A 72,089-nucleotide genomic window follows, 5' to 3' on the forward strand; every position below is an offset into this window, starting at 1 on the left:
GTGTTAATATTTTATGTTGTTAAATAAATCGAATCCCAACACTGATAAATATCAAACTGGAGCAAAACTACAGGATTTCATTTAAAATCAACACATTCAATACATGAACCATTTTCTCAAAGATTTAAAACTGAACTTTAAAAGTAAAAACATCTTTAAAACTGCAGCTGATTGATCTTTGATTAATTATTGATTCTTTATTTAATCCAACATCCACTTGTTTTGCTGCAGCTGCTGTTTCTGCTGCTGCTCCAACACTCGTCCTTCCTCCTCCTCCTCCTCCTCCTCCTCATTCTCCTCCCTGACCTCGTCTCCCCCCCCCCCCCCCCCCCCACCTCCTGCTGTGGTATCCCAGAGGCCCCCGGGGCAGCGAGCTCCTTCTGCCCCTCCAGCCCCCCCACCTCCACAGGAAAGCCCCCAGACTGCCGCCACATACCTCCACTCCATACCTCCGCTCCTCATTCATACAGATGCTGCAGGAGGCCCCACATATACCACCCCCCTCCCTTCATATACCACCACCACCACCCCACCCCTTCACCCACCCCTCATACCCCCCCACCACACTGCAGCCCCAACCCCCCCGACCCCCCCCAGGCCAACCAACCGCAGGCCTCGGAAATACCTGAGTTCCCCGACTCAGGTGACTGTGTCTTCACAACCCGATCACAGACACAACAGTTAATAAGAATAATTAGTTGTCAGATATTAAGAAAATAATAAAATGCAATTAAATGTATAATAATAATAATACAACTAATAATAATTAGTTCATAGTTTAAAGTTTTCTGTTGGTCTTCTAAAATAAGAATGTCGTGCTTCACTCTGCAGAAACATTTTGTCACCTCCACATTTTAAACATGTTCAACTACAACTCCCGCAATGCTTTGGGATTCGTTGCTGTGGATTGTAGATAAAAATAAAACTTAATAAAAAAAAAAGAAGATCAGAATTATAATTATTCATCTAAAAGAATAATGTCAGGTATCAATCAATAGAAACTGAAAACTCAGTCATTGATCCATATAAAAGGCTCATCTCCCCGACCTGCAGAACTGAAAGATTTAAGAGGTCATTTGTTCCTGCTGCAATTGTGTTACATAACACTTCTTAAAATGTTTTTCATGTTCATATTTCTTTCTTTTTTGTGCCATTGTTGTGTGAGCTACTGGACTAATTTGAATTTCCCTCCTAGGGATGAATAAAGTATTCTCTATTCTATTCTCTATATGTACATGTGCAGGTGTTTGATTTAAATGTAGATACTTTATTGCATACTGTTGTTAAAACTGTAAAAATAAATAATTATTATCAATGATAATAAAAACCTCTCCTGATGATCAGGTTCACTCAAAGCTGTCGGGTTAAACCTGGTCATCAGACGCCACCTAGTGTCTGAACTCTGCACGACCGCCTCTCTACACCACTCTGGACCTGAGCTGAGAGTTTAACATCCCATAAACCTGATTCACTTCATAAATCTGACACTATTAAAGTTCCTATAAGGTTCATTTAATGTAGGACAGTGTTATTATCAGAAATGTTTTGCCTAATATTGATATATCAATTTTTTTGTGTGAAGTTTATTACTTATTTAATTAGGGCCACGGGCCATCGCACCGGGCAAAGCAAACGTCTACTGCTCAGGCATACTTTCACCTAGAGACACCATTTAAACTTTAAACAGTAGACACAAGTCTTGTGTATTGTCGTATTACTCCACGTTTTGATAGGTCATATAGTTTTTGATCAATCCCTGATCAATGACCATGATCATTTTTGGAGAAATTATGAGATTATAATGGGTGTGTATTGGACGGAATGTTCGTGTCAGAGTGCGTGACATCATCGGTTAGAGTGGCAGAAAGCCCAGAAAAATTCCTGAATTTTTCTCTTTCCACACTCGGCCCGGCCACAATTTACACTCTACACATATGATTTTTTCCAAATTTGTAGACAAACTTGTTCTGTTTCTCACCATGTGCTCCGAATATCAGAGAGACTTACACAATCTGAATTGTCAGCCTCTAAGTGCGGCCACGTCTGTCTCTGCTCCTCATTGACTCCAATACAAAGATTTTCTGAGAGAAGCAGAACAGACTGATGTTTTAAACTCGCAAGTGTCTCCAAAATATTTACTGTAGAAACACCCAAATCGTACCAAATTTTTCAGGAAGTCCTTACAGCGCCGTTGATCTGTGTTTTGTTCTGATAGGAGTTACCGTTTTTGTCACAGTAAGCCTTTTGCGAGACCGGTGCAGAGGCAGAAAATCGCTCTTTTTCTCAACGTTTCTGTCTGCCTCAGCCTGGGGGGCCCCTATCGTCATTGGCAACCACCTCAAGTTGCCATGGTAACCTCTGATTCTCAGGCCAGAGCTCGTTAACTTCATAAACAATCCACCTGGCCCTTAAATTCATCTTTTAAAGTTTTGAGACTTTTAAACTTCACAGAACGAGACCAGACTCAGTTTGCTGAGATATTTATTTACACATTTAACTAGTGGCCATTATATGAAAAGAAATAACATTTTTACAGTTTATTTACATCACCTGTAAGGCATTATAAAAAAATTGTACATTTGAAATCTGACAGGAAAAGAAAAACTTAACGAACAAAAGAAAAGACACGACACATAAAACGAACAAAGCTAAATGAAAGTATAAAACACGACAGGATAAAAACTTAAATAAAATGAGTTTGTGGAGCAAACAGGAGGAAAAATAAACCGTCACATTAATCTCATCAAGTTCGTTTAAAGATCAATAATCAATAATCTGGAGTGGAACATTTTAAACCAGCCCGCTGAGGATTCTGGGTAATTACACTGAATCATCGTTTCCTGATTATTGCACAAACTGAGGAGTGTGGATAAAAAAAAAACTTCTTCATCACATCTGTGAGTCCGTTCAACACCTCACAATCTAACATGTTGTTTTTTGTCTTTAAAGGGATAGTTCACCCAAAATTCAACTATCCCTTTAATATTTAATTTATCATTTAGTTTTTGTAAAATGATTGATCTGATCATAGAATAAAACAGAAACCACAACAACAAACATCCAGATCGATACTGTAAACACTGTAAATATTATTCATGTTTATACTGAAACTAAACTGTAAAAATCTGCAGAAGAAATCTGAAACTTCCTGTAAATATAAATCATTTTAATAAAGAAAAGTTTCAACTAAACAAACTTTTTTTTTTTTTTATAATAATAAAAAAAAATCTTACTTTACTTATTGATTATTAAATTCCTTTAAAACTGTGAAATACTTTATAAAAAAGATGAAAATTGTCTTTGCGTTTTTGGAAAAATGGACGTTGTTGTTTTCAAAGAATCACGTTACCTTCATAAAAAAAAAAAATAAAACAGGAAACGTTTTGTAATAATTCACATTGAACTCACAGATGTGTTGAAAATAAAGTCTTTTTTTTCTAAATAAAGTTTGCAGATGAGTGAAGAAGAGCAGCGTGTGGTCATGTGAAACTGATCGTTAATCAATAACGAGCTCTTTGATCCTTCATTACCGTCCGCTGGTTAACGAGTGTAATTAGTGTGTGCCTCGACAAAGTGCTCATCCGCATCGTTACATAAATGCTTCTGATTGGTCAAACAGGAGGAGAGTGTGGCCCCGCCCCCTCCAGTGACATCATCATCATCATCATCATCATCATCATCCAATCAGGAAGCTGCTTTAGTTTGTAGTTAATGAGAAGACGTTGGAGCTTCCAGTCAAGTGCTTCCTCAACACTTTGGTCAAGTTCTTTTATTTTGAAAACACACACACACACACACTTCCTGTCCAGCTTGAGGACAGATGTAAGTGTGTATATGTGTGTGTAGGTGTAGGTGTGTGTGTTTGTGTGTGTGTAGTGAGTTTCTGGAGTTTGGTTTTTATCTCTAACACTGACGTGATGCAGAGAGTTTCTGACTTTAACGACCGACGGCTCAAACAGGAAGTTACAGAGCAGCTGTTTGTGTTTGTGTGTGTGTGTGTGTGTGTGTGTGTGTGTGTGTGTGTGTGTGTGTGTGTGTGTGTGTGTGTGTGTGTGTGTGTGCGTGCGCGTGTGTGTGTGTGAGGTAGGGATGGACTGGATAGTGTGTGTGTGTGTATGTATGTATGTATGTGTGTGTGTGTGTAGATCAAAGGAGTGTTAAACAGAGTAATGGAAGTGATGATGCTGGTCTGCATCTGTAGGGGGCGTCGTCCTTCACCTGCTGCAAAAACCTTTTATTTCTAGTTTCTATTATTGATTAATCTGCAAATTCTTATGATTATTATTATTATTAATAATGATTTAATCAGTGAAACATCTGAAAGTAGAGAAACTTGAATCAACTTGAATTGATTTTTTTTTTTTTTTTAGAGCAGATGAATCAATAATTTAATAGTTAATTATCATTAACTGGTATAAAGTCCAACAGCAAATCTTCACATTGAAGAAACTGGAAACACGTTTGTCTGTTTGTCGCTTCACTTCCTGTCCGTCGGCGTATCGATATCGATTAGTATTGATGACGTCATTATTAAGCAGGTGAACAGGACGTGACCAAGAGGTTCATCAGCTGATTAAATAAACAACAACAACAACAGGTGGATGAGGGGGAGAAATGAAAAATACTGACGTTTCCACAGACGAAGCAGCGAGCGAGAGCAGAATCTGCTACGACGACTAAAACAAAAAAAAAAACGGCTTCATTCTCAGAACAAAAACAAAAAAAAGCGAGTCAAAGCTCAAGGCGAAAGCTGCTCCGGGATCAGCCGACCCGCGGAGCCTAAAGGGTTAATTAATTATCTAATAATCAGCTCTAATTAGCGATAAGGAGTCGATCGATTGATGGATCGATCGACGGCCCGTTAACAAACTCGCTGCTGCTGCTGCAGAGGTAAAGTGCTGAGGCTGAAACACTGTGATTCATCGACACCCTCACTTCCTGTCGCGTCGTTACGTCGCCATGACGACGCCATGACGACGACGGCGACCTCCTGCCTCCCTCACAGTTTGAGTTTTCAAAGTAGAAAAGACTCGAGAACAAACGTGCGTCACAAAGTTCAGTTTGATGATGAGACGTTTCAGTTTGTTCTGTGTTTTTGTTTCTATTTTTTTTTTTTTTTCGATGTTCAACAGATTAAATTTGTACAAAAAACAAAACAAAAACTACAAAAAAAGAGCTACAAGGTTAATTAATTAATTAATTAATTAATCAATCAATCAATCATCTAAAAACCCAAATGTATCAGCTTCAGCCATGCGACTGCAGGTTTCTGTCGTTTTTCTACGGTGGCTGACGAGGCGGGAAAAACTCAAAACTCAAAACTCAAATCTCCTCCGCTGCATCCGATTTTTAATTTGCAGCTCGTTTCTCTTTTTTAATTTATTTTATATTTTCCTGCCTGTTTCTTTTTGACCTCGTCAGCCACCGTAGTTTTTCCGGTTTAAAGCTATAAAAAAAATAAAAAATTAAAAAAACGCAGCAAATGAATCATATAGTGTGTGAGATCAAAAAACCACGAGGACCTACGTTAATAATCAATAATTAATAATAGTTAATCCACAGAGGAAGTTTCTTTTCTTTTCTTTTCTTTTCTTTTCTTGTCGTTTTGTTTCTCTTCTTTTCTCTTTGAAGCCTTTTAGAAAACGATTAGCACCGAAACGTTAGAAGAAGTGGAGTCTTGTGAGAGTTACACACAGAGGAGCGTAACACTCGGTGTTAGTTAGTGGTGGTGGAGTTCGTCCTCCCAGCCAGCAGGGGGAGCAACACATCGTCAGACAGTCTGCTTTTCTTTCTTTTTTTTAATAATTAGTGACACTGCTGCTCGCCGTCCGTCCGTCAGGTGAGGCGGTGGAGCGACCGACTGACCGACCGACTAGCAGGTGCCTTTCTGAGGGCGACGGTGAAGCCGCTGCTGCTACGTGCTAACGTCTTTAGCTCCCGCCGTCACCTCGCCCGCCTCGTGTTCGCTTCAGAGCTCCGTTCGTCCCTCGGAGGGAGAGTTAGCGTTTGCATCGGCGCTGACAGGTGGGTGGGTGGGGGGGTGGAGGGGTGGGGGGGAGAGGGGGAGGGGCACCTGTCACGGCGAGGAGCGTCTGGAGAAAGGAAATGGCGTCGGCTAGCATTTGCTAGCGTTAGCTCCTGAGGGCGGGGCTGGCGTTCCTGTCCGACTCTTTGTTCCCGTCCTTCATCAGAGCAGAAAACACCTGAGAGGAAACAAGACGGACACACGCTCTCAGGTCAACAGGCTAATTACAGGCTAATAACATGTTAATAAAAGGCAAATAACAGGCTAATAACAGCTAATTACTGCTAACGCGCTAATAACATGTTAATAACAGGCTAATAACATCTAATTACAGCTGATAACATAAATAACATGCTTATAACTGCTGAAAACAGACTAATCGAATGTTTATAACAGCTGATAACGGTTAATAACAGGCTTATAACAACTAATAACAGCTGATAATAGGCTAATAATAGCAGCTTGCAGTTAATAGCATGCTAATAACAGCTGATTATAGGCTTAGAACAGCTAATAACATGGAAATAGCAGGCCAATAACAGCAAATAACATGCTTATAACATTAATAACAGCTTATAACAGCTGAAAACAGGCTAATGGCATGCTTACAACAGATAATAACATGCTAATAACAGCTTATAATGGTTAATAACATGCTTATAACAGGTAATAACAGGCTAATAACAGTGGAGTGACCTGCACATTTAACTTCTGTGGATGTTTTCAAAACAAACAAATCCTCCACCTTCGTGTTTTTACTTTTTATTGTGTGATTCATCTCTTAAACGTGTCTTAATTTAATTCTGTCTTATAAACTTTTCATGTTTGAATAAATAAAAATGTATTTTCGTGTGTTTTATGTTGTTATTTGTTTAAGTGTTAAACTCGATGCTGCAGTTATTATTATTACTCAGCATTAACACATCCAGACTCTACACATCACAGAACCTCCTGCAGCTTTTCTACCCATGCGATGCATTCAGGGAACGTCTGTAAATCACAGCGTCCGTCTGTCTCTGACCTGGGCCCAGCGGCGGTTCCTGCTGATCATGTGCGTGTTGGCCATGGCGTTGAAGAGCGTGTGCGAGTGCAGGTCGTCGGGGAGACGCGTGAGGAACTGCGCGATGTGGATGAAGTCCATCTGCAGCAGAACGTCCTCGTACAGACGCAGGATGCCCAGACCCGTCCGGAACAGACTCTCCTCGCCGTCGCGGCAGAACACGTCCCACACCCGGCACGCCACGTCCAGCGGGAGAGACTTACTGTACAGCGTGAAGATCCTGGACACACAACACACACACATTACACACATTACACACACATTTACTGTGTATTTAGTATCTATAACAGGTGATTCAGTCATTGATTAGGAACTCCTTGTGTCCTGAACTGATTAAACATTAAACACATCATTAAATATCCATCATATGACTGAAACATTAATTATTAAATGTAAATTATTAAAGATTTATTGAAGAGAGACTCTCAGGGCAGGTTTTAGATTATACAGTAATGCATTCATTTTATTATTTGTGTTTAGTAAGATAAAACTTTATTGATTAAAATGACCAAATGTAATAACTAATACATAATTTATTCTACTTTTATTATTCAGAACTGGACTCTACACAGCAGGTGCTTTTATTTCTAGTGTTGTTATTATAATTCAGTGCTAATTCTTCGTAAATGTCAGATTTTAAACAAGATTGTTTTTCTCATTCTTTGTAAATAATTGATAAAATACAATAAATGCCTTTTTTCCCCCTTCTTCCCTCTTATGTGTTTGATGATTATGTGGCTTTATGCTTTTTATTCTCTGTCATTTTTATTTCCTTCATTCATTGCTGCTCCTTTGAAATGTTAAAAAAGATGAAAATCATGTTGTTTGTACATGATTTTGTTAAATAAAGTAAAAAAAAAAGAGAAAAAACTAACAAACCTGAGGGCAATAATACTGCAACAGCGCCATCTATTGACTTAAATAGGAAACTACCATACAATTACTTCCTGCTTGTTACATATTTGAACAAAACATTTGTGTTTCTTTTTCTGCTGCAAAGATCAAACCAGCATCAGTTCGACTCCGACTCTGTTTTCATGTCTCATCATTTTTCCTTCATGTTGATTTTAAACAGAAAGTGTTTTGATCTTTTCTCTTTACCACCACTTTGTTTAGTTTTTCTTCTTTTTCCTTTAACTCTAACCACACGGAGGCCTTGGAGGATTCCTGTCACTGTTTTTGTTTCATGTTCAATAAAGCAGCATGTTCGTCCATTATTCAGGGTTTTATTTTTATCGTAAAAAACTAAATAAGTGTTTGATTCATTGTAATAGAGTTTGTATACTTAGGATTAATGCTGTTTATTGATTATTGATTATTGAAGGAGAGTGTGACTCACCAGTCGATCAGGTAGAGGTCGGGGGTCAAGCTGTTGCTCTGGAAGTGGCTGAAGAGTCGAGGGAGATTCTCCTCAAAGAAAACCTCGAAGGCCGCAAAGTACTTCAACATCTGGCACAGAGGGAGGGGGGGGGGGGGGGGGGGGGGGGTGAGACAGGTGTGAGTGTGTTTATGTGTGTGTGTGTGTGTGTGTGTGTGTGTGTGTGTGTGTGTGTGTGTGTGTGTGTGTGTGTGTGTGTGTGTGTGTGTGTGTGTGTGTGTGTGTGTGTGTGTGTGTGTGTGTGTTACCAGCTCGTGGTCGACCCTGAAGAAGGCCATCTGACAGGGTTTGTTGAGCAGGTTGGCGAAGGTGATGAAGGCCTCAGCCTCCTCCAGGTTCAGGATCAGCACCGCGGCGATGAACGACATCCCCTGGACCTGAGGGAGACCACACAGCAGCTGACCTCAGATCAGATCAGCAGCACAGACAGCAGCTGACCCGGTTTTTCAATTTCTCATTCTAATCTTCAACAATTCAACTAATTTCAACCATTTCATACAGATTCAGCCTCCTTCTTAGAAGTTCAGTGGTTTAAATCCATTCCCAGCTGTTGCTTCAACCAAGGGCGTCAGTTTACTTTGAAAAGTGGTGGGGACAATGACCATATGCGCAACCCCCCCCCCCCCCCCCCCCCCCCCCCCCCTCCCCGACGCACCGCACCTGACACCGTTTCCCAGACCGTCAAAGACTACCGTTCTCAACCAGACTCTGGTCTCCTATAGGACCGGGTCTGGGTCCAAGTTTGAGCAAATAAATTAGCAAAGACCTGACCAGGTCCGACCAGTGTTTAAACCTGGACCCTGGACCCGATGCGGCCGGACTCACGAGCATTTTTTTTTTTTAATTCTCCGCCGGACCGCAGCAAAAAAAAAAAAAAAAGAAGCCCTAGTTGTGTTTAGAGACGTGACAGGTGGGGCATAACAAGCTGGTGATCAGCTGTGGTCATTGAATTGTTAGATTACACTACAGTAGGTCATTTCAATTTGCGCATCTGTGTTTTTTCCTTTTTATTTTTTTATAACATCTATGCGCATTGAGAGTGAGTGAGAAACAGAGAAACAGCGGGTGCACCAGATGATTTCCAACCGGCAAAAACTGAAACAAGACGGTTATAGAGAGGAAAAACACAGAATATACAATATATGTCCAAAAGACTTTGTCCCGTCGTCACGACGTGAGTGAGGAAGGATCTGATGGTCGCTCAGGTTTAGTGATGAGGAAACTGTCAGTGTCAGCAGCTGCTCCAAACAGACACGTTACTAGGCTACGGTAACTTTATTTTGAAGGGACAGATTAGATGTTGATTTCGTTAACAGTGACTTTGCACCCAAACATTAAGCATATATCGGGTGCTGTCTCATCCGGTACAATCGACCCCGCGTGGAGGACGCGCTTCAGTTCGGCGTCTGTTCTATTTTTCACGCGAGCCGTGAGCGCCGTTGTCAAGCTGGATAGACGGATCGTACCAGACAGGAAGTTGGGCACAGAAAAGGCGAGAGAATCCGGTCAATTTAAACTTTCAAAATAAAATGATGATTACCGGTAATGAAGTTGTTGCTTGTCCGTCTATACATATTTGTCAGTTGCGTCTGCACACGAGACACACACACACATCCATACATACAGAGACAGACCTGTGTGTGTGGAAAACCGAGTAGGCTACAGAAGAGTGGTCGATGTTTTCCCGGTGTGGAGAGAGAGAAGCAGCTCCCTGTGTAACCAGCCAGGCTGCGAGGACGCGCGCAGCCCCCGCTCCGGGCTGTGAGAACTCTTTAATCGCAGCTACATTGTTGCGAGTTGGCTCCGGCTGAAGCTCTGCGCCGTGCACACTGTTTCAGCTGCCTATTTTGTCATAGTTTATCAACGTTTTTTCGTCATTCTTCATTAGGATAATGTTAAGTTAATTTTGTGGTGGGGACAAAATTGTTCTTGACAAAAAGTGGTGGGGACATGTCCCCAGCGTCCCCAGCGTAAATGACGCCTATGGCTTCAACTACACCTACATTAGCAATGGTTCATCAGTTTTCTTTACTTTCAGGTTAGCTGCAGATTTCAACTCTTCAAAATATTCAACTGTTGCACTTAAACATTCAGGATTTCTACATTTTTCTACCTTTTTTAACATTACACTATTACTTTTGACCTTTAAAAAGGCAAGTTTTATATGTTTCAGCTTTAGTGTCAGCCTTTTCAACATTGCTTCAGCAGTTTCTTCAGCTTCTTCAGCTTTGCTTCTGTGATGGCGTTCAGCTTTCAGCAGCACAGACAGCTGACCTCAGACCAGCAGCACAGTGTCAGACAGACTCAGACTTACGTATCCGATGTCTGGTCGGTAGCAGGTGTAGGCTCCGAGGACGCTGTGGAGGAGGTCGTGGTACGGGCCGCCCTGGAGGAGGAGGAGGGAAGGGGTTAATATAGGAGAGGAAGAGGAGGAGGTGTGAAGGTGATGAAGAAGAAGCTGAGACCAAACTAAACTCAGCTGTAACGTGCAGCCTCTGTCTCCTCACACATCTGTTCAACATGTGTCATGTGCGTTTCCATTACCCCTTGAAATGCGCAAAACCTAAATATCGAAATTAAAAACTGGTAATGGAAACACCTACATTCGAAAAAACGGCAGATCGTTGTGCCGTCACCGTAGAAACGCAAGACGCATTACGGCTCATTCGCATAACACCTTTCAATGGAAACACCCGCAAATGGCAATTGCACTTTTTCGAAGTTTCAGAAATATCGCTTTTATTTTGTGGAAATCTGTAATGGAAACGCAGCTACAGCCTCGGCGGAGGAATCGCTCTTGCCACTGACTTTTGTTGTGGCAGCGCTAAGAGGCTTCGAGTTGAAAACAACGTTCAACTTTTACAACAGCGCGGTGCTCGTCAATGTCACTTTACCCACACTGACCAATCAGAATCCAGAAGGGGCGGGACATATGTTAATATAAGACTATATGTAAAAACATCTGGTTGGTTTTGCCCCAAATTTCCTCCTTCTGACCACGGACAAAAATCGGCCGAATTTTATGGCTCTCAAGATTCTCCTGTGGTGTGAGGTTGAGGGTCAAACTCTCTCGACAATCGGCTCAGAAAACGGTTGGAGCCGATGATCGTAGATATTATTAAACATTCAATATTTACGATCGTCCTGACCATTTCGATGAAAAGTCGTCTTGTGTGTGGGGGGGGGAGACGACAACCCTGAGTCACCAACTCCGCAGAATGTGACGTGAAATTGAGAGTAGCCAATAAAGAAGCATAACAAACCAGTATGGTACCTATCAAAGAGTTTTTTATCTGCATGTCTCTCACTGATAAAACATCTGTTGAGATTTAGAAAATCTTAATGTGTGAACCAGGCGTTACCGACAACAACAACAACACAACCGGAGACGCGGATCGGTTTATATCATGACCGACTGGTTCTGAAGGTCGGCCGACCTCAGGGTCCTCATGTCGAAAGCTGCTGCTGATGCTGTTGTGTATTAGGCTTCGTTGTCGTGTTTACATGAGACCAGGCAGGAACACGGACGTGTCAGAGGACTCGTTTTAACGTCTTAACCTGGCAACAGCTGCGTTCTGACGAGATAGAGAGAGAGAGCGCTGTGGAAGTGGGTCTGTACCTTCTGGAAGATGAAGAGTGAGGGGAAGGTTCTGGAGATGTCCAGTTTGATCAGGTCCAGACTGGACTCTCTGTCGGCCAGAGACGCTCCTCCGTCTGCAGACACACACACACACACACACACACACACACACACACAGACACACACGGGTTTACAACTGTACTTCATAATGGTGTTTATTAACACTTTATTATTATTAATAATAATAATAATAATACTTATAATAACAACAAGAGTCCTCACCGCTCTCACTGTCGTTGACTGAGCTGGTTTCACTGTAGCTCCTCCACTTCTCTTTGGCTCTGCACAGGAAGATCTCATACAGCTCTGCACACACACACACACACACACGTTTAAAATTAACATTGACATTTAATAAACTCAGTTTGGTACTGTAGTTTTGAAATGTGAGGAACTGGAAACTCCTGCTAAACTCTTTAAACGTGGAGTTAAAGGATCATAGGGCAGGATTTGTGAGAAAATACCGGAAAATACCCATGCGTTTTACATTTTTTAAATAATAATGGGTGAGGAAGCGTTCAAAACCAAAAAGAACGAGCCCATCCGCGTATCTCTCCATTGCCCTGAACGGGGTCTGTGCTGCAAAATGCGCTGCAATTCAGGGGGTGAATTTCGCGCGCTGGCCGGCGGACCTGACGTCAGCGCGTCCACGACTGCCTTCGAATGGATCAATGGAATGGAGACATGAAGAGGGCAACCGCGGCAGAGCCATTGATATAGTAACAGAGTGGCGACACTCCCTAGCTGTGTCTCAATTCAGGGGCTGCAGCCTTCGGAGGACCCAGCCTACGCGGTCTCCGGAGGCAACGGCTTCGGAGGCTCCTCCGTCGGCCGCATCAACGGTCGGTAAATGAGACGGTCTAGCCTTCAGAGCATTTCCTGATCCGAACGTAAACAACGGCCGAACGTAAACAACGGCCGGACGTTAAACATTTAAAAGTGCCGCTTGTAACGGCTCTACCGCTCTTCCGCTCCTCCTCCTCCTCCTCCTCCTTTTTTTTTTTTTTTTTTCAAGAAGTAGAATCAATACAAGGGCAGTTATCAATAATATACTAATAAACAAACCATTGAACAGCAGCCAGGGGGGGGGGGGGGGGGGGGGGGGGGGGGGGGGGGGGGGGGGGGGGGGGGGGGGGGGGGGGGGGCTTCAGGCTATTAAGTGAATAGAGAATAAAGAGCACAAGTAATGTGTTTTCATAGCTTTCTTATTAAAAGTTGTCACACACACCTCCGCTCCTCACCTGTGCAGCCAGAGCAGAGCTCAGCTCAGCCGGCGACTGTGCCTCCGAGCCGGCCGCAGAGCCGGGTTACCATGGCTACAGCACAGAGCTGCTCCGTTCGATAGCTAGCGGCTAGGTTGCTAATAACAACAACGGTGCAGCAAAGCATCTTGGGATACGGGAGGCCGCGAAGGATAGTAGCGATGCATCCTCCGAATGCAGGGGAAAGGAGGACGCATTTGGAGGCTGCATTTGGAGGACCCTTCGAATTTGGACGAATTGGGACAAGACAGCCTTCGCGCAGCGCTGTGACGTAATCGGCCTTCAAATCCACCCTCCGAAGGATGCAGCCCCTGAATTGGGACACAGCTACTGTTATATCAAACGCTCTGAACCACGGTGGATCAAAATTACTGTTACTGCCAGCAAACGACCCAGCACAACTGAAAGCCCTGTTAAAAGCCCCCCCCCCCCCCCCCCCCACCGCCACTCTCTCTCCCCCTCCCTTCACACACGCACACAGCAGCAGGCAGGTCACTGACTTAAGCCGGGCTTACACTGCACGACTATTCGTCTGTTCACATCTCAAACTGCACGAGCGTCCCTCTTCAGTCCTACGTCTCAGATCAGTCTCAGACCGCCACTAATTGCACGTCGTTCTACGATTGCTCTCCACCACGATTACCCTGCGATGCCGCTGAGATTTGTGCTGCTCTATAATTGCTCGATTGTAAACATCAAATTGACATTGGTTCCTGATGTTGGTTCCTATATAGCAGAGTCCATGCTGGAAGATCAGACCGACAAACACACAGACAGACAGCGCGCATCACCTCCAAGGCCGGTGCTGCAGAGAGAGAGAGAGAGAGAGAGAGAGAGAGAGAGAGAGAGAGAGAGAGAGAGAGAGAGAGCGGCGCTGCGCTCTCCAGCCAGCTGACGTGTAGTTCACCTGCGGCTCACCTGCAGCTGTCAGAGGAGGCTCACTAGTTCTCTCTCTGGCCTGCACTTCAAAAGTTCAGCTGATCAGGTCAGCTGAGCTGAGCCAGAGCACAGTGGACGTGGCTGGTGGTGTGTAGGCTCGCTATTTTATACTGTAACGGCAAGAAAAAAAAAATCCTCCTCAATCGCTGATTGTCTGATAGTAGGCTACGTGTGTGTGTATTTGTCGGGCTGATCTTCCATCACGGACTGCGCTGCATTACTGATCATCACCCGGTCACCCTGTCTGTCACAGCTGTGGTCTAACTTCAGCTTCTCACTCCCCTGTCCCTCCTCTCTCTGTCTGCCCATTTTAACTCCATCTGACGAAGTTCAGCATCACATTCAGGTTCATAAAGGCTCTGTGCTCTGTGCTAAAACAATCTGTCATAGTAAAATCTTGTCGTATGTGCAGAATCGTGACGTAGGACCCCATACATTGTCCGTCACGACGAGAAATTTTCTGGCATGTCAGAAATTAATCGGGAGGTCGGCGACTCGTCTTTAGGACGTCGGGACGTGACGCAGAGCCTCACTAACCATACGTCCCGATTATGCTCACGACCCCGCGATCCCTCTAAGATTATGCAAACTAGGCTGCGACTCGTCTGGGACGACAAAATCGTGGCAAAATCGTGCAGTGTAAGCCCGCCTTTACACACCCTCTCCCTCATCACTACTGTCTTATTATTAGCCGTTAGCCGCAGCTAGCGGTTAAAAGCCGACGTTATAACTTTAACAACGTTATCAGGCAGGTGGACAAACGTCCTCTTTTGCCCGGACACGTCCACTTTTCACGTCCTGGCCGGCGTGTCCGCGACGCGTCCGTTTTTTTTTTTTTTTTTTTTTTATGAAATCATGAATGTGTCCGGTGTTTATTGGTTTTCATGGGACCGCGGACCCTGACAGATGCGCTCCGACCATGGATGTATTGGGTCCGACACCCGGACCCGGCACGTTAATTCTCAGTACCGGCCTGTAGGAGCCCATACAGATCCATGCAGAGGAGCTCAGAGGAACGGACAGCAGCCCCCTGCTGCAGCACAGTGAAGAGGCAGGTGTGTGTCTGTGTGTGTGTGTCTGTCTGTCTGTCTGTCTGTGTGTGTGTGTGAGAGAGAGAGAGAGAGAGAGAGAGAGAACCTACAGTAAAATACCCCCCCCCCCCCCCCCCACCCCCCCGATAGGAAAGACTGTAAAGAGTAAAGTAAACAGTGAAGAGTCTGTGCGCGCTCCCGTGCCGGTGGCTTCGCTGGTTGCTGTAGTTACGCGCAGCGGCCGTCGCGTCACTGGCCGTTCTCATTAATCCTGCCCTATGATCCTTTAAAGCAGCGGCAGGAACCTTATCACTGTTCTGTTCTGTACGGGCGTTACAATAAAGTTTAGAAGTTCAATTCAAACTGATCACTTTTGTTTTTACATTAAAGCAGCTGTATGTGAGACTGACTGACTCTGTGATTGGCCGATTGAGGCCAAAACATAAACATGATTTGCGATTTGTGCTGCATTAAAATGTTTAAATGTGAATATTCTGGCTGCACTGTTGTTGTCAGTTAGATCGGTATTTCAGATTAACACGATTTATGACATATTAGGTGATTTTATGATGATTATTTTTGATACATTTCTTACGTACAGCTCCTTTAAAGTCAAATTAAAGGGATAGTTAAACATTTTGTCAAATTGGCCCATCACCATAGTCCCTATAGTCATAGCAGTAGGTTCGTTACCTTTAATTGTCGGTGCAAGCTATTTTTAGAACGGCGGAGCAGAGCCGTGAGCTGCTCAGAGCTACGCTACGGAGGCTCATTATGGGATTTCTTGGTTTCCCACATCAAACTCATCAAATACACAATCCAACAACTCCACAACGCTCTGGTGGACAAGTTGTGAGCTGCACATTCACCACACTATGAGATAATAACACAACGTTGCCCGACAGAGTTGTTTACCTGGAGTGATGTTGAGCTCGTTGCCGATGGCGAGGCTCCACACGCGGCCTCGGACGCTGGGAGGAAGTCCCTGCCACCACAGCTCCCGCACACGCCGCGTCCCCTTCCTACACACACAGAGTTAACTATGTAAACATGTCTCAAAGGAGTTTAAATCGAAAGCAACTGGACTTGGTTATTTGTCTGGGAAGACGTTTCACCTCTCATCCAAGAGGCTTCATCATGAAGCCTCCTGGAGATACTATGACCTGGACAAATGAGAATATGCACAGGCTTATGTAAACATGCTGCACACACACACACACGCTGATGACACCTACATGGAGTCCCAGTGCGGCAGGATCTCGGTGTTCCAGACCACCATGGCGTTGGAGATGCTGTCCTCCTGACGGTGGCGCTCCTTCATCTGACGCTTCTTCTTCTGCGCTTCTTTCAGCTCTGAGGGTCACACACACACACACACACAGACACACACACACACACACACACACACACACAGACACACAGACACACATCAACACACACTGAACACCTGTCTGAGCTGCAGCCAATCAGATCACAGCAGAACAAAGTCTCCAGAAACTGAGTCTGAAAAATGTGCAGTCAGATTTACTGTGTGTGTGTGTGTGTGTGTGTGTGTGTGTGTGTGTGTGTGTGTACCTCTCCTCTTGGCTCCTGCCACCATCTCCTCGTACTCCAGTTTGTGTCTCTGAGTTTCCTCCTCCGACTTCGCCGGCAGGTTCCTGATGGACACACACACACACACACACACACACACACGGTGTCACCTGTCAGGTGTTCAGCCAGCCTCAGGGTCTCACTGTTGCTAGGCAACCACTGAGCTCTCTCTCCTTCTGTGACCACATTCTGTATCAACTTTTAAAGGGACAACAAGGAGTTTCTATTTGGTTATAAAAAAGTCTCATATTAAAGGGATAGTTCACCCTAGAATGATATTTCGCTCATTATCTACTCACCCTCATGTTGACTAAGGGCTGGAAGAAGTTTCGGAGCCCACCGTCCCTTCTCTGAGTTACAGGGGGTCTTAGCGTAGCAGTGCATTTCAATGCAATGCAATGTTCGCACTGAGACTCGAGTCGGTCTCAGTGCTCTCATGTGCTCTTGCGCATGCGCGCTGGCAGCGGAAGACCGGACAACAACACTGGGAGCTAATGCTACAAACATGCTTGGAATGTGGACTTATTTAATTTTTTTCGGGACAATTCCGCAATTTGGGGCTTCAGCACAAGACGGACATTACATACAAGCATCATGGAGGTATTTGGATGTTTTTTTGTGTGTGTTTTTTTTACGAAGAGCTCTGGTGTCCCTTTGCTACCATGGCATTGAAATGCACTGCTACGCTAAGACCCCCTGTAACTCAGAGAAGGGACGGTGGGCTCCGAAACTTCTTCCAGCCCTTAGTCAACATGAGGGTGAGTAGATAATGAGCGAAATATCATTCTAGGGTGAACTATCCCTTTAATGTGGATGAATCTACGTCACCACTTGTTAATGGTCCATTTTAGATAAATCTATGGTTTTGTCTCTATGGTTATTTTGTTATTATTAGTGGTGGTGGAAATGCTGGGCGAGCCGACCAGCGTTTCTTTACTTTCGGTTTCGTGGCGAGTCATGAGGATAACGCCGCCGAATCTCCGTTTATGGTGGGAACTACGACGGTATGTGATCGTCTTCCAACCTCTGACTTTAATTCTTGATGAATGAAAACATGAGTCTGTCTTGCACCGGTCAAAGAATTTCACGGTGCGGAGGCTCATAAATGTAGTGTGGAAACACTTTGCTTTAACAAAACTCCTCGTTGTCCCTTTAAACATTCAGGATTTCTACCTTTTTAACATTCCTATTACTTTTGAAAAATCAAAAAACTCATCCCTCAGCTTACAAGTTTCATATGTTTCAGCTTTAGTGTCAGCTTTTTCAATATTGCTTCAGCAGTTTCTTTAGCTAATTCAGCTTTGCTTCAGTAATGGCGTTCAGCTTTCAGCATTCACCCGTATTTCCTTCAGGAAATGCATTCTCTAGTTTTTTCCTGTGTTGTTGTTTGCTTCTTTTAAACAGACAAAAGGAAAGGTAAAGAAATTTCCTTTGGCAATATTGTAAATCACAGTCATGCCAATAAAGCTTGTTGAATTGAAATTAAATTTAATGTTCCTTTGGTCTGTTTAAAAGAAGCAAACAACTGCCCCAAATCCAGTTGATCAATTAAATTCCATATATTGTCACTTTCTTTCTGATGTCATGCTGCTTGCTGGACAAATAAAAGGGAGACACATTTAAAACAAGATAATAACCCTATAAAACAAAAAGACAGCAGCAATTTTGATTAGAAAAAAAATAAATAAATAAATAAAAATAGTTTTAAAAAATACATTAGAAATAAAGTGTACCAGTTGCAGTTAGTTGGGGAAAGTGCAGGTGCATCCTTGTGTGAAATAGACGATGGCGTTTTTTATTTTAATGTTTAAAGTTTGTGAACTGCTGCAATAACAGATCAAGGCAATGAAAGGTGAAGGTGTGTGTGTGTGTGTGTGTGTGTGTGTGTGTGTCCATGTGTGTGTGACTCACGGCGGCCGGTCCTCCAGGATCAGAGCGGTGGTGGACAGAGGCTCAAACTCCAGGTTCTTCCTCCTCCCTGCAGCCGGGGGGCGCTGCGCTCCCGACGCCATGGCGACCGCTGCCTCGTCGTCTTCCTCGTCTTCCTGCTCCTGCTGCTCCTGAGGGACAAAGATGGAGGACGAGACGTCACCGGACGAATCTATTATGAGTCACAGCTGCTGCTCCTCTCATTTAAATAAACTAAACTAACTAACTACTGTAGCTTTGTTTGTTTTGGGTTTTGAAGCTGCAGCTGTGTGTGTCGCCACGGTGACGGTGCTGCTGCTGCTGCTGAGGCATTATGGGTAACGGAGGATTTAAACTGATCATACGAATATAAAAAAACTACAAAACTAAAAGTGTTTAATGTTTTTATTGGATTAAAGAACTCACTGAAGTCACATGATTGTTCCTCTGAGTCTGTTTGTTTGTTTGTGTGGTTGTCGTGGAAACGCAGACATTTGAATTTCACGGTGAGAATCTTCACGGTGTGTGTGTGTGTGTGTGTTTGAAGGTCAACATCTCCATGGCAACAGGCCAGAGGAAGATCATGGGATGTGATTAAGAGCATCGAGATTCTGCTGTTAAAATAATAATAATTATAACCGGGTTCCTACACATTTGAAATATCCAAATTCCATAGTTTTTCCAGACCCTAATTTCCAGACTTCTCGGTAAAAATTAGTAAATAGTTGTGCATTATATAAAAAAATCGTGCATTTAATCATTTGTTTTCATTATTCTGAGTATGTGTATGCCATTATGTAACCAAATAATTTCCAGGAGATTGTAGCTATAGGTAGCGCATACAAAAATAATTAACCCAGATAACTTTAGATAAGACCAAACCCAGATATAGTATTACGGTAAGATAAATATATTTCCATACAATAATTTCCATTTTCCATACTTTTCCAGACCTGGAAATGTATAAAATCAAATTCCATACTTTTCCATACTTGCGTAGGAACCCTGTTATAATCAATCAATCGATCAGGTTTAATTCTTGATCAAGTTTCTTTTTCTCTGTCTCTGTCATTGTCGTTTGTCAATAAAGTTTAAAACGGCTTGAAACGTGTCACATCTTTGTCATAACACGTTATTGTGTTACTGAGAATAGAAACATCTCAAACACACACACACACACACACACAGTGGGTCTCATTCATGAAACGTGAGCAGCACGGATTTGTGTGTAAACCCTGAGCAGCGCAAATTTATGTGGATTTCCGCATTCATCAATCTTTTAGTAGTGCTGATTTTTTCGTAGCTACTCACAAAATCTACACCTGCTCCGGACTGTGTGTAGCGCTTGTGTAAATGTAGGAATGCACATAAATACTGCTTGTCACTGTTGAAAATTACAATTTTAATCCGTATTACTCTCTCTCATGTTCAAAATACGCCGACGCCTTTGAAACACGTAATTTAAACATGACAAACAATTAGAAATATTTGGAGAGAGAGACGTTTTAGGGATCGGACACGCATAAACACGTCAAGGCTCCATCTAATGATGATAATAATCTGATATAAAACCGGAAAAAACTTTTTTGTGTTGCTACACGATCGGTGGGCGCACACTTCACCCTGCGCAGCAGCGCAGTCGGCACCGGTTTGGATGGAGCTGTGACAGACGGCTGGTGCTTCTGTAACAATATAACCTGCCTATATAACTTCATGTGTTGATACAACCATGCTCCTCTACAGCTGAGGCTGTGAAGAGCCTCCTCCTCCCGTCGCTGCTGTAGCTCTGTAGTTGTGTGTATTTTTATTTTTTTATTTTTTCATGTTTCATATCGAACTATTCTGGCTTTACTTCTTAAACGGTTCTTTAATCAACCAAGGATAGGCCTACTTAATTCACTAAATCTGTTTCTTCCCTCCACGCCTTTGACCTGTCCCAGTGACACCACTACTAACAGAAGAGAATTAAATATTTTTTCTGGACTCCACTTCACCCAAAATGACTTTGATCCGTGATCTCTCTTTTTTTTTCTCTCTCCCTCTTTCTTCGTTTGCGTCATGGCTGCAGGTGAGCAGGTTGCACCTAACTCCTAATATGGTAGTCAGGATCTCCTTATATGGCTATTCATGTATGGAGATCTATGCTAATTGCTGATCACCGGGGGCGTGATGTTAGGTTACGATGGGTTGGCATTCATGAAGTTACACACGTGTTTACGATCAAATCTGAGTTTCCCGCAACGTTCATGAATCCGGAGTAGAGTTTTAGTAGAGTGAGCTCTTATGTGCAAATCTACACACAGATTTACTCACGTTTCATGAATGAGACCCAGTGTGAATAAATCTCTGTGTGTGTTTTTCTAGCTACTTAATGAATGTGTGTGTGTGTGTGTGTGTGTGTGTGTGTGTGTGTGTGTGTGTGTGTGTGTGTGTGTGTGTGTGTGTGTGTGTGTGTGTGTTCATTGACAGGAGCAGCTGTAGGTCAACAGGACAACAGGTCTTTTATGAGCTAGTTTGTGTGTGTGTGTGTCTGTGTGTGTTTATATGTCACCAGCAGAGGGCGACACACACACACACACACACACACACACACACACACACACACACACACACACACACACACACACACAGTCATGCTGCATCATGTGACTGAGCTGCTGCTTCACTGAGACAAAGTTCAGACTCAGAGTCAAACTGGTTCAGCTCATCGTCGTTCCAGTGCAACAAAAGATGAAAACGCTGTTAAATGAGTGAATGATTGACGGATGAATGATCTGCTCCGTCATTGGTTGAAAACATAAACACGCCATCGTCACGTTAACACAACGTAAACAGACCGAATAGACGATGTCATTCATTAGGGAACGGTCAAAAGAACACGTCATTTATCACTGAAAGCAGCAAAGTCTCTAGTGTCCATGTGACGTGGACGTTAGTAGAGGAGAGATTGCTTTGCAGTTTTTTTCCCACTTAAAGGGATAGTTCAACATTTTTGCAAATAGCAGTAGATTCGTTACCTTTATTTGTCGGTGCAAGCTATTTTTAGAACGGCGGAGCAGAGGTAAATAAAGGTAAATTCATGCAAAACCACTGATGCATGTTGCCTTCAGGGACAGTTTTTCATCATCAGTCTCTGTATTTCCCTCTAAAACAACTCTGTGTGGTAATGTTGTGTTATTATCTCATAGCGTGGTGAATGTGCAGGTCACAACTTGTCCACCAGAGCGTTGTGGAGTTGTTGGATTGTGTATTTGATGAGTTTGATGAAGGAAACCAAGAAATCCCATAATGAGCCTCCGTAGCGTAGCTCTGAGCAGCTCACGGCTCTGCTCCGCCGTTCTAAAAAATAGCTTGCACCGACAATTAAAGGCAACGAACCTACTGCTATGACTATAGGGATTATGGCAATGGGCCAATTTGCCAAAAATGTTCTTGGTTTCCCTCATCAAACTCATCAAATACACAATCCAACAACTCCACAACGCTCTGGTGGACAAGTTGTGAGCTGCACATTCACCACGCTATGAGATAATAACACAACGTTACCACACAGAGTTGTTTTAGAGGGAAATTCATGTAAAACCACTGATGCGCGTTGCCTTCAGGGACAGTTTTTCATCAACAGTCTCTGTATTTCCCTCTAAATCCGTATGTCATGACTTCAAGTCACAACTTACAACTTTGTAGTGTTTCAGTCAAACCTGTAAGTCGTGTTTTTCCGACCCGTTACCCGTGAAAATGAACTATAACGGCTGTCAACAGGTTTGACTGGAAGGTACCTTTAATTTGCACATTTCCTACAGACAGGCTGATAACTGTTCAATCAGTCTGATAGAAACATGGTTTTAACATTGATCCTCTGATATGTGACTGATCTGTATCTGAGCTTCAACCTTTTACTGATCAACAATCAATAACTGTGATTATTGATCGTGTCCTCACTGCAGCTCTACAGGAGACTTTTTATTTAAAGGCAGTTTGAGTCTCCTCTTCCTCTTTCTCTCTCCTCTTCCTCTCCTTCCCCCTCTCTTCTTCTCCTCCTCTTCCTCCTCTCCCTCCCCCCTTCTCCTCCTCTTCTTCCTTCTCTTTCTCTTTCTCTACTTTCCCCTCTTCTCCTCTTCCTCTCCTTCCCCCTCTCTCCTCCTCCCCCTACTCTCCTCTTCCTCCTCTTCCTCTCTTCTTCTCCTCCCCCCTCTATTCTCTTCCTCCTCCTTCTCCTCTTCCTCTCTCCTCCTCTTCTCTTCCTCCTCTTCTCCCCCCTCTCTCCTTCTCCTCCTCTTCCTCCTTCTCTTCCTCTCCTTTTCCCTTTCTTCTACTCCTTCTCCTCCTCCTCTTCCTCTCTACTTCTCCTCCTCTTCCTCCTTCCCTTTCTCCCCTCCTCCTCTTCCTCTCTCCTTCTCTTCCTCTCTGCTCTTCCTCTCCTCCCCCCTCTCTTCCTCTTCCTCTTCTCCTCTTCCTCCTCTCCTCCTCTTCTTCTGCTTCTTCCCCCTCTCTCCCCTCCTCCTCCTCAGCGTGTGTGTGTGTGTGTGTGTGTGTGTGTGTGTGTGTGTGTGTGTGTGTGTGTGTGTGTGTGTGTGTGTGTCCTACCACCTGCTCTGTGAACAGCTGTGTGTGTGTCTAAGCCGAGAGTGTGTGTCATTGCTGGCAAAGTCGGACACAGAGGGGTGAATTGTGAGTCTGTGTGTGTGTGTGTGTACGTTGCCTAGTAACCACACACAGACACACACACACACACACACACACACACACACAGACTAAACCCATTTCACAGCCTCCGTGTCGAATGTAAACAGTCTCAGGCTTCAACAGACACACACAGCAACATCTGGACTCAACAGCTGTTCACAACTACACAACTGCAACACACAGACACACACACACACACACACACACACACACACACACAGACACACACACACACACGTACAAACACACACACACACACACACACAATGTCTCAATGACAAATATTGTCCACGCGCCCTTGAACGCCTCACTACATCGGCTTTAATCGCCCTGAGGTTAAACACTACATTACCCATGTGCCTCAGCTCCTGTCACCATGGCGACCGTCACCATGGCAACAACTGATGTGACTGTGTTTGTGTTGTTTATTAATAAAGGTCCCACCTGCTCCGTGGTTGTCGAGGACGACGGTGAGGGGGCGGAGTCTTTAGTGGGCTCCTCCTCTCTGCTCGCCGACGGCCCCGTCCCCGCCGCCGCCGCCGTCTTGCCGAACAGTCGCCACCCTGTTGCATTGTGGGACGCCGCCTTGGGCTCTTTGGATTTCCTAGAAAATAGGCTCCTGGAGGAGGAAGAGACGGAGATGATGAGTTCACTGAACCAGGAAAAGTCTGGAAATCTGACACACAGAGGAGGATGGAGGAGGAAGAGGAGAAGTAGTAGAAGAAGGAAAGAAATAACACAAACACAGAGGATGCTGAGAAAGTGAAGGACAAACGCAAAAACATTGTCATAACATAGGCTGTGTGTCTCGGGTCTCAGAGAAACTCATGAGAATCTTCAACAGACATCAAATCCCTGTATGTTTCAAACCCAGCAGCACTCTAAGGCTCAATCTGGTACATCCAAAAGACAGAGTAACACACAGCCAGAAAAACAACCTGATATATTAATGCTGTCCAATGCAGTGAGGAATGCAGGGACATATACTGTATATTGGGGAGGCAAAACAACCTTTAAACAACCGCGTGGCCCAACACAGAAGGACCAAACTCCTCAGGTCCAGTCTCAGCTGTCTATTCACATCTAAAGGAGAAGCCACACTCCTTTGAAGACAGTAATGTTAAGATTCTGGACAGAGAGGGCAGATGGTTTTGAAAGAGGAGTGAAAGAAGCCATCTATTGGCGCTTTTCCACTTAAGCAATATTACCCTCGGGTGTCATTTGAGCACGACGGTGATGCGGTCAGGACCGAGGCGCTTGCGCCGAGGTCCGCAAGCATCACCGAAGTGCTCAAATGACGTTAAAGCACACCCTCGAGGGTAATATTGCGATTATACAACAATTACCAACAAAATAAAGCGTATAATTAAATAAATATTCATGTTGATGGACATTTTGCTCTCAAAATTTAAAGTTTTTTGCGAGTGTGCTTCCCGTTTCCATGGAAATAAATGGGGTCTGACTAATAACTGAAACACAATCAGTCACGTCAGTAGACTCCTATGTGTAATGGAACCTAGTTCACCTCTACAGCAAATAGTCCGAACCTTAGTAACGACCTAGCAACAGAAATGATTTTCTAGTCCCAGATGAGTGAACTCTGAGCTGACGTTCATGTTTTAACGCGGTCTCGGACTTTCCCCAACTAAATCAATACTGCACAAACTCGCCCAAGTTATAACAAAGATGCCGTTTTTTTCCTTTCACAGATGTAGCTTCTACAACCGCAAACTCTGCATGTAAATGAAGTTATAGCGCCGTGTCGCCGACACAGCTGATAGAGAAAGCCTAGTAACGATTATTTAAAAGCCCCAAAGGCGCAAGCAAGAGAGAGGGAGAGAGAGAAACATACAGGTAATCACCTCCGTTTTATCCAATGAAATATTCAGCTCCAGGCCATATTTTAGAAAAACATATTCACCGCGATCACAACTCGTGTCTCTCCGACTTTGTAACGTTACACACATGGGAGGGAGACAATCCTCTCGGCTGTAACAGGGAAGTTTACAATATATTAACAAAAAATAAAATAACATAATTGTTCTATAAATGTGACTTTGGCAGCTGTCAGGAACTCCCTACAGGAGGTCAATGTAGTTTGTGATTTATTTTCACGAGTAATAAATGACGTTTTTCAAAATAAAAGGGGGAAAAGTCCATGTTGCCATGGAGATGTGTAAACAACATGACATGGCGAAGTAATATTTTCAGTGATGAGTCAGCCGTGCTGTAATGCTGATTTGAGCACGTTCTAAATGTCTTATTGACCAATCAGATTGCTTGGTCGGAACTACTTGTTGTATAATACACTTTCACGGCTCGGCTCGGCTCGGTAAAGGTGCTTTTCCACTACAGCTGAGTTCTTCTAGTTCCTCCTCAGCGGGGTCGGGGGTGATCGCAGGGCTGCATTGTCCGCTTCTCTTCTTTAGATCCTCTCGTCAGCTCCAAACTCACTGGTCTGCACCTCGTTAACAGACCACAGTGGTTTTACAAACAGCAACATTTAACTCAGGTGAAGGAATAACTACAGCTTTGATACAGACCGGCGGGAGCTGTTGCCGCTCTGTTTTTGAAATTTCTGGGTTTGATTCTCATGTCGGACGCATTCTCAAGGTTACAACCTTTATTCCTGTTTCGTATCATGTATCTTGTCATATTTTGACTTTTATTCCTATTAAATTACCACTATATTCTCATTATGAGTTTTTTATTTGAGATTTTTATAAGTTTACGTCTCTATTCTCATAATATTTTGTTAATTCTTGTAAAATTCTGTTTGATTTTCTGGATATATATAATGAGTTTAAGCTCAAAATCACATCTATTATCTCATAATATTCAGACTTAATGATGTTCAGATCAATGTGGTTGTGGTCCTCTGTCCTACTGTAGTTACTATAGTTACTGTAGTAACTGTAGTTACCATAGTTACCATAGTGTGAGGTGTGAGTGGAGCAGCTGCAGCCTGACGACTCTCTAACTTCCTCTTTTCTGTTCCTGTTGAGTTTCACTGTGTGAAAGTAAAGAAACGTCTGAGACGATTCTGTCACGTTTTAGTATCGCTTCGGCTGCTTGGAACCAGGGCCGAGGAGGAGGAACTAAAAATGGTACCAGGTACCAGGTACTTGGGCTAATCGAAAAGCAGAAAAAGCGGACCGCGCCGCGCCAGTGGAAAAGCGCCATATGTAAAAGTGGAGAAACCATCCCTGAACAGAGGAGGAGGTCTGAGACACCACCTACTATCTCCCATTTACAACGCTGCTCTTTCATCTTTACCCAGGAGAATAAACAACTCAACCTCTAATGACTCTCTCAACGATCGTCGTTCACCAGGGGTACACCTGACTGTTGTTCCCCAAGTGGCACAGAACTCTGTCACATGAGACAACAACAATGGTCAAGTGAAACCAGTAGCTACCTTTGTAAACACACCCACAGGTATCTGGTGACCACTGTTCCCTCTAAGGTGTTTTACTGTGCAAAAAAAAGTTGCACACTCTGTAGTTCAACTACGATTTAAGTTTTTGCTTGAGAATTATTATTACTGTTCATATCAAGATGCTTCTGTGCCAAGAGTTGATGACACCAACTTGATGTTAGTTATTTTTTGACATAATTGTTCATATGGCAATAAATGCAAACTCTATTTTGCCAAAACAATATTGTATTTTGTTATCATTAACTGTAACTGACCTAGATATGGAGTAGCCTTTAATGTTGTCAAAATAATCTGTTATTAATCATTATAGTAATAGCCAATAGGATTGATATTTGGAGTTGGAGAGGTGAGGCCATAGCACCAGCATGTGGACGTACTGTGTTCGCTTAAGCTGTCGCTCACAGTCGCTCAAGCAGCTCATCAGGGGAGTTCAATATCTGCTCAGAAGTTTTGAAAATTAGAGGGAACATTGCTGGTGACCACTCCCTCAGAGGTTAAAGACCTACCTGGGTCTTTCTGGTCTATCTGGGTGTGGACTAGTGAGATAAGAGGAGAAATGTCTTCCCAGACAAATACAAGTCCAGTTGCCTACGATTCAATTTGCCCAGAAAAGTACTGTAGAAGGAGGAGTAGAAGTAGAAGAGACAACATGTTTCCTAGTTTCTCTAATGATTGACAGGTGACAATGAGACGAAGTGACGAGATCAAACAGAAAAACTACAACTCGTCACAAACTGAACTAAAACTGTTTCAAACTCGTCAGTGGATTTTATCAACGACTTTGTTCTGAGTGAAGAGTCAGAGGAAGAAAAGTAGAAACACTGATTATTGATCCACAGACTCAAACTAACGACTTGATTCACTAGTGGAGTTTATCAGAAACTGGAGAAAAACCATTCAGTTCCCTAAAGAGACGATGAGGATGAGCCTTCATCCTCCTCCTCCTCCTCCTCCTCCTCCTCCTCCTCCTCCTCCTCCTCCTCCTCCTCCTCCTCCTCCTCCTCCTCCTCCTCCTCCTCCTCCTCCTCCTCCTCAGTCTGACCGCAGTCCAACAGCTGCTGCAGATGTTCTGGGTTTTTACTGAGGCTGCAGGAGGAAAAACACAGAGCCAAGCTGCCGAATCGACAGATTTAACGTTCGTGTGAGACGACGAGTCTGAAGAGAAAAGAGGGAAGAGGAGAGAGGAAGTGAAGACACACACACACACACACACTAACCTAACACACACACTCATACAGACACACACAATGTGCCAAGTAGACAGCCAAGCAAATATTTTTCCTCTCTTCTCTGCAGGATCAAGTTCCTTCACTCTGAAACAGGCGTCAAAATAGAGTAGAGCTGCAACAATTAAACGATTAATCGCACAAATAATAATCGATTATTAAAAGAATTGTCAACTATTTGGTTTGTTATTAAAGAAAAAAAGTCAAAATTCTCTGATTCCAGCTTCTTAAATGAATATTTCTGGTTTCTTTGTTCCTTTATGACAATAAACTGAGTCTCTCTTTGGTTTGTGGACAAAACAAGACATTTGAGGATGATGTCTGGTGGTTTGAGAAACACTGATTGATGTTTTTAAACATTTTATTGACCAAACAACTAATTGATTAATCGTTTAAATAGTCAACAGATTCAATAATGAAAATAATCGTTAGTTGCAGCCCTATAGGCTAATAAAGAGCTGAAGAGAGAGTTTCCAGAGAACAACGTTTTCCAACTGATCAATAAAGAGGAACATTAGATATATTGATCTATGAGTTCAGTGATGAATATAAAATGTTTTGTCAGGATAAATAAAAGTTGAAAGTTGCTTCTAGTTAAGATATAATCAGTAAGTCAGAGCCCCCCCCCCCCCCCCCCCCCCCCACCGTGACCGTGTGACCATGTGACCGTGCAGCGTCTGAACGAGGAGTTAGTTTTCTACCCGACCAGAATGGTCTCAGACGTTTCTTTACTTTCACACAGTGAAACTCAACAGGAACAGAAAAGAGGAAGTTAGAGAGTCGTCAGGCTGCAGCTGCTAACACTATGGTAACTACAGTAACTACAGTAGGACAGAGGACCAGGACCACACTGATCTGAATATAGTAAGGTCAAAATATTATGAGAATAAAGATGTAAAATTATCAAATCTCAGATAAAACACTCATCATGTGGATATAGTGGTAATTTAGTCCAAATATGACAAGATATATTATAAGAAAGGTAGTTTTACATGAATAAAAGTTGTAACCTTGAGAATAAAGTCATAATATTACAATAATAAAAGCAACTTTGAGATTCAATTATTTATGTTTCAAGAAAAAAAATAGGCCTATGTCACTTATAAAGACAAATATGTCACTTTACAAGAATAAAAGTCAAAATACTAGAAGAAATATCTGGAATAAAGTCTAAGAATAAAGTCCAGATGGTTCATTATGCGTTTTTATTTTAAATCAACCTTAACAAGGAGCCTGACTCCACTTCCTCCTGACAATTAATAAATTATCGTTATAAAAAACACTCATGAGAATATAGTGGTAATTTTATAAGAATAAAAGTCAAAATATGACAAGAAATACTATAGGAAACGTAGTTTTACAGGAATAAAAGCTGTTACTTTGAGAATTAACTCATAGTATTACGAGAATAAGAGTAAGAATCATTTCTGTAATCTGTAATTTATGGAAACAAAGACGTCATTTTACAAGAATAAAAGTCAAAATATTAGAAGAAATATCTGGAATAAACTCTAAGGACAAAGTCCAGACTTTATTATGTGTTTTTATTTTAAATCAACCTTAACGAGTAGCCTGACTCCACTTCCTCCTCACAATAAATACATTCTTGTTATAATAAAATGTTGTTATTGGAGCTTCCTGAACCCACAGAGGATCAAAATCTGAGCAGCTTCATTGATCGTCACCGATCAGATAGTTTATTGATCGTCAGGTCGAGCCTCAGCTGAGGAGAGAAGATGAAGGAGGTCGAGTCGTCATGGAGACGCTGCGTCGTCTACATCAAACCGAGCCTCAGATCAGAGGCTGCCTTGTTCTCACACACACACACACCTGTAGCTGTGACAGAAAGCCCCTAGACACACCTGTGTGTGTGTGTTTAAGAGTGTGTGTGTGTGCGACAGGATCTAACCTAATTCTGAAAGTGCAGCAGACAGGATGTGTGTGTGTGTGTGTGTGTGTGTGTTTGTGTAAATAATTAAGCGGGGAGGTGATCAGTGCTAATTTAATCTGCAGCTCCCGAGGTCACATGATTTAGATTCATCCTCTTTATTCTGAGTCCAAAACCTTAAAGGGATAGTTCAACATTTTTCAGCAAATTGGCCCATTGCCATAATCCCTAACCGTGAGCTGCTCAGAGCTACGCTACGGAGGCTCATTATGGGATTTCTTGGTTTCCCTCATCAAACTCATCAAATACACAATCCAACAACTCCACAACGCTCTGGTGGACAAGTTGTGAGCTGCACATTCACCACGCTATGAGATAATAACACAACGTTACCACACAGAGTTGTTTTAGAGGGAAATACAGAGACTGTTGATGAAAAACTGTCCCTGAAGACAACGTGCATCAGCGGTTTTGCATGAATTTCCCTCTAAAACAACTCTGTGTGGTAACGTTGTGTTATTATCTCATAGCGTGGTGAATGTGCAGCTCACAACTTGTCCACCAGAGCATTGTTGTGGAGTTGTTGGATTGTGTATTTGATGAGTTTGATGAGGGAAACCAAGAAATCCCATAATGAGCCTCCGTAGCGTAGCTCTGAGCAGCTCATGGCTCTGCTCCGCCGTTCTAAAAATAGCTTGCACCGACAATTAAAGGTAACGAACCTACTGCTATGACTATAGGGGTTATGGCAATGGGCCAGTTTGCCAAAAATGTTGAACTATCCCTTTAAATCTGACTCAAAAATTCACAACGATCAACGAACATCGTCACGTCTGTTCATCGTCATCTGACGCTGTAATTTCCCAAAAAGCAGGTCAGTGAACGCACCATCAGCTCTGGACTCCGAGTCGAGGTTAAAATAAAGTCACATTCCTGCTTTTATTTGCTCCGTGTGAGGTTTTCCCAACGTTCCTCCTCCCCGTCTGTCTGGAGATTTCCTCTGAGAAACCAAAACCAGGAAGAAAAAAACCCAGATGAGACGTCGTCCAATCAGATCAGGAGGAGGATGAGACGACGCTTCACCGTGGGAACTGAAGCCGTTTAAAGGTCCAGTGTGTAATAATTAACAAGGTTTATTGGCTAAATCTGAATCTGATGCTGGTTTCTCTCTGTTCATGTAAACGCAGCATCCAGAATACGATCATAAAGGATTTTTAAAGGAATAGTTCACCAGAAAATGAAATTCATTAGTGTCATTATTGCCTCCCCCTCATGCTGATGAATACTCCGGAGTAGTTTTTTTATTCCTCAAAGTGCATCTGGAGACCCGGGAGGCCGGTTCCTAGTCCAACCACAACTTTATATGAGAGTAATAATAGGGCCCGACACAAAAACATCCATAAAACTACACAACAACCATTTAATATTCCTCCACACTGCTCGTCCACTGCAATCCAAGTGTCCTGAAGGGAGATAGTACAGAGTTTACTGGAAACTACCTCATTTAGGACATTTTTACAGCCTCAACAGGACTGGTTACACTGTAAAAATGTCCTAAATTATGTTGTTTCCAGTAAACTCTGGACTACTCGATGCAAAAGGAAAGGAAGCTTTCAATAAAAGCGCAACAAAACATTTGGAGCATTCTCCTTTCAACATTAAAAGACAGGTTTTATCTTCAAAGATGATGTGTTCCCCGGGCAAATTCAATACAGAACTGTTACGGCTGTAAAAATGTCCTAAATGATGTTGTTTCCAGTAAACTCTGGACTATCTCCCTTCAGGACACTTGGATTGCAGTGGACGAGCAGTGTGGAGGAATATTAAATGGTTGTTGTGTAGTTTTATGGACGTTTTTGTGTCGGCCCCTATTATTACTCATATAAAGTTTTCGTTTGACTACGAACCGGTCTCCAGATGCACTTTGAGGAATAAAAAACTATAATTGAATGAATTTCATTTTTTGGTGAACTATTCCTTTAAGAACCAAGAACCGGGATGGAAACCAGAAGAAAAAACCAAGATTCTGCTGCTCGTTCACTTCTGTTTCCTCTTTCTGCTGAAACTCTGGAACAGTTTGACGTCGACAGCAGCGAGAGGTGAAAGTGTTTCAGTCCAGAGAGAGATGGAAAATAGAAAAATAAGTTAAGTTTTAAGTTTTACTATAAGAAAATCACACGAGTCATGTGACTGTTCTGCTTTAACCGACTGTGTTTCCACTGATTAAACCGTCCAATCAGATCCTTAAGGAAATAACTGATCTAATTAAGGATAAAAATAATTAACAGGAGGAGAATCTGACTGTTTAAATCCCTCTGACTATAGGAATAAGAGATAGGCTAATATATAGAGTATACCTCCTGTAGCTTTACTTACAACCATCATTTAACATCATTATTACTGATTATTAAATGAATAGGTAGGTAGAATATTTTAGCTGTTGCTTAACACAGAAACTTACAACTCAAATATTGATCTTTAAATCAGAAGTTTTATTGATTAAACCTGTCAGTCTGTGGATTTAACTTTGACTATTAAATCAATAATAAACATATTTTAGCTGCTGATTAGTTTTGTTTTAACAGAGGAAGCTACAAACTCAAATAATGATCTATAAATCTGAGGTTATATTGATTAAACCTGTCAGTCTGTGGGTATAATTGATTATTAAATCAATAACAAACATATTTTAGCTGCTGGTTCGTTTTGTTTTTAACAAAGGAAGCTAAAAACTCAAATACTGATCTATAAATTTGAGGTTTTATTGATTAAATCTGTCAGTCTGTCAAACCTGATGAAGTGCTGCATTCACTGAAATCGGGACTTTTTTAAATGCATTTTATTCCTGTTGTTTCCTTAATGTCCCAGAATCCCTTTATGAGTTTACAAACAGCTGAGGAGTGACAGAGTTGTATTGTTTTATTATTTTATTTCACACTCTTGACTTGACTCACATGACTACGGGTCCTTGTGAGGTCAAAAATAGAGTGTGTGAGTTTGTGTGTTTGTGTTGAAGCTGGTGGTTGTTTGGTTTCCTGGCAGCAGCTGCATCACTGAGCTGTGTGTTGACACGTGCATCATGTGTGTGTGTGTGTGTGTGTGTGTGTGTGTGTGTGTGTGTGTGTGTGTGTGTGTTGATGCTGATGCTCTTGATGCTCTTGATGCTTCCTTTTACTGATGTAACTGACTCACCAGTTGGTAAAGGCTTCAGCCCATCTGGTAGTAAGAACTCCGTAAAATCCGTGCTCTGTTCCAATGTAACAGGCTATTATCTCTGTTTCTCCTGTAATATTTTACTGGAATAGTCGTGTAAATGACTTATGTTGGGGAAAAATCCTTCTTTATCAAATTCAAATACTGTATGTTGATCTAGATCTGAAGTGTGCCTTTTGTGGTTCCCATACTGTCTGAAACTGTTATTCATCTGTTTTCGAAGCGTGAATGTACCCGTAAGATATTTGTAGATTTGTTTTAGATAATATCTGCTGTGATTTTGAGCTCCTCTTGCAAAATGTCCTTTTTGGCTTTGTAAAGAGTGACACTGCAGCTGAAAAAGAATATTTTTAATCAATCTAATTTTAATTCTTGCAAAGTTTTACATCTACAAGTGTAAATTTGCCAAAGTAAAAACCCCTAACTGGAGGTGTGGGCCTATTTCAAGTCAATATCCTCTGCTAATAACAAGAAAGCTATCAAAACTATAAATCTTCTATTATTTTGTTGTTACATCTAGTATTAGTTATCCAATTGTTATTAATGTGATGCTCATATATGGTTTGATGCACTGTTTGTGTATTTTGTAAATCAATAATAAAGTTGATGGGGGGAAAAAGAAGAAGAAAAAACACATGTGTGTGTTAGTTTGTTTTTTTCACCTGGTGAAGAAATCAGCGATGCCGAACCTCTTTGGCATCAGCCGGGACTCGAACCCGTCCCCTTGCTGCTGCTGCAGCTGCAGCTGGTCGCTCAGGTCCGGGAGTTTGTCCGGTGCGCTCTGCCTCCGTCCGGCCTCTAGGGACCGGAAGTCCTCCCCCCCCTGCAGCCCCATCCCTCCAAAATAAAAGCCCCTGACGTCCTCATCGTCGTCCGGGGACAGCGGCGTGGCGTCGCAGCTGAGGGACACGACGGCGTGATGGTGCTGGTGCTGGTTCTGGTTCTGGTTCTGGGTAGTCCTCAGGGTCCGAGGCCTGACGGGTCGACTGAGGTCACCGAGGTCCAAATCCTCCTCCTCTTCCTCCTCCTGCTCCTCTTCTTCCTCCTGCTGCTCCTCCTCCTCCTGCAGCTTGGCACTTGATCCAGGGGAGCAGCGGGAGGACGCGGCCGCTGCAGCCGGAGAAGGCGCCTCCTCCCCGGGGCAGAGTGGCACCGACCTCCCGCTGGAGCTGCAACCAGAACCAGAACCAGAACCAGAACCATTCTCCAAGAAATGAATCTGAGCGTCCGTGTTCACAGTCAAACCAACAATGTGCAAACCGCCGTTGACGTGGTGGTGGTGGACTGTCATCACCTCCTCCTCTTCCTCCTCCTCCTCGATACCCCCGTTGGGCATGTTGTTGTTGGGCTGCTGTTTCCCCGCGCATGGCAGCTCATAGCCCGGGTTGTGAGTCCTGCAGCAGCCGCCGGTGGTGCTGGAGGAAGCCACCGAGCCACCGCCCGGAGCTTCCCCCGAGTCTGAGTCTCTCTTCCCCGCAGGACCCGGAGCCTCCTGTCGGCCTGAAACCCGAGCTCCGAGCACAGCTGGACCGGAAGCAGCTGTTGCTTCTCCTCCCTCCTCTCCTTCTCTTTCTCCTTCTCCTCTCTCTCCCTCCTCCTCCTCCTCCTCTTTTCTCCCTCTTCTTCTTCTTCTTCCTCCACTCTCTCCCTCCTCCTCCTCCTCTTTGAATCCGTTCATCAGGCCCACACACCTGTCAGTCACCTCATTCTTCCTCTCCCCCTTCTCCTCCTCCTCCTTTACCTCCACCAGGTCCAACATGATCTCCTTGTGCTCCGAGTAGTCTGTTGTGTTTACATTCCTCCCGTTACCGGCGTCGGTATGACCCTTCCCGGCTTCCTCCTCCTCCTCCTCTTGACCCCCACTGCTGCGGTCTTTGAGGGCGATGATTTGGGATTTGTGACACGCTTTCCTCCCTCCTCTTTCTCCTCCTTCTCCTCCTCTTTCTCCTCCTTCTTCATTCTCGTTCAAGTCGACGACAAACGAGCCTCCTCCTCCTCCTCTGTTCCCCTCCTCCACCACCTCCTCCACCTCCATGACGGCGGCGGCTCAGCGCAGCAGCTCAGGCCGCCAGACGAGCGTCGGCCGCGGGCGTCAGATGGAGCACCGTCCGGCCCTGAGCTCCGCAGCAGCAGCAGCAGCAGCAGCAGCAGGTTTTGTTGTTCTGGGAGGAAGGGGCGACCATCTTTTAAACGTTACCTCACCACCGGCCTCATGACTCCTCGTCTCTCTCTTTTAAAAATAAATAAACGAATAAATAAATAATAAATAAATAAAAAGATCGTTAACGTTTTCCTCCGACGCAGCAGATTAGATTAAATCCCTCCGTGTTGCAGCAGCAGCAGCAGTAGAAGCGGCGGCGGCGGCGGCAGCAGCGGCATTCCGGCCACAGTCCAGCGCCATCTTGAAAATACCCCAACAATGACGTCACCCCTCCTCCTTCCTCCGCTCGCCGTGTTTTGATTCGCTGAGAGGGATCAGCGGTGACGCCTGCCGGTCAAAGCCCGGAACTGCAGCGAGGGGGTTTTCTGACCCCATTGACCCCCTGATCCACTATCTATCTATCTATCTATCTATCTATCTATCTATCTATCTATCTATCTATCTATCTATCTATCTATCTATCTATCTATCTAGGAATAAATCTTTTATTTATTTCAATGGTTTTTAAATTGGTATTCATATTATACATATATATTATATTATATATACCAATTTATATATCAATACCCTATTTAAAAACCTTATTATTATAAATTATATTAATTTAAAATATAATTATTTATTTCTATTTCAACTGTTATCTAGGAAAAATACTTTTATATCTTTTATTTTGACTTACATTATAAAGGATTTTATTATTATTAGATTTTATTTATAATTACTAGGTTTGGGTATACACACACATATATAATTTATAATAATTAGTTTTTTTTAAATTGGTAGCCATATTTATATATACCAATTTGTATATTTGTGTGTGCATATACTGTATATATATGTTCATAAAGGATTTATTATTAGGATTTGTTTATAATAGGTTTAGGTATACACACACATAATTTATTATCATTTGTTTTTTAAATTGGTAGCCATATTTATATGTACCAATTTGTATATTTTTGTGTGTGTATTCATATATATATGATTTGTATATATATATTACAACAGTTTTCATACTCTGATGATGCAGACTCACAATTTGTCACCTCAAGTTAATGCTCACTTAATTAATCTGACTGATGACTTAGTTTTTAAATTTATTTTATAATAACTCATTAATAAACGATGATGGAAATTACAATTAGATTCTCATCACTGATAAATGATAGTCACTTCTAACTAATAACTTCTAACTATTATCTTCCATCGAAGTATAAAAACTGTGATATTACTGGTATTCAGCTGTTACCATCTGATCTAATGACCTGATTATAAACCGTTGATAAACCACAGAAACATCCTGCAACAGGTCTAACTTTTTTATTACATGACATAAAAAAAACCCAAAGTGGCAACAGCAACTGCAGCTAAACATCACAGTAGCCTACTTAGTTCACCGACATTCACCAGCTGTTGGTTTGTGTTGCAGCAGAAAAACGAGACGTTAAAAATCAACGATTCATAGAGGCGACATAGAAATGCACTTTTTGACAAATGCAGCGTTTATCAAGGGTTCGTAACCTGTCCACACAGACGTCCTCTGGACAGCAAAGAATAGAAGAAGGTCTGCACTGCAAAAACTCAAAATCTTTCCAAGAAGATTTGTCTTTTTTCTTGTCAGAATGTCTCATTTCTACTCAAAACTCATCCCTGTCCACTTAAAATAAGACTCATCGTCTAAAAATCAACTTGTTTTCAGATCATTTTCACTTGTTTCAAACAAATTTTCATTTGAAATAAGTAGAAAAATCTGCCAGTGAAAGCAAGTTTTTTGTGCTTGTAATAATAAGAAAAACCTGCTCCACTATCAGATTCTTCTACTTATTCCAAGTGAAAATCTGCTTGAAAGGAGTAAAAAAGTGTCTAAAAACAAGCTGCTTTTTAAATGTGATGAGTCTAATTTTAAGTAGAATGAGATTTGTTTTGACTAGAAATTACATTTTGACTAGAAATAAGACAAATATTCTTGGTGAGATTTTGAGTTTTTGCAGTGTGGTTGTTCTGAATTTGTAATTTGCAAAGAGATTGCGTGTCAGCGGTGATCCCTTCTTTTCATCAACACATCAATATACCACAAGATGACTATTGTCTCGACTGCGACAGGTTTGCTGCTGCCCTTTGTGCCCTTTGTGCCAGTGCTCTGTTAGCCCCTCGTTTCCTCCACGCCACGTACGCACAAATGCACAGGAACACGGTCAGTATGAGGAACTCCCAGATCTGTAATGTTTGTCCCTTGCGGAACGGGTTGCGGACGGGGTCGCTCTCTTCCTCGTTGACCGCGTTCTTCATCCGGCAGGAGAAGCTCCTGACCTCTTTGGTCTTCTCGTCGTTCCAGATTACGGTCTGTCTCTGCTGCTGCTGCTGCTGTTGTCCGTCCGGCGGCGCCCACGGTCCGTCGTCTTCTCTCCAGCTGTAGACGATCGGTCCAGAAACTTTGGTGTTTCCACCGTCACAGGACAGGACGCAGGTTTTTGAACGCGGGGTACAGGTCCGAAGGTTTACCACCAAAACCACGGGCTTGGGAACCTTCTTCAAGACCTGATTGGCCTGATTGTTTTTAAGTCCCAGTTGGTGCACCGGTGGTGGCGTCCAAGGTTGATTCTGGGCCGGATTAGTAGAGTCCAACAACGCAAACGGCAACGTGACGAAGAGCAGAAACAGCGGCCGTCGTCCCTCCATGTCCACAGATCGGAAGATGAAGAAATAAAAAAATTGGTGTCACAGTTGTTACCTACAGTAGCTGCAGCATTTCCTTCCTCCCTGTGGTTTGTACATCTGAAATGTTCTAAAATTGCGCATCATCAGTCATGTTTGTCGGTTAATTTTCTCTAACAGACAGTTTCACAGATTATTGTACAACAGACAACGTAGCCTAACACAAAATTATATTCTTTATATTCGTCTACTTCAGCTTCCAATGATTTGGTTCCAGTTCTTAACGTCTGTATTCTTCATTTATTCTTTACTTTACTTTACTTTATTTTTTTTCTCACGACCACGCAAGTGGTATGGAGCACAAACAATAAAACAGTACAAATAATCAGACATAGCAAGAGGCAGTGGGGGCTGTACATACTTTGTACATACATCTCTGACCAGGACAGAGCAAAAACTATCACTTAAACAGAGGAAGAACACGTTTCAGAAAAGCACCTAGCTTATAAATAACTTTAGTTTTATCAGACTGTAATAACAAAATTAGTTTAAACATAGATGGGCGACGAACATGGTATTTAGGGAGGTATTTTTCTCTTAGATATACAATACATGTGTTCTTGCATTCAAACAAAACATGGAACTTTCTAAAAACCTAAACCTCCTCTTTCCACTGCAGAGATCACAAACTATTAAAGGGATAGTTACCCAAAATTAAAGTCCAATTTGGACGAACCGGGAAGAGGAGCTTCTGCTACAAAACAAGCATGAAATATAGACTTTTTTTTGGAACAATTTTGCATTTCGGGGCTTCAATACAAGACGGACATTACATACGAGCAGCATGGAGGTATTTGGATGTTTTTTGGTGTGTCTTTTTGTTACGAAGACAGTTGGTATCCATTTGCAACCGTCATGGACATGCACTGCTACGCCGAGACCCCCTGTAACTCAGAGAATTTGAATTTTGGGTGAACTATCCCTTTTACAAGGCTCTTCCTTTAACATGTTATTCATAAATTGTACATTCTCTTTCATATTTTACCTTCTTCTCTCTGTCCTGACGAGGACACATCAGAGTCCTGAGGATCTCTCGTTTTCGCCACATAAAGTATCCACTAAGTCCCAAGAATGTCATCACTACCAAGACCTTCAAGGCCAGGTATAAAGCTGTGGGCCAGATTGGTTTATGTAGGATTGGGTTGTCGTAGGCGTCGCTCTCTGCCTCACTGATTGGATTCCTCACCCGACAGGTGAAGTTTTTAACCCATTTATTTATCTCATCATTGATAATGATCTTGTCCTTGTCCCCGTCTTCCCAGTCTCCATCGTCCTGCCTCCAGCTGTAGGTGAGTGGTCCAAATGCAGGGGTCTCATCATGAAGACAGACCAGAGTGCAGGTCTTCATTTCAGAGGAACAGTTCAGCGGTCTCACCATTATCTCAGGCTTGGGAACCTTCTTCATGAGCTCCACCTTGTAGCCTTTAGACTGGACCTGACTGTTGAGCTCCACCGTGTACAGCCCCAAGAAGGCCTTGTGTGTCGTGTTTTTAATTTCCAGAGCTCCTGTGGTTGTGTTCAGAGTCGTTCGACCTTCAAACATGCCGTAATAATCCAACTCATTGTCCCACCATACAGCCACCAGGTTTCTCTCATGTTTCCACCGGATGTTCATGAAAGGACCAGAGGAGTCCGGCTTCAGGCGGATCGTGCCGTTAGCCGGCAGGTACACGTGTTCGTTCTGGGCCGAGGCGGACTTCAGCAACACGAACAGCAGAAATGTAGTCCATGGAAATACAACCGGACCCTCCATGTCCAGAGATCAGAACCGGATCGATGAAATACCGTCCTTCGTATCAGTGAGAAACTGCTCTGAATTCTGTTTCTGCCTCACAGAGTTGTGGTTCGTGTTGCAACAGTTCCTTCCTGACTGTGCTGACACTAACTCAGACCTCCCACTAGAGTTCAAAACCGCTCCAATTTTGGCACGACATAAATTACTTCCTGGCAATATACAAAAAGGTTTAAGTGATAGAGAAGGGTAATATGATTTAAAGGCCCCATGGCATGAAAAATGTGATTTTGGTTATTTTTTGGTGCTTGGGGAGGTCTCTGGGCCACGTATATACTGTCCCATGCATCAAACTGGTCATAAACGGAGAAACACACACCGCCCATTTGTAGGAACTGTCTCTTTAAGACGAGCAGATAGCACTTCCTCCTTTCTGTGATGTCACGCACAAGGTAACTCCGCCCACCGTGACCAGTTGTTTTTTTGTTTTTTTCAATTTTTATGAATGCAGCTTAGGTTTCAGTTACTTGCCTGTGATTGGCCCTACCACATGCCACTCAAAAACAGTCAGCCAATCAGAGGAGAGGTTCTCATTCTCTCTTCTGATTGGCCAAATGACCTGTGCCTGCTAGAGCTCCAGAAAGAGGCAACAGAAAGGGGCAGTAGAAACGATATTAAGCAGATCACAGGTACTCAAAACCAATGATACCTCTTGTTAGGGATATCAGCAGGTAAATAAACCCAGAGAAAAGTGCACAGCATGGGCCTTTAAGAGGAAAATGGAATGGAATGGAAGATGCAACCAATTGTTCACACTACTTTGAATAGCATGTGCATATCTGTCTTTGAGGTGAAACAGTGGAATACGTTATCTGATGAGAATAAAGGAAGTAAAAATCTGGTGCAACTCAAAAAAAAAAAGTTTAAAATCATCATTCTGGAGAGATATAGATGTGACGGTATGTGGTTATGCTTTATGGCATTGGTTCCCAACCTGGGGAAGAGAGAGCTTTGTCTGTTCTGAGGTTATGAGGTTATCAAAATCATTTGATTTAATATAATATATGAAGTAGATCATCAATAATGATGTATGAACAAAGACAATAGGAACAAAAACCTACAACCTAGTACCTGCAATAGGACATGATAAGAATTATGACACCACAATAGAGGCTGGTGCTTCTCTTCGAAAAAAAAAGCAGGAGGGGCTTCAAGGAAAAAAGGTTGGGAACCAATGCTTTATGGGACAAATGCTGAATTTCCAACATTTTGTTTGGTATTTGCTGAGTGTGTACATGTATGGTTTAAAGGTTTGGGCATTTAGCTTCAGCCTCATGCACCCCTTCTTTTGGATGGGATGTTTTCTTTTTTTTGCTGTTGTTCTTTTTCTGATGTGTCGAAAACAAACTCAAACTCATCAAGGTGTGAAGCTAACTCAGTCTATAAGCTATAGTCCTATAGGTATCATTCTTTTAAAAGCAGCTACAGTCTTCATAGTCTAACTTCTATGATGACATGGTGTAATCCTGAAAATAATTTTATGTCCTGAACAACTTCAAACTAATTTGAACAAACTGAAAGAAATTGTCTGTAAGGTTTTAAAATCTGCTGCAAATTGTTTGAACATACAGACTTGTTGTGCCGATAGTTATGATAATTATTTGCTTATGTTTCCTCACCACGCTGGTCATTTAACAACTGGGTCTCTTTCATGTTAAGAGGCGTTATTGAGTCAGCTGTCAACAATTTCAGAGATTTCTGGCCAGTTGTGGCAGAAATGACCAAACCAGCGATGGACACAGAAAGAAGAAGAAAACCCAACAGGACGGAGGAACAGAGTTGACTTTTAGCTGTGTGGAGGTTGTCCCTCGAACTTGAAGGGGAAAACTTCCCCCTTTCTCTGATTGTCTTTCTGATAGTCTTAGTGTCAGCACAGGAAGGAACGGTTGCACCACAAACCACCGCAGAGCAGTTTCTCACGGATACAAAGGAAGATATTTCACCAATCCTGTTCTGATCTCTGGTCATGGAGGATCCAGTTGTATTTTCATGGACTACATTTCTGCTGTTCGTGTTGCTGAAATCTGCCTCGGTACCAAGAATCTTGGTTACAAGAATAATATCAAACAATTATATTATATATTTGAACGTTCTGTCGTGTTTGGGGAGGGACTGAACCCAAATGTGACAGACACACAAAACACAAGGTGAAGGATAACAAAGGTCATTTATTGTGAAAAAGAGGCAAAATGCAAAATATCTGTGAACAAACAACCAACAAAAGTCAATTGTCAACAACAAACATCGATCATGTTCGTCAGTGCTGTGAGTGACTGCAGCTATCACAAACTATTAACAAGGCTCTTGCTTGTATTACAACACATATACTGTACTTGGTCCTTCATATTTTACCTTCTTCTCTCTGTCCTGACGAGGACACATCAGTTTCCTGAGGATCTCTGGTTTTCGCCACATAAAGTATCCACTAAGTCCCAACAACGTCATCACTACCAAGACCTTCAAGGCCAGGTATAAAGCTGTGGGCCAGATCGGTTTATTTAGGATTGGGTTGTCGTAGGCGTCGCTCTCTGCCTCACTGACTGGATTCTTCACCCGACAGGAGAAGTTTTTAACTCCATGATACTTCTCATCATTCATGATGATCTTGTTCTTGTCCCCGTCTTCCCACTCTCCACCGTCCTCCCTCCAGCTGAAGGTGAGTGGTCCAAATGCAGAGGTCTCATCATGAAGACAGACCAGTCTGCAGGTCTCCAGTTCAGAGGAACAGTTCAGTAGTCTCTCCTCCACCTCAGGGTTGGTAACCTCCTTGATGAACTCCACTATGTAGCCTTTACTCTGGACCTGACTGTTGATCTCCACCGTGTACAGCCCTGTGAAGGACTCGTCAGTGTTTTTAATTTCCAGACCTCCTGTGGTTGTGTCCAGTGTCGTGCAACCAACATACTTGCCGTAATAATTCAGTACCACTTTTTTCACCCATTCAACCACCAGGTCACCTTTATGTTTCCACAGGATGTTGGTGAACGGGCCGGAGGTCTCAGGCTTCAGGCGGATGGTGCCGTTTACCTTCGTGTAAACCGGTTCATTCTGGGCCGAGGCGGACTTCAGCCACATGAACAGCAGGAAAGGAAACCATGAAAACACAACCGGTCGCTCCATGTTTACAGATCAGAACAAGATCGATGAAATATCGTCCACGTCTCAGCTGCTCTGAACTCTGATTCTGCTCAGAGGAGGTTTTGTGGTGCAGTAGTTCCTTCCTGTCCTGACACCTCCCACTTTAACTCTAACACCACTTTTGTACTATTAAAACTATTCTGTATCAGGTGCATCCATCTAGAAGCTGTAGAAATGAAATGAAAAATAAATTGTTCGTCAGACTTTAAAAGTTGCTGCAAATTGTTTGAACACACAGACTTTTGCCTTTATTATAATTTTGACACTGAATCTCTTTGATGTTAAGGGGCATTATAGACGTGAAAAATGTCATGAAATAAAAATAGATCAAAATAAATTTTTAGAGAAGAAATAAAATAAATAAAAACACTTGAATCTGTGTTTGTGTCTCTAGCGTTTACTGTCGTCAGCATAAATAGACAACATCCCAGTTTACAGGAGTTACAGTTATCATACAGTATATTACACACTGTGATGTGTGATTGTTTGAATGGGGAGGGACTGAACACAAAAACACATGTGGACGGATACCAAAGATCATTTATTATGAAAAAGAGGCAAATGCAAAAGTCTCTGAACAAAAACACAAAGTACGTATTAATAAAAACAGTGGTTGGATCTAAGTCACGGACAAAACAGGAAAAAAAGGAACTCAAAGGTGTCTCCAAAGACACAAAAGATGCAAGACAGACGCAGACACATCCAGGTTCTTACAACAGACAATTCATGGAATCATGGTCTTTCTTCTTTCTCTTTGTCCAGCTTTATTCTAAACCTCCTCTTTCCACTGCAGCTATCACTGACTGACTCCTCCCACTTTAACTCTAACACCATCTTTGTACCATTTACACTATTCTGTATCAAATAAATCAATCTGTAAACTGTAGTAAATGAAACAAATGAAACAAATATGAAACAAATTGTTCTTCACACTTTAAAAGTTGCTGCAAATTGTTTGAACATACAGACTGAAGCTAGAAGTAGTGAAACAGAGTGTGTGTTGGCAGAAATGACCAAACCAGCGATGGACACAGAAAAAAGAAGAAAACCCAACAGGACGGAGGAACAGAGTTGACTTTGAGCCCAGTGAGCAGAGGAGCAGAAAGGACCAAGATGCTGTGTGGATGACTTTCATCTTTACAAGGTTGTACAGTAGTCATAACTTGATGGGTAAATCTAACAACTCTAAGAAAATCTTAGATTTTTTTTTTATTTCATCAACAAGAATCTTTGGGAGTTCTTCTCTCAGTTCTTCAAATGCTCTTCCTCCTTTCCATGGAGCCTTTGGTTTCCATGTTATATAAAGCTTTGAAGAAGTAACAGTAGTTTTTGATAGACAATACCCCAGTTTAAAGGAGCCACAGTTTCTAATACAGTTGATCCATATATTACACTGTGATGTACGGGTGTTTACACTGTACAAAACCACTGCAAATAAAACATGAGAGGAAGCATTTACAAAAATAATATTAAATAATTGTGCTTTTTATTTGAACGTTCTGTCGTGTTTTGGGAGGAACCCAAATGTAGACACAAAAAACACAAGGTGACGGATAACAAAGGTCGTTTATTGTGAAAAAGAGGCAAATGCAAAATGTCTGTGAACAAACAACCAACAAAAGTCAATCGTCAACAACAAACATCGATCATATTCATCAGTGCTGTGAGTGACACATCCAGGTTCTTAGACTGCAGATCACTGTACAACAGACAATACATGGAATCATGGTCTTTCTTCTTTCTCTTTCGGACACTTTCGTAGATATGTGAGTTGGTGAGAGGGTACATACATTTAATGTTGGTGGCGAAAATGACAGTGTCGTTGACATGGCAACGTTTGCCGTGTCAACGACGCTGTCATTTATGACACACTGCCCCCTAGAGGATAAGTTGCGTTATGTCCATAAAAACGGTGAAACCGGACGGAGGTATGTAGGCCAGTTACAGAGAGAGCGTTTGGTATGGACGGAAGAATATCGTCCAGTTCCGACAGAAAAAGACAGCCACCTTAAGTCCCAAGACCATCATCACTACCAAGACCATCAAGGCCGAGTATAAAGCTGTGGACCAGATCGATTCATGTATGAAGAATGGATTGTCGTAGGCCTCACTTTCTGCCTCACTGACTGGATTTTTCACCCGACAGCTGAAAGTTTTAATCCTTTTAGTCTTCACATCATTGTCGATGGACTTTTCCTTGCCTCCTTGTCTCCAGTCTCCATCGTCCTCCCTCCAGCTGTAGGTGAGTGGTCCAAATGCAGAGGTCTCGTAATGAAGACAGACCAGTCTGCAGGTCTCAAATTCAGGGAGACAGGCCAGAGATCTCACATCCACCTCAGGCTTGGTTACGTTCTTCACGAGTTTCACCTTGTAGCCCTTAGACTGGACCTGATTGTTGATCTCCACCGTGTACAGCCCTGTGAAGGCCTCGGTCGTGTTTTTAATTTCCAGATGCCCAGTGGTTGTGTTCAGTGTCGTGCGTCCAACAAACTTGCCGTGATAATCCATCCCATTGTTCACCCATTCTACCACCAGGCGTCCTTTATGTTTCCACACGATGTTGTTGAAAGGACCAGAGGACTCAGGCTTCAGGTTGATGGTGCCACCAAGCTTCACATACACCGGTTCAATCAGGGCCGAGGTGGACTTCAGCCACATGAACAGCAGGAAAGGAAACCATGAAAACACAACCGGTCGCTCCATGTTTACAGATCAGAACAAGGTCGATGAAATATCGTCCACGTCTCAGCTGCTCTGAACTCTGATTCTGCTCAGCGGTCGGTTTTGTGGTGCAGCAGTTACTTCCTTTACTGACACTGACTGACTCCTCCCACTTTAACTCTAACACCATCTTTGTACCATTTACACTATTCTGTATCAAATAAATCAATCTGTAAGCTGTAGAAATGAAACAAATATGAAATAAATTGTTCTTCACACTTTAAAAGTTGCTGCAAATTGTTTACACATACAGACTGAAGCTAGAAGTAGTGAAACAGAGTGTGTGTTGTCAGAAATGACCAAACCAGCGATGGACACAGAAAGAAAGAGAAAACCCAACAGGACGGAGGGACAGAGTTGACTTTGAGCCCAGTGAGCAGAGGAGCAGAAAGGACCAAGATGCTGTGTGGATGACTTTTATCTTTACAAGGTTGTAGTCGTAACTTGATGGGGAAATCTAACAATTGTAAGAAAATCTTAGATTTTTTAAAATAATTTCGTCACTGAGAGCAACTCTAGTAACAAGAATCTGTGGGAGTTCTTCTCTCAGTTCTTCAAATGCTCTTCCTCTTTCCCATGGAGCCTTCGGTTTCCATGTTGGGACATTCTTGTCCCACATCGAAAGAGAAGTCAGTTATATAAATCTTTGAAGAAGAAGCAGCGGTTTTAGTTTCTTCTCCAGCGTTTACTGCCGTCAGCAGTAATAGACAATACCCCAGTTTACAGGAGCCACAGATACACTCCTAATACAGTTGATCCATATATTACACTGTGATGTACGGGTGTTTACACTGTACAAAACCACTGCATATAAAACATCAGAGGAAGCATTTACAACAATAATATTAAATACCGTAATTATGCTTTTTATTTGAACGTTCTGTCGTGTTTTGGGAGGAACTGAACCCAAATGCAGACACACAAAAAACACAAGGTGAAGGATAACAAAGGTCATTTATTGTGAAAAAGAGGCAAATGCAAAATGTCTGTGAACAAACAACCAACAAAAGCCAATCGTCAACAACAAACATGAATGACATAAAGTATCCACTAAAGGCCCATTTATACCCTACGGTAAAAACGGATAAGGGCACTTTCGTAGATAAGTGAGTTGGTGAGAGGGTACATACATTTAATGTTGGTGCCGCTGTCATTTATGACACACTGCCAGTTACAGAGAAAGCGTTTGGTACGGAAAGAGGAGTTTCATCCAGGTCCGGAGGCATAAAGCCAGCCTAAGTCCGACGACTGTCATCGCTACCAAGACCATCAAGGCCACGAATAAATCTGTGGGCCAGATCGGTTCATCTAGGATCGGGTAGTAGAATGGATTGTCGTAGGCCTCACTCTCTGCCTCACTGACTGGATTCTTCACCCGACAGGTGAAAGTTTTAATCCCTTCAGTCTTCACATCATTGTCAATGGGCTTTTCCTTGTCTCCTTGTCTCCAGTCTCCATCGTCCTCCCTCCAGCTGTAGGTGAGTGGTCCAAATGCAGAGGTCTCGTAATGAAGACAGACCAGTCTGCAGGTCTCAAATTCAGGGGAACAGGCCAGTGGTTTCACGTCCACCTCAGGCTTGGTTACGTTCTTCATGAGCTTCACCTTGTAGCCCTTAGACTGGACCTGATGGTTGATCTCCACCCAGTACAGTCCTGCGAAGGCCTCGGTCGTGTTTTTAATTTCCAGACCTCCTGTGGCTGTGTCCAGTGTTGTGCGACCAACAAACTTGCCGTAATAATCCAGGTCATTGTTCACCCATTTTACCACCAGGCGTCCTTTATGTTTCCACACGATGTTGTTGAACTGAACTCTGCTTGGTTTTATGGTGCAGCAGTTACTTCCTTTACTGACACAAGGTTCAAGGTTCATTTATTTATTAATTTATTGTCATTACATTTAATGTTGCACATGACAGAACAAACTTTGCACTCAGGTCCCAGCACTGACTCGTATTAGTTGAATAAGTGGACGGTGACTTGTCAGAACCGAGAAGGAAGTGATATTGGTGGATTTATAACTCACAAGGTTGAAGTCGCACCACTGTCACATCTCATCTATGTGCAACACACAGAGTTATCGATGAGGCAGCAGCTCGTATCTCTCTCTCTCTCTGACCGTGCATGTGAGGGAGTGCGCACCACGGGGCAGCCCCGCCCCTCAGTGAGAGACAGAGCGGAGCAGCAGCGGACACACACACACACACACACACACACACACACACACACACACACACACATATTAACGTACATACAGTACACAATATTGTGTATATTACAAGGGAACGCGTACGGTAGATAACCGTAGCATTTTTACATCCCCATGCACAACAGGAATGTATGTATTTATTGAAGAAAAAAAAACAAACATAAAAAGGGCACTTTTTCATACGAGGCAAAAAGGGCAGGGGCTCAAGCACCCTTTGGGCTCTATGTGAGCACGTGCCTGACTGTGATGTAGCGTTGTTTACACTGTACAAAACCACTGCATATAAAACATCAGAGGAAGTATTTACAACAATAATATTAAATAATTGTGCTTTTTATTTGAACGTTCTGTCGTGTTTTGGGAGGAACTGAACCCAAATGCAGACACACAAAAAACACAAGGTGACGGATAACAAAGGTCATTTATTGTGAAAAAGAGGCAAATGCAAAATGTCTGTGAACAAACAACCAACAAAAGTCAATCGTCAACAACAAACATGAATGACATAAAGTATCCACTAAAGGCCCATTTATACCCTACGGTAAAAACGGATACGGGCACTTTCGTAGATAAGTGAGTTGGTGAGAGGGTACATACATTTAATGTTGGTGCCGCTGTCATTTATGACACACTGCCAGTTACAGAGAGAGCGTTTGGTACGGATAGAGGAGTTTCATCCAGGTCCGGAGGCATAAAGCCAGCCTAAGTCCGACGACTGTCATCGCTACCAAGACCATCAAGGCCACGAATAAATCTGTGGGCCAGATCGGTTCATCTAGGATCGGGTAGTAGAATGGATTGTCGTAGGCCTCACTCTCTGCCTCACTGACTGGACTCTTCACCCGACAGGTGAAAGTTTTAATCCCTTTAGTCTTCACATCATTGTCAATGGGCATTTCCTTGCCTCCTTGTCTCCAGTCTCCATCCCCCTCCCTCCAGCTGTAGGTGAGTGGTCCAAATGCAGAGGTCTCGTAATGAAGACAGACCAGTCTGCAGGTCTCAAATTCAGGGGAACAGGCCAGTGGTTTCACGTCCACCTCAGGCTTGGTTACGTTCTTCTTGAGCTTCACCTTGTAGCCCTTAGACTGGACCTGATGGTTGATCTCCACCCAGTACAGCCCTGCGAAGGCCTCGGTCGTGTTTTTAATTTCCAGACCTCCTGTGGTTGTGTCCAGTGTTGTGCGACCAACAAACTTGCCGTAATAATCCAGGTCATTGTTCACCCATTCTACCACCAGGCGTCCTTTATGTTTCCACACGATGTTGCTGAAAGGACCAGAGGAGTCAGGCTTCAGGTTGATGGTGCCACCAAGCTTCACATACACCGGTTCAATCAGGGCCGAGGTGGACTTCAGCCACATGAACAGCAGGAAAGGAAACCATGAAAACACAACCGGTCGCTCCATGTTTACAGATCAGAACAAGATCGATGAAATATCGTCCACGTCTCTGCTGCTCTGAACTCTGCTTGGTTTTATGGTGCAGCAGTTACTTCCTTTACTGACACAAGGTTCAAGGTTCATTTATTTATTCATTTATTGTCATGGTCCCAGCACTGACTCCTATTAAGCTGGTTGAATAAGTGGACGGCGACTTATCAGAACCGAGAAGGAAGTGATGTTGGTGGATTTATAACTCACAAGGTTGAAGTCGCTGCACTGTCACATCTCATCTATGTGCAACACACAGAGTTATCGATGAGGCAGCAGCTCGTATCTCTCTCTCTCTCTGACCGTGCATGTGAGGGAGTGCGCACCACGGGGCAGCCCCGCCCCTCAGTGAGAGACAGAGCGGAGCAGCAGCAGACACACACACACACACACACACACACATACCAACGTACATACAGTACACAATATTGTGTATATTACAAGGGAATGCGTACGGTAGATAACCGTAGCATTTTTACAGCGCTTTTGTTTACATCCCCATGCACAACAGGAATGTATGTATTTATTGAAGAAAAACAAACAAACATAAAAAGGGCACTTTTTCATACGAGGCTCTATGTGTGCACATGCCTGACTATGATGTACGGGTGTTTACACTGTACAAAACCACTGCATATAAAACATCAGAGGAAGTATTTACAACAATAATATTAAATAATTGTGCTTTTTATTTGAACGTTCTGTCGTGTTTTGGGGAGGAACTGAACCCAAATGCAGACACACAAAAACACAAGGTGAAGGATAACAAAGGTCATTTATTGTGAAAAAGAGGCAAATGCAAAATGTCTCTGAACAAACAACCAACAAAAGTCAATCGTCAACAACAAACATCGATCATGTTCATCAGTGCTGTGAGTGACACATCCAGGTTCTTAGACTGCAGATCACTGTACAACAGACAATACATGGAATCATGGTCTTCCTTCTTTCTCTTTGTCCAGGTTTATTCTAAACCTCCTCTTTCCACTGCAGCTATCACTAACTATTGTCAAGGCTCTTCCTTTAACATGTTATACATACTATTGTACATTCTCTTTCATATTTTACCTTCTTCTCTCTGTCCTGACGAGGACACATCCGTTTCCTGACAATCTCTCATTTTCACCACATAAAGTCCCAAGAATGACATCTCTAAAAAAAAACCTGGGCTAGATCAGTTTATCTATGAAGAATGGATTCATGCGGGGGTCACTCTCTGCCTCACTGACTGGATTCTTCACCCGACAGCTGAAATTTTCAATCCCTTGAGTCTTCACATCATTGACAATGCGCATTTCCTTGTCTCCTTGTCTCCACTTTCCATCGTCCTCCCTCCAGCTGTAGGTGAGTGGTCCAACTCCAGAGGTCTCATCATGAAGACAGACCAGTGTGCTGGTCACCTGTTCAAGGAGACAGGCCAGTGGTTTCACGACCACCTCAGGCTTGGTAACCTCCTTGATGAACTCCACCATGTAGCCTTTAGTCTGGGGCTGACTGTTGATCTCCACCGTGTACAGCCCTGTGAAGGCCTCATTTGTGTTTTCAATTTCCAGATGCCCAGTGGTTGTGTTCAGGGTCGTGCAACCATTAAACATGCCATAATAATCCATTTCATTGTTCACCCATTCAGCCACCAGGTTACGGTTATGTTTCCACAGGATGATGTTGAAAGGACCAGAGGACTCAGGCTTCAGGTTGATGGTGCCACCAAGCTTCACATACACCGGTTCATTCTGGGCCGAGGCGGACTTCAGCCACATGAACAGCAGGAAAGGAAACCATGAAAACACAACCGGTCGCTCCATGTTTACAGATCAGAACAAGGTCGATGAAATATCGTCCACGTCTCAGCTGCTCTGAACTCTGATTCTGCTCAGCGGTCGGTTTTGTGGTGCAGCAGTTACTTCCTCTTGTTACTCTTAGTAACAAGAATCTTTGGGAGTTCTTCTCTCAGTTCTTCAAATGCTCTTCCTCTTTCCCATGGAGCCTTTAGTTTCCATGTTGGGACATTCTTGCCCCACATCAAAAGAGAAGTCAGTTATTTAAATATTTGAAGAAGAAGCAGCGGTTTTAGTTTCTTCTCCAGCTTTACCCCAGTTTACAGGAGCCACAGATACACTCCTAATACAGTTGATCCATATATTACACTGTGATGTACGGGTGTTTACACTGTACAAAACCACTGCATATAAAACATCAGAGGCAACAGGTATCAAATACTTGAACTTTTTATTGGAGCACTGTGTCATGTTTGGGGAGAGTCATGCTCATCAGTCCTTTTGTTGACACATCCAGGTTCTTAGACTGCAGATCACTGTACAACAGACAATACATGGAATCATGGTCTTTCTTCTTTCTCTTTGTCCAGGTTTATTCTAAACCTCCTCTTTCCACTGCAGCTATCACTAACTATTGTCAAGGCTCTTGCTTGTATTAAAATACATAAATTGTACATGGTCCTTCATATTTTACCTTCTTCTTGTCAGGGCCCGTAAAGTTTGACATGTTGTTTTGTGTTTCCTGTTTGTCTTTTATTTTCTCCCCCTGCATGTATTCCTCATTTCCTGTCTAGTTCTCCCTTGATTACTGATTGTCAGCACCTGTGTCTCATCCCTCTTGTGCTTGAATACCCCTCTCTCCCCATGTGTCTTTGTCAGTTCGTCTGCGTCAGTGACTGTAGTGTTCCGGCCTTGTTCCTCGTGGATTTTCCCTAGTAGTATTCAGTGTTCCCTGTTTTTGGTATCTGACCCTCGCCTGTTTTCTCGACCTGCCTCTGCCTCACGTTTTTGTACCGTAGCCCTGTGGACTGACTTCCCGTGTATCGACTCTTTGCCTGGTAATAAACTCCTTCTATTGAACCCGTTCGTCTCAGATCTGCTCTGTGGGTCCCGTCCTGTTCGTCTGGTCCTGACAGGACGAACTGACCATGTCGGTGGACCCCGCAGATCCTGATCCAGTCCGGGAGGCGCTGGGGTCTCAGGGCAAACGCCTTCGCCTCCAGGAGGAACAGTTGGGTCGGCTGCGTCAGGAGGTAGCCGAGTCCAACAAGCGCCAAGAGGCCGCGTATAACCAGCTTGCCTCTCAGCTTAGCCAACTGGTTGCTCGTTTGCAGCAGGTCAACGTCGCCCCGCCGCCGCCGGAGGGCGCTGCCGCCCCAGACACCGCTCGAGCTCAACCGGGGGCTCTTCCTGCTTCCGGGTCTCCGGAGAACACTCACCTGCGTCTGTCTAGTCCGGAGCGGTTCTCAGGCGACTCCGGTGACTGTCGATCATTCCTGACACAGTGTGAGTTGCATTTTGAGTTCCAGTCATCAGCATTCCCATCTGACCGTAGTAAAATTGCATACATGATATCTTACCTGTCGGGCCGAGCCAAGGCGTGGGCCACAGCAGAGTGGGACCGCCACTCCGCCATTTGCAACTCGCTCCCTCTGTTTGTTAGAACGTTCACACAGATTTTTCAGACTGTTGCTCCAGGGCGAGAAGCAGCCAAGGCTCTCGTTGCCATGCGGCAGGGCAGGAGGAGTGTTTTGGACTATGCTATTGAGTTTCGGACGCTGGCGGCAGAGAGTGGCTGGAACCAGCCTGCTTTAGTGGATGCGTTTTTCAATGGACTTTCTGAACGGGTCAAGGACCATTTAACACCTTTAGACCTACCTTCCGAGCTGGATGCTCTTATCTCACTCGCCTCCAAGATCGACAAACGGCTGGCTCAGCGCGATGCGACGAGAACTCGCCTCCCCTTCCTGCGTCCCGGGCCTCCGTCCCTCCGAGGTGCCTCTCCGCCACAGTCTCCACCTCCAGTCTCCCCTTCTGCAGATGTCGAGGAGCCCATGCAGATTGGGAGGGCTGAGCTTACCCCTGAGGAGCGGCTTCGGAGACGCAACGAGGGACGCTGCATCTACTGCGGACAACTGGGCCACTTCCTGGCCAACTGCCCCGTGCGACGCAGCGGCTCCACTCGTCAAGCTTCAGTGCTGGTATGTTCCACTCCCAATAAGAACAGGCCTTGCCGGCAGCTTTCTTTAGTCACTCTTTCTTCTGACATCTTGTCTTTGTCTCACAATGCTCTCATTGATTCTGGTGCTGATGCTAATTTCATTGACATTAGACTAGCTAAGAAACTGAATCTTTCATCTGTTTGTTTAGACTCTCCCTCGTCAGCCACCGCCTTAGATGGGCGCCTGATGTACCTGGTTACACACCGCACCTCTCCTGTAACACTGACTTTTCCTGATGCACACAGGGAGGAGATAAGTTTTCATTTGTACAATGCACCGCAACACCCCCTTGTCTTGGGGTACCCTTGGTTAATTTTACATAGCCCTCAGATAGACTGGGTCTCCGGCAAGGTCCTGTCATGGGGGAACGACTGTAAGATGCGGTGCCTGGCGGGCCGGGCGGACCCTGGCCCAGGAGGAGTTTCTACTTCCCCCGAGGATGTGGACAAGGGGGAGTTCCCGGATCTGTCTGCTGTCCCGGAGTGCTACTTGGACCTTAAGCAGGTATTCAACAAGGCTAAGGCCACGTCTCTCCCTCCTCACCGGTTGTATGATTGTGCCATAGACTTGCTCCAGGGGACCTCGCCTCCTCGTGGGCGCCTGTACTCCCTGTCGGCCCCGGAACAGCAGGCGATGGACGAGTACATAAGGGCTGCCCTCAAATCCGGAATCATCCGTCCATCCTCTTCACCGGCTGGAGCCGGCTTCTTCTTCGTAGGCAAGAAGGATAAGACCCTTCGACCATGCATTGACTATCGTGGACTCAACGACATCACAGTAAAGAACAGGTACCCTCTCCCCCTCATTTCCACTGCCTTTGAGCTCCTCCAGGGAGCAAAGATTTTTACGAAGCTTGACTTGCGTAATGCTTACCATTTAGTTCGCATCAGAGAGGGGGATGAGTGGAAGACTGCTTTTAATACTCCTACTGGACATTATGAATATCTAGTTATAATGCACCACACCCCTTATCAGAATTAAGAGATTAAGAAAGAAATAATTATTACAGAAAATAAGGGAAAGTTGTTGTGCATACATTCTCGGGCTTGGGGGGGGGGTGGGGTGGGATGGGGGGTGGGGGTGGGGCTGCGGGCTGGTCCCCCACAGGCTGATAAGGCCTGGCAGGGCCCCGGGGCATCCCAGAAACTAGAAGTACAGTAAATAAATAAATAAATTTCATATAAGATTTGCTTTTTAGATTCTCCCTCCTTCATCCTCTCTCCATATTGTTATCATCATTACTCTTCATTACTCTTCATCAGTATCATTAATATAGTATTGTTGTTGTTATTAATATTACTATTGTTACGTAACTTTTTTTATTTATTTATTTTATTTTATTTATTTTTTTTATCCCCCCCCCCCACTCCCTCATGTCTATTATTAATTACTTATCCATTTTATTTCCTTTTTACCTAATTGAAGTATTACTATTATTATTTACCAACCTGTATAGATATCACATGTGCGCACACACACACACTCACACCCACACATACTAACACAAATATTGTTGTTTGTTTCACAATTTCTTCTTGTTATCTTTGTCACATTTTGTTTTTGTCCACTGTACTGTATAATTTCACAATAAAAAAAGTAAAAAAAAAAAAAAAAAAAATGAATATCTAGTTATGCCTTTCGGACTAACTAATGCCCCTGCAGTGTTTCAGACATTGGTAAATGATGTTCTTCGGGACTTTCTGAATAAGTTTTTGTTTGTGTACATAGATGACATTCTGATTTTCTCGCCAGACCCTGAGACTCATGAGAAGCATGTCAGATTGGTGCTTGAAAGATTACTCCAGCACCAATTGTATGTTAAAGCAGAGAAATGTGACTTCCATGTGCCCTCAGTATCGTTCCTAGGTCTCATTGTCTCCGAAGGCCAGGTCAGCATGGATCCGGCGAAGGTGCGAGCGGTACAGGACTGGCCCACACCCACTTCCAGGAGAGAGGTCCAACGGTTTTTGGGGTTTGCAAACTTTTATAGAAAGTTTATGAGAAACTTCAGTCGCATTGCGGCCCCATTACATGCCTTGACCTCCCCCAAGGTGCAGTTCACCTGGTCCCTTCAGGCAGAGTCAGCATTCCAAAGGCTGAAGCGCAGTTTCATTACTGCCCCTGTATTAACGCTTCCAGATCCCAAGCAGCAATTCGTGGTGGAGGTCGACGCGTCGGACTTGGGCGCAGGGGCCGTGCTCTCCCAACGGCCAAGAGAGGACAGCAAGCTCCACCCTTGTGCTTTTCTTTCCCGTAGGTTTTCGCCAGCTGAGAGAAATTATGATGTGGGAGACCGGGAGCTGTTGGCCATAAAGTTCGCCCTGGAGGAATGGAGACACTGGCTGGAGGGGACTGAACTTCCATTCCTGGTGTGGACCGATCATAAGAACATTGAATATATTAAGACGGCCAAAAGACTCAACCCTCGGCAAGCAAGGTGGGCCCTCTTTTTCTCCCGGTTCAACTTTACACTGTCATACAGGCCAGGCTCCAAGAATCTTAAACCTGATGCATTGTCAAGACTGTTTAATGAAGACTGTAATGAGAAGGGGGCTGAAACCATCATTTCCAAGTCCTGTGTGGTTGGCTATGTTTCCTGGGAGATTGAGGAGCAGGTAAAGAGAGCCAATCATGGAGCGCAGATTCCACCTGAGGTACCACACAACAGACTATTTGTCACTCCTGATTTGAGGGGCCCTGTGATTGCTTGGGCTCATGCATCTCTGGTCTCTTGTCATCCTGGTTTCCGCAGAACACTGTCCCGGGTCCGAGAGAGGTTTTGGTGGCCTGGAATGAGGAATGATGTCAACGAATATGTGTCGGCCTGCCCAGTGTGTGAGCAGAACAAGAGCAGAAATGCCCCCTATGCTGGACTCCTCCAGCCCCTACCTGTGCCACGGCGGCCCTGGTCGGACATATCACTCGACTTCGTCACTGGGCTGCCTCTCTCAGAAGGTAACACCACTGTGTTGACAGTAGTGGATCGGTTCTCCAAGATGGTGCGGTTTATACCGCTGCCTAAACTTCCCTCCGCCAAAGAGACGGCGGAGGCTCTTCTGAACCATGTCTGTCGAGTTTTTGGGTTTCCCAGGAATGTCCTCTCTGACCGGGGCCTGCAGTTTGTGGCACAATTCTGGAGGGCCTTCTGTCAGCTCCTGGGCGCGACCGTTAGTCTGACCTCTGGCCACCATCCTCAGACCAACGGGCAGTCGGAGCGGTTAAATCAGGACCTGGAGACCGGACTCCGTTGCTTAGCATCCCAGAATCCCGCCTCGTGGAGCAGGTATGTCCTGTGGGTGGAGTACGCGCACAACACACTGCCCAGCGCCTCCACTGGCATGTCCCCCTTCCAATGCGTGTTTGGATATCAACCACCGCTGTTTCCGGCCCTGGAGGAGGAGGTCAATGTCCCATCAGCGATGGCCATGATTCGTCGTTGCAGGCGGATGTGGTCACGTGCCCGTCTGAATCTCCTAAAAACAGCCCAAGCCTATAAGAGGAACGCTGACAGGAGGAGGATTCCGGCCCCTGACTATCAGGTTGGGCAGCGGGTCTGGCTGTCTACTCAGGACCTACCCCTCAAGATCGAGTCTCGTAATTTGGCTCCACGCTTTGTTGGCCCATTCCCAGTGTCAAAGGTTATTAATCCTGTCTGTGTGAGGCTAAGGCTCCCCAGATCTCTCCGAGTGCACCCCGCCTTTCACGTCAGCAAGATCCGGCCCGTCAGGAGCAGCCCTCTGGTCCCGCCCTCCAAACCCCCGCCGCCTCCCCGGTTCATCGATGGCGGCCCTGTCCACACGGTGAAGAAGCTGTTGGCGGTTCGCCGCAGGGGGAGGGGGTCCCAGTACTTGGTGGACTGGGAGGGCTATGGGCCCGAGGAGAGGCTGTGGGTCCCTGCTCGGGACATCCTGGACCGTGACCTCATAAGGGACTTCCACAGGGACCATCCTCCTGATCCCGGGCCGTCAGGAGTCGGCCGTGGGGGAGGGGGTACTGTCAGGGCCCGTAAAGTTTGACATGTTGTTTTGTGTTTCCTGTTTGTCTTTTATTTTCTCCCCCTGCATGTATTCCTCATTTCCTGTCTAGTTCTCCCTTGATTACTGATTGTCAGCACCTGTGTCTCATCCCTCTTGTGCTTGAATACCCCTCTCTCCCCATGTGTCTTTGTCAGTTCGTCTGCGTCAGTGACTGTAGTGTTCCGGCCTTGTTCCTCGTGGATTTTCCCTAGTAGTATTCAGTGTTCCCTGTTTTTGGTATCTGACCCTCGCCTGTTTTCTCGACCTGCCTCTGCCTCACGTTTTTGTACCGTAGCCCTGTGGACTGACTTCCCGTGTATCGACTCTTTGCCTGGTAATAAACTCCTTCTATTGAACCCGTTCGTCTCAGATCTGCTCTGTGGGTCCCGTCCTGTTCGTCTGGTCCTGACACTTCTCTCTGTCCTGATGAGGACACATCCGTTTCATCTCTCGTTTTCGGCCAATGAAGTATCCACCCAAGAATGTCCACACAACCAAGACCTTCAAGACGAAGCTTAATCACCAGACCTCCTGTGGTTGTGTCCAGTGTCGTGCGACCGACAAACATGCCGTAATAATCCAGGTCATCATTGTTCACCCATTCAACCACCAGGTCACCTTTATGTTTCCACAGGATGTTGGTGAACGGGCCGGAGGACTCAGGCTTCAGGTTGATCGTGCCGTTTACCGCCGTGTAAACCGGTTCATTCTGGGCCGAGGTGGAGCGCAGCACCGCAAATACCAAGAAAGGAAACCATGAAAATACACCCGGTCGCTCCATGTTTACAGATCAGAACCAAATCGGTTAAATATCATCCACGTCTCAGCTGCTCTCAACTCTGCTTGTGCTCTGAGGAGGTTTTGTGGCGCAGCAGTTCCTTCCTGTCCCGACACCTCCCAGCTCAATTCTAACACCATCTTTGTACCGTTAAAACTATTCTGTATCAGGTGCATCCATCTAGAAGCTGTAGAAATGAAATGAAAAATAAATTGTTCGTCAGACTTTAAAAGTTGCTGCAAATTGTTTGAACATACAGACTTTTGCCTTTATTATAATTTTGACACTGAATCTCTTTGATGTTAAGGGGCATTATAGACGTGAAAAATGTCATAAAATAAAAATAGATAAAAAAAATCAATTTTTAGAGAAGAAATAAAAACACTTGAATGTGTCTTTGTGTTTCTTCTCCAGCGTTTACTGTCGTCAGCATAAATAGACAACATCCCAGTTTACAGGAGTTACAGTTATCATACAGTATATTACACACTGTGATGTGTGATTGTTTGAACGGGGAGGGACTGAACACAAATGCAGACACAAAAAACACATGGGGACGGATACCAAAGATCATTTATTATGAAAAAGAGGCAAATGCAAAAGTCTCTGAACAAAAAAACAAAGTATGTATCAATAAAAACAGTTGTTGGATCTAAGTCACGGACAAAACACACAAAAGGAACTCAAAGGTGTCTGTATAGGTGTGTATAAACTGTTGATAAACCACAGAAACATCCTGCAACAGGTCTAACTTTTTTATTACATGACATAAAAAAACCCAAAGTGGCAACAGCAACTGCAGCTAAACATCACAGTAGCCTACTTAGTTCACCGACATTCACCAGCTGGTGGTTTGTGTGGCAGCAGAAAAACGAGACGTTAAAAATCGTCAGATCTAAATCACGGACAAAACACAAAGGAACTCAAAGGTGTCTCCAAAGAACCCAAAGCGAATGGAGACAAAATATGCAATAAAAACAAGAACTTACAGGAACATGGAGTCCACAGGAGGCTGACTGACACAGTACAACGGGGGGGGGGGGGCACATATACAGTATATATTTATATATATACGTACAGTATATACACAGACCCTCCATGTCCACAGATCAGAAGATGCGAGGTTCTCACCTTTTTTTACCACTAAAATGTTCTGTATCTGTTGCTCCACATCAGTCGTGTGACACATCCAGGTTCTTAGACTGCAGATCACTGTACAACAGACAATACATGTACCATATTTTCCGGACTATATGTCGCACCGGAGTATTAGTCGCTTCTGTCAAAAAATACGTCATGAAGAGGAAAAAAAACATATATAAGTCGCAACGGTTTATAAGTCGCATCTATTTTTCAAACATTTAATTAATAGCCGGGTATCATATAATTGCAGGGGCTTTGTTTACACAAACCGAAGACGGGCTGCAGAACACACTGTGAAAATACTCTGAACTGACTGGGAGTGAAGCGCTATGGTGCCATGGAGACAGAGGGCCAGGTCCGACAGTGCAGCGTGGAGAACAGCACGTGAGGAAGATGAAGATGAGCTACTGGATGAGGAGGGATTTAGAAATAAAAGCCTCACTTCCCTCTTGTGGTCATAGCATAGGCTATATTTTTGATTTATAAGTCGCTTCTGAATATAGGTCGCATGGCCAGCCAAACTACTAAAAAAAACGCGACTTATAGTCCGGAAAATACAGTAACCATCGTCTTTCTTCTTTCTCTTTGTCCAGGTTTATTCTAAACCTCCTCTTTCCACTGCAGCTATCACTAACTATTGACATGGCTCTTGTGTATATTATAATACATGTACTGTACATGGTCTTTCATATTTTACCTTCTTCTCTCTGTCCTGATGAGGACACATCCGTTTCATCTCTCGTTTTCGCCAAATGAAGTATCCACCCAGGAATGTCCACACTACCAAGACCTTTAAGACGAAGTATAAAGCTATGGGCCAAATCGGTTGATCTATGACTCGGTTGTAGAATGGATTGTCGTAGGCCTCACTTTCTGCCTCACTGACTGGATTCTTCACCCGACAGGTGAAGTTTTCAATCCCTTGAGTCTTCTCATCATTCATGATGATCTTGTTCTTGTTCCCGTCTTCCCACTGTCCATGGTCCTCCCTCCAGCTGAAGGTGAGTGGTCCAACTTCAGAGGTCTCATTATGAAGACAGACCATTGTGCAGTTGTCCAGTTCAGGGTAATAATAGTCCAGTAGTCCCACCTCAGGCGTGGTAACCTCCTTGATGAACTCCACCATGTAGACTTTAGTCTGGGGCTGACTGTTGATCTCCACCCAGTACAGGCCTGCGAAGGACTCGTCAGTGTTTTTAATCACCAGACCTCCTGTGTTTGTGTTCAGTGTTGTGCGACCAACAAACATGCCGTAATAATCCAACTTATTCTTCACCCATTTAACCACCGGGTCACCGTTATGTTTCCACACGATGTTGCTGAAAGGACCAGAGGACTCAGGCCTCAGGTTGATGGTGCCACCAAGCTTCACAAACATCGGTTCATGCTGGGCTGAGACGGACTTCAGCCACATGAACAGCAGGAAAGGAAACCATGAAAACACAACCGGTCGCTCCATGTTTACAGATCAGAACAAGATCGATGAAATATCGTCCACGTCTCAGCTGCTCTGAACTCTGATTCTGCTCAGAGGAGGTTTTGTGGTGCAGTAGTTCCTTCCTGTCCTGACACCTCCCACTTTAACTCTAACACCACTTTTGTACTATCAAAACTATTCTGTATCAGGTGCATCCATCTAGAAGCTGTAGAAATGAAATGAAAAATAAATTGTTCGTCAGACTTTAAAAGTTGCTGCAAATTGTTTGAACATACAGACTTTAGCCTTTATTATAATTTTGACACAGAATCTCTTTGATGTTAAGGGGCATTATAGACGTGAAAAATGACAAAAAAATAGACAAAAATCAATTTTTTGAGAAGAGATAAAATAAATAAAAACACTTGAATGTGTGTTTGTGTTTCTTCTCCAGCGTTTACTGTCGTCAGCATAAATAGACAACATCCCAGTTTACAGGAGTTACAGTTATCATACAGTATATTACACACTGTGATGTGTGATTGTTTGAACGGGGAGGGACTGAACACAAATGCAGACACAAAAAACACATGTGGACGGATAACAAAGATCATTTATTATGAAAAAGAGGCAAATGCAAAAGTTTCTGAACAAAAAAACAAAGTATGTATCAATAAAAACAGTGGTTGGATCTAAGTCACGGACAAAACACACAAAAGGAACTCAGAGGTGTCTCCAAAGAACCAACACAAAAGATGCAAGACAGACGCAGACACATCCAGGTTCTTAGACTGCAGATCACTGTACAACAGACAATACATGGAATCATGGTCTTTCTTCTTTCTCTTTGTCCAGGTTTATTCTAAACCTCCTCTTTCCACTCATTTCTTTCATATATAACTTCTTCTCTCTGTCCTGACGAGGACACATCCGTTTCATCTCTCGTTTTCATACTCTGATGCAGACTCATTATTTGTCAAGATAAGTTAATGCTCACTTTTTTAAATATTAAATCATTAATAAACAATGTTTTTTACAAATTACAATTAGATTCTCATCGCTGATAAATAATAGTCATTCATTAGTAAGCTAAATAAGTACTAACTATTCCAACTATTAGCTTCCTTCGAAGTATGAAAACTGTGATATTACTGATATTTAGCTGTCACCAACTGATCTAATGACCTGATTATAAACTGTTGATAAACCACAGAAACATCCTGCAACAGGTCGAACTTTTTTATTACATGACATAAAAAAAACCAAAGTGGCAACAGCAACTGCAGCTAAACATCACAGTAGCCTACTTAGTTCACCGACATTCACCAGCTGTTTGTGTGGCAGCAGAAAAACGAGACGTTAAAAATCGTCGGATCTAAGTCACGGACAAAACACACCAAAGGAACTCAAAGGTGTCTCCAAAGAACCCAAAACGAATGAAGACAAAATATGCAATAAAAACAAGAACTTACAGGAACATGGAGTCCACAGGAGGCTGACTGACTACAACAGGAGGGTGCACGTAGTTTAGTTTAGAAATAAAAGCCTCACTTCCCTCTTGTGGTCATAGCATAGGCTTTATTTTTGATTTATAAGTCGCTTCTGAATATAGGTCGCATGGCCAGCCAAACTACTAAAAAAAAAACGCGACTTCTAGTCCGGAAAATACAGTAACCATCGTCTTTCTTCTTTCTCTTTGTCCAGGTTTATTCTAAACCTCCTCTTTCCACTGCAGCTATCACTAACTATTGACATGGCTCTTGTGTATATTATAATACATGTACTGTACATGGTCCTTCATATTTTACCTTCTTCTCTCTGTCCTGATGAGGACACATCCGTTTCATCTCTCATTTTTGCCAAATGAAGTATCCACCCAGGAATGTCCACACTACCAAGACCTTTAAGACGAAGTATAAAGCTATGGGCCAGATCGGTTGTAGAATGGATTGTCGTAGGCCTCACTCTCTGCCTCACTGACTGGATTCTTCACCCGACAGGTGAAGTTTTTAATCCCTTGAGTCTTCTCATCATTCATGATGATCTTGTTCTTGTCCCCGTCTTCCCACTGTCCATGGTCCTCCCTCCAGCTGAAGGTCAGTGGTCCAACTTCAGAGGTCTCATTATGAAGACAGACCAGTGTGCAGTTGTCCAGTTCAGGGTAATAATAGTCCAGTCGTGTCACATCAGGCGTGGTAACCTCCTTGATGACCGTCACCATGTAGACTTTAGTCTGGGGCTGACTGTTGATCTCCACCGTGTACAGCCCTGTGAAGGAGTCGTCAGTGTTTTTAATTTCCAGACCTCCTGTGGTTGTGTCCAGTTTTGTGCGACCAACAAACATGCCGTAATAATCCAACTTATTCTTCACCCATTTAACCACCGGGCGTCCGTTATGTTCCCACACGACGTCACACACCCCATCCGTGTAGAAGGTGATGGTGAACGTACCGCAGGACTCAGGCTTCAGGTTGATGGTGCCACCAAGCTTCACAAACATCGGTTCATTCTGGGCCGAGGTGGACTTCAGCCACATGAACAGCAGGAAAGAAAACCATGAAAACACAACCGGTCGCTCCATGTTTACAGATCAGAACAAGATCGATGAAATATCGTCCACGTCTCAGCTGCTCTGAACTCTGATTCTGCTCAGAGGAGGTTTTGTGGTGCAGCAGTTACTTCCTTTACTGACACTTACTGACTCCTCCCACCTTAACTCTAACAACATCTTTGTACCTTGGCTTTGAAACTATTCTGTATCAGGTGCATCCAACTCTAAGCTGTAGAAATTAAAGGGAAAATAAATTGTTCGTCAGACTTTAAAAGTTGCTGCAAATTGTTTGAACATACAGACTTTTGCCTTTATTATAATTTTGACACTGAATCTCTTTGATTATTATAGACGTGAAAAATGTCATAAAATAAAAATAGATAAAAATCCATTTTTAGAGAAGAAATTAAAATAAATAAAAACACTTGAATGTGTGTTTATGTTTCTTCTCCAGCGTTTACTGTCGTCAGCATAAATAGACAACAACCCAGTTTACAGGAGTTACAGTTATCATACAGTATATTACACACTGTGATGTGTGATTGTTTGAACGGGGAGGGACTGAACACAAATGCAGACACAAAAACACATGAGGACGGATACCAAAGATCATTTATTATGAAAAAGAGGCAAATGCAAAGGTTTCTGAACAAAAAAACAAAGTATGTATTATAATAAAAACAGTCATTGGATCTAAGTCACGGACAAAACACACAAAAGGAACTCAAAGGTGTCTCCAAAGAACCAACACAAAAGATGCAAGACAGACGCAGACACATCCAGGTTTCAAATTACAATTAGATTCTCATCGCTGATAAATAATAGTCATTCATTAGTAAGCTAAATAAGTACTAACTATTCCAACTATTAGCTTCCATCGAAGTATGAAAACTGTGATATTACTGATATTTAGTTGTCACCAACTGATCTAATGACCTGATTATAAACTGTTGATAAACCACAGAAACATCCTGCAACAGCTCTAACTTTTTTATTACATGACATAAAAAAAAAAAAACCAAAGTGGCCACAGCAACTGCAGCTAAACATCACACTTCACCACCAGTAACCTACTTAGTTCACCGACATTCACCAGCTGGTGGTTTGTGTGGCGGCAGAAAAACGAGACGTTAAAAATAGTTGGATCTAAGTCACAGACAAAACACACAAAAGGAACTCAAAGGTGTCCCCAAAGAACCAACACAAAAGATGCAAGACAGACGCAGACACATCCAGGTTCTTAGACTGCAGATCACTGTACAACAGACAATACATGGAATCATGGTCTTCTTTCTCTTTGTCCAGGTTTATTCTAAACCTCCTCTTTCCACTGCAGCTATCACTAACTATTGACAAGGCTCTTGCTTGTACATTATAATACATGTACTGTACATGGTCCTTCATATTTTACCTTCTTCTCTCTGTCCTGACGAGGACACATCAGTTTCTTGAAGATCTCTCGTTTTCGCCACATAAAGTATCCACTAAGTCCCAAGAATGTCATCACTACCAAGACCTTCAAGGCCAGGTATAAAGCTGTGGGCCAGATCGGTTTATCTAGGATCAGGTAGTAGAATGGATTGTCGTAGGCCTCACTCTCTGCCTCACTGACTGGATTCTTCACCCGACAGCTGAAGGTTTTAATCCCTTGAGTCTTCACATCATTGACGATGGGTTTTTCCTTGTCTCCTTGTTTCCAGTCTCCATTGCCCTCCCTCCAGCTGTAGGTGAGTGGTCCAAATGCAGAGGTCTCATCATGAAGACAGACCAGTGTGCAGGTCTCCTGTTCAATGAGACAGGCCAGAGATCTCACGTCCACCATAGGCTTGGTAACCTCCTTGATGACCTTCACCATGTAGACTTTAGTCCGGACCTGACTGTTGATCTCCACCGTGTACAGCCCCAAGAAGGACTCGTCAGTGTTTTTAATTTCCAGATGCCCAGTGGCTGTGTCCAGTTTTGTGCGACCAACAAACATGCCGTAATAATCCAACTTATTGTTCACCCATTCAACCACCCGGCGTCCGTTATGTCTCCACACGACGTCATGCTTGTACCAGATGATGTTGACCGGATTGAAGGACTCACACTTCAGGTTGATGGTGCCACCAAGCTTCACATACACCGGTTCATTCTGGGCCGAGGCGGACTTCAGCCACATGAACAGCAGGAAAGGAAACCATGAAAACACAACCGGTCGCTCCATGTTTACAGATCAGAACAAGATCGATGAAATATCATCCACGTCTCAGCTGCTCTCAACTCTGATTCTGCTCAGAGGAGGTTTTGTGGTGCAGCAGTTACTTCCTGTCCTGACACCTCCCACTTTAACTCTAACACCACTTTTGTACTATTAAAACTATTCTGTATCAGGTGCATCCATCTAGAAGCTGTAGAAATGAAATGAAAAATAAATTGTTTATCAGACTTACTCTGATGCAGACTCATTATTTGTCAAGATAAGTTAATGCTCACTTTTTTAAATATTAAATCATTAATAAACAATGTTTTTTACAAATTACAATTGGATTCTCATCGCTGATAAATAATAGTCATTCATTAGTAAGCTAAATAAGTACTAACTATTCCAACTATTAGCTTCCATCGAAGTATGAAAACTGTGATATTACTGATATTCAGTTGTTACCAACTGATCTAATGACCTGATTATAAACTACTGATAAACCACAGAAACATCCTGCAACAGGTCTAACTTTTTTATTACATGACATGAAAAAAAACCCAAAGTGGCAACAGCAACTGCAGCTAAACATCACACTTCACCACCAGTAGCCTACTTAGTTCACCGACATTCACCAGCTGGTGGTTTGTGTGGCAGCAGGAAAACGAGACGTTAAAAATAGTTGGATCTAAGTCACAGACAAAACACACAAAAGGAACTCAAAGGTGTCTCCAAAGAACCAACACAAAAGATGCAAGACAGACGCAGACACATCCAGGTTCTTACAACAGACAATACATGGAATCATGGTCTTTCTTCTTTCTCTTTGTCCAGGTTTATTCTAAACCTCCTCTTTCCACTGCAGCTATCACTAACTATTGTCAAGGCTCTTGCTTGTATATTATAATACATATACTGTACATGGTCCTTCATATTTTACCTTCTTCTCTCTGTCCTGACGAGGACACATCAGTTTCCTGAGGATCTCTCGTTTTCGCCACATAAAGTATCCACTAAGTCCCAAGAATGTCATCACTACCAAGACCTTCAAGGCCAGGTATAAAGCTGTGGGCCAGATCGGTTCATCTAGGATCGGGTAGGAGAATGGATTGTCGTAGGCCTCACTTTCTGCCTCACTGACTGGATTCTTCACCCGACAGCTGAAGGTTTTAATCCCTTGAGTCTTCTCATCATTGACGATGGGTTTTTCCTTGTCTCCTTGTTTCCAGTCTCCATCGTCCTCCCTCCAGCTGTAGGTGAGTGGTCCAAATGCAGAGGTCTCATCATGAAGACAGACCAGTGTGCAGGTCTCCTGTTCAATGAGACAGGCCAGAGATCTCACGTCCACCATAGGCTTGGTAACCTCCTTGATGACCTTCACCATGTAGACTTTAGTCCGGACCTGACTGTTGATCTCCACCGTGTACAGCCCCAAGAAGGACTCGTCAGTGTTTTTAATTTCCAGATGCCCAGTGGCTGTGTCCAGTTTTGTGCGACCAACAAACATGCCGTAATAATCCAACTTATTGTTCACCCATTCAACCACCCGGCGTCCGTTATGTCTCCACACGACGTCATGCTTGTACCAGATGATGTTGACTGGATTGAAGGAATCACACTTCAGGTTGATGGTGCCACCAAGCTTCACATACACCGGTTCATTCAGGGCCGAGGTGGACTTCAGACACATGAACAACAGGAAAGGAAACCATGAAAACACAAGCGGTCGCTCCATGTTTACAGATCAGAACAAGATCGATGAAATATCGTCCACGTCTCAGCTGCTCTGAACTCTGATTCTGCTCAGAGGAGGTTTTGTGGTGCAGAAGTTCCTTCCTGTCCTGACACCTCCCACTTTAACTCTAACACCACTTTTGTACTATTAAAACTATTCTGTATCAGGTGCATCCATCTAGAAGCTGTAGAAATGAAATGAAAAATAAATTGTTTATCAGACTTTAAAAGTTGCTGCAAATTGTTTGAACATACAGACTTTTGCCTTTATTATAATTTTGACACTGAATCTCTTTGATGTAAAGGGGCATTATAGACGTGAAAAATGACAAAAAAATAGACAAAAATCAATTTTTAGAGAAGAAATTAAATAAATAAAAACACGTGAATGTGTGTTTGTGTTTCTTCTCCAGTGTTTACTGTCGTCAGCATAAATAGACAACATCCCAGTTTACAGGAGTTACAGTTATCATACAGTATATTACACACTGTGATGTGTGATTGTTTGAACGTGGAGGGACTGAACACAAATGCAGACACAAAAACACATGGGGACGGATACCAAAGATCATTTATTATGAAAAAGAGGCAAATGCAAAAGTTTCTGAACAAAAACACAAAGTATGTATCAATAAAAACAGTCATTGGATCTAAGTCACGGACAAAACACACAAAAGGAACTCAAAGGTGTCTCCAAAGAACCAACACAAAAGATGCAAGACAGACGCAGACACATCCAGGTTCTTAGACTGCAGATCACTGTACAACAGACAATACATGGAATCATGGTCTTTCTTCTTTCTCTTTGTCCAGGTTTATTCTAAACCTCCTCTTTCCACTCATTTCTTTCATATTTAACTTCTTCTCTCTGTCCTGAAGAGGACACATCAGTTTCATCTCTCGTTTTCATACTCTGATGCAGACTCATTATTTGTCAAGATAAGTTAATGCTCACTTTTTTTAATATCAAATCATTAATAAACAATGTTTTTTACAAATTACAATTAGATTATCATCGCTGATAAATAATAGTCATTCATTAGTAAGCTAAATAAGTACTAACTATTCCAACTATTAGCTTCCATCGAAGTATGAAAACTGTGATATTACTGATATTTAGCTGTCACCAACTGATCTAATGACCTGATTATAAACTGTTGATAAACCACAGAAACATCCTGCAACAGCTCTAACTTTTTTATTACATGACATAAAAAAAAAACCCAAAGTGGCCACAGCAACTGCAGCTAAACATCACACTTAACCACCAGTAGCCTACTTAGTTCACCGACATTCACCAGCTGGTGGTTTGTGTGGCGGCAGAAAAACGAGACGTTAAAAATAGTTGGATCTAAGTCACAGACAAAACACACAAAAGGAACTCAAAGGTGTCTCCAAAGAACCAACACAAAAGATGCAAGACAGACGCAGACACATCCAGGTTCTTAGACTGCAGATCACTGTACAACAGACAATACATGGAATCATGGTCTTTCTTCTTTCTCTTTATCCAGGTTTATTCTAAACCTCCTCTTTCCACTGCAGCTATCACTAACTATTGACAAGGCTCTTGTGTATATTATAATACATGTACTGTACTTGGTCCTTCATATTTTACCTTCTTCTCTCTGTCCTGACGAGGACACATCAGTTTCTTGAAGATCTCTCGTTCTCGCCACATAAAGTATCCACTAAGTCCCAAGAATGTCATCACTACCAAGACCTTCAAGGCCAGGTATAAAGCTGTGGGCCAGATCGGTTTATCTAGGATCAGGTAGTAGAATGGATTGTCGTAGGCCTCACTCTCTGCCTCACTGACTGGATTCTCCACCAGACAGCTGAAGGTTTCAATCCCTTGAGTCTTCACATCATTGTCAATGGGCTTTTCCTTGCCTCCTTGTCTCCAGTCTCCATCGTCCTCCCTCCAGCTGTAGGTGAGTGGTCCAAATGCAGAGGTCTCATCATGAAGACAGACCAGTGTGCAGGTCTCATGTTCAATGAGACAGGCCAGAGATCTCACGTCCACCTCAGGCTTGGTAACCTCCTTGATGACCGTCACCATGTAGCCTTTAGTATGGTCCTCACTGTTGATCTCCACCGTGTACAGCCCTGTGAAGGAGTCGTCGGTGTTTTTAATTTCCAGACCTCCTGTGGTTGTGTCCAGTTTTGTGCGACCAACAAACATGCCGTAATAATCCAACTTATTGTTAACCCATTCAGCCACCGGGCGTCCGTTATGTTTCCACACGACGTCACACACCACCTCCGTGTAGAAGGTGAACGTACCGCAGGACTCAGGCTTCAGGTTGATGGTGCCACCAAGCTTCACATACACCGGTTCATTCCAGGCTGAGACGGACTTCAGCCACATGAACAGCAGGAAAGGAAACCATGAAAACACAAGCGGTCGCTCCATGTTTACAGATCAGAACAAGATCGATGAAATATCGTCCACGTCTCAGCTGCTCTGAACTCTGATTCTGCTCAGAGGAGGTTTTGTGATGCAGCAGTTCCTTCCTGTCCTGACACCTCCCACTTTAACTCTAACAGCATCTTTACTATTAAAACTATTCTGTAACAGGTGCATCCAACTACAAGCTGTAGAAATGAAATGAATTAGAGATAAATTGTTTATCAGACTTTAAAAGTTGCTGCAAATTGTCTGAACATACAGACTGAAGCTGACATTATAATTTTACTACTGAATCTCTCTGATGTTAGAGGCTTTACTGAGTCGTCTAAAAAGAACAAGAAGCCAGCAACACTCAGTGTCTTTCTGGTTTCGACGGTCAGTGTCGCACTGACGAAGACTGACCGTCGAAACCGGTCTGTGGTAGTACCCTGTACCAGTGAGGCGATCAAGACATCAGAAAGACACTGAGTGCTGCTGCTGCTTCTTCTTTTTAAATAGTTTACTAGCCGAGCAACTCCTGACTGTTTCTGCTTTTCTTTTTGAGTGTGCGCGCTCTTCCTTCTTTGATTATTGACTCGGCTGTCAACAATTTCAGAAATTTCTGGCCAGTAGTGAAACAGAGTGTGTGTTGGCAGAAATGAACCAGCGATGGACACGGGAACAAAGAGAAAACCCGACAGGACGGAGGAACAGAGTTGACTTTGAGCCCAGTTAGCAGAGGAGCAGAAAGGACCAAGATGCTGTGAGGATGACTTTTAGGTTTTTTAGTTCTTCATATGCTCTTCCTCTATTCTGTGGAGCCTTTTGGTTTTCACACTATTATTTAAAGCTTTGAAGAAGAAGCAGAAAACGAGAACTGTTGCAACTTCATTTTCATTTAAAACATGAATATCATCTTATGACTCGGTGTGATTCGTGTGAAATGTTGCAGAAACATGAATCAGACGACAAGCAGCGTCACTCACTGGAAGCACAGACCATTTACCACTGAGTTTTATTGACTGTTCTGAAAAATGTCATTAGATAAAAATAGATAAGAATAAACTTTTAGAGAACAAATAAAAAAACAACGTGAATGTGTGTTTGTGTTTCTTCTCCAGCGTTTACTGTCGTCAGCATAAATAGACAACATCCCAGTTTACAGGAGTTACAGTTATCATACAGTATATTACACACTGTGATGTGTGATTGTTTGAACGGGGAGGGACTGAACACAAATGCAGACACAAAAACACATGGGGACGGATACCAAAGATCATTTATTATGAAAAAGAGGCAAATGCAAAAGTTTCTGAACAAAAACACAAAGTATGTATCAATAAAAACAGTTGTTGGATCTAAGTCACGGACAAAACACACAAAAGGAACTCAAAGGTGTCTGTATAGGTGTGTATAAACTGTTGATAAACCACAGAAACATCCTGCAACAGGTCGAACTTTTTTATTACATGACATTAAAAAAAAACCCGAAGTGGCAACAGCAACTGCAGCTAAACATCACACTTCACCACCAGTAGCCTACTTAGTTCACCGACATTCACCAGCTGGTGGTTTGTGTGGCGGCAGAAAAACGAGACGTTAAAAATAGTTGGATCTAAGTCACAGACAAAACACACCAAAAGAACTCAAAGGTGTCTCCAAAGAACCAACACAAAAGATGCAAGACAGACGCAGACACATCCAGGTTCTTACAACAGACAATACATGGAATCATGGTCTTTCTTCTTTCTCTTTGTCCAGGTTTATTCTAAACCTCCTCTTTCCACTGCAGCTATCACTAACTACTGACAAGGCTCTTGCTTGTATATTATAATACATGTACTGTACATGGTCCTTCATATTTTACCTTCTTCTCTCTGTCCTGACGAGGACACATCAGTTTCTTGAGGATCTCTCGTTTTCGCCACATAAAGTATCCACTAAGTCCCAAGAATGTCATCACTACCAAGACCTTCAAGGCCAGGTATAAAGCTGTGGGCCAGATCGGTTCATCTAGGATCGGGTAGTAGAATGGATTGTTGTAGGCCTCACTCTCTGCCTCACTGACTGGATTCTTCACCCGACAGCTGAAGGTTTTAATCCCTTTAGTCTTCACATTATTGACAATGGGTTTTTCCTTGTCTCCTTGTTTCCAGTCTCCATTGTCCTCCCTCCAGCTGTAGGTGAGTGGTCCAAATGCAGAGGTCTCATCATGAAGACAGATCAGTCTGCAGGTCTCCTGTTCAATTAGACAGGCCAGAGATCTCACGTCCACCATAGGCGTGGTAACCTCCTTGATGACCTTCACCATGTAGACTTTAGTCCGGACCTGACTGTTGATCTCCACCGTGTACAGCCCCAAGAAGGACTCGTCAGTGTTTTTAATTTCCAGATGCCCAGTGGCTGTGTCCAGTTTTGTGCGACC

At 43.3% G+C, this 72,089-nt stretch overlaps 1 protein-coding gene across 2 annotated transcripts; it reads right to left on the reverse strand.

The window, feature by feature from the left end:
- Positions 1–6,068: 6,068 nt before the first annotated feature.
- tbc1d12a (TBC1 domain family, member 12a) lies at positions 6,069–35,679 on the reverse strand. 2 transcript variants are annotated; one of them, XM_083987653.1, is made up of 13 exons: positions 33,951–35,679; positions 23,967–24,141; positions 18,840–18,982; positions 16,911–16,993; positions 16,571–16,688; positions 16,251–16,357; positions 12,326–12,409; positions 12,083–12,177; positions 10,778–10,849; positions 8,712–8,840; positions 8,425–8,534; positions 7,047–7,305; positions 6,069–6,203 (listed from the first exon to the last, which is right to left on the reverse strand). In XM_083987653.1, exons 1-13 carry the CDS (start codon positions 35,321–35,323, stop codon positions 6,132–6,134), a joined length of 2,820 nt encoding a protein of 939 aa, XP_083843779.1. In that variant the 5' UTR covers positions 35,324–35,679; the 3' UTR covers positions 6,069–6,131. The 2 variants fall into 2 exon arrangements, with proteins under 2 accessions (XP_083843779.1, XP_083843778.1); XM_083987652.1 differs by having other exon boundaries at positions 18,840–18,988.
- Positions 35,680–72,089: the final 36,410 nt, after the last annotated feature.

Source organism: Trachurus trachurus, assembly GCF_905171665.1.
Source record: "Trachurus trachurus genome assembly, chromosome: 15".
In the NCBI taxonomy this organism is placed as follows: domain Eukaryota; kingdom Metazoa; phylum Chordata; class Actinopteri; order Carangiformes; family Carangidae; genus Trachurus; species Trachurus trachurus.

Excerpts from the sequence above, each read along its gene's own strand:
- tbc1d12a (XM_083987652.1), bottom strand. The coding sequence starts at position 35,323 with ATGGAGGTGGAGGAGGTGGTGGAGGAGGGGAACAGAGGAGGAGGAGGA. Across the intron at positions 8,841-10,777 it reads ACCGACCAGACATCGGATAC|GTCCAGGGGATGTCGTTCAT; the intron begins GTAAGTCTGAGT and ends GGTCTCCCTCAG. Across the intron at positions 7,306-8,424 it reads GACCTCTACCTGATCGACTG|GATCTTCACGCTGTACAGTA; the intron begins GTGAGTCACACT and ends TTGTGTGTCCAG.